At 39.3% G+C, this 72089-nt stretch overlaps 1 protein-coding gene across 1 annotated transcript; it reads right to left on the reverse strand.

Annotated features, from left to right (window-relative positions):
- Nucleotides 1–22841: 22841 nt before the first annotated feature.
- Nucleotides 22842–52184, reverse strand: HDAC2 (histone deacetylase 2). The gene is made up of 14 exons (XM_081313104.1): nt 52013–52184; nt 42679–42791; nt 41221–41338; nt 40241–40315; nt 38617–38755; nt 35437–35578; nt 32402–32494; nt 32212–32320; nt 29904–30044; nt 27505–27613; nt 26789–26919; nt 25907–26062; nt 25072–25129; nt 22842–23228 (listed from the first exon to the last, which is right to left on the reverse strand). The coding sequence occupies exons 1-14, from the start codon at nt 52062–52064 to the stop codon at nt 23198–23200; spliced, it is 1467 nt and encodes a 488-aa protein (XP_081169230.1). The 5' UTR covers nt 52065–52184; the 3' UTR covers nt 22842–23197.
- Nucleotides 52185–72089: the final 19905 nt, after the last annotated feature.

The raw sequence follows: 72089 nt of genomic DNA on the forward strand, positions 1-72089 counted from the left end.
TGCTTTTTATCCCTGATTATTTCTCCAATCTCAGGACTTGGAATAGTTTTAAAAGGATTTTTTTCCCAAACTCTTTCTTAACTTGAGAGAAAAAAGAAAACAAAAGAAACTCCTGTTTTAAGGACTGCTTTGTAGATTGTTTCCCTTATTATGTTCCTCTAATATACAAGCATTTATAAATAAACTCTTTGGAAGATAGTAGGCTACTAATTTGCTAGGTTTATATCAGGCATGAAAGACCAGGTCCACATCTGGAGGTTTAATTTAATTGATTTATTGCTAAAAGCCTATCTACAGGATTCTTCTCAAGTAACAGTCGACACTTGGCTATGTTAGATAAGGGTCACCAGCAATCAAGGGGAGTTGGACTTTGTGACTACATAGAGACCAAAGGCTGATCCCTCTTTTCACCCCTCCCCTTGGCTCTACCAGTCATCCTCCTACACTTTATACTTGACTCCCTAAGACAGACATGTCAAACTTGCGACATCACGTGACGTTGTGCAATGTATCGGGACAGTTTTGCCATTGCCAGCAATGGGGTGGGCATGGCTTCTGGATGATGTGTCCAGGCTGCGGACTGGGAGTTTGACACCCCTGCCCTAAGAGAAGAGCTATCATTGGTTGCAACAATAGTTTCTACACTATGTTTGTACACATATTGAGATACATAGGTATGAATGTTTGCATTAAGTCTACATGCCTAGTTATTTTTCTGCATTTGCATTTATTGTTTTAACAGGAAAAATCTGTTAGGTGAGTTATTTTAAAGTGAGATGCAACTTGGCTGAAAAATTACTACAGAACCATGAAGCACTAACCAAGTCTTTTTACTAGAGGTTGTTGACATGTGTCACCTTACTTAACAAATATGTTTTTGATGTCTTGGTGATTGGTATATGAATCAAACTTTTATATGAAAAAATATATCACGAACCTTCAGGATTTTTTTTTAAAAAAGAATTACTTCAAAGAGGCTAACAAAAATGAAATAAAACTGTTACAATATTTGAAAAACAGAGATAATATTTAAAAGCAAGGGCAACCCAATAAAATAGTAGTCTATAGTTTTAATTTAATAGCTTATTAAATAAAAGCAGAGGAAGTAGTGGAAAGGTGTCGGGTGGTTACCTTTCATTTAAAAACTGCACATTTAAATCTAAATCTAAATTAGGCAGTAAGGACTCTTTCCCACATGGCTAGTAGCCTAGTTCAGAAGAATGAATATTCCAGACATGTTTACCTATTCAAATGGGTTAAGTTGATAGGTTAAAATATTTCAAGATTGTAATGAAGCTTCCCCAGCCATCTGGTCCCTAGATTCCTAAGCTTCAGCTCATGGAATTCTTCAACCACCATGGCTACTATTAAAATTTTTGAGTGTTGAAGGCATACCTGGGGAGCACCTTGGGTGAGGGAGACTGTTCTACACCTGCAGAAAATGTTGGAAGAATATAGGTTCCTCTGGAGAATTCAGTTACCTTTTTTTTCCTGCTTCGTATGCAATCTGGGAAGAGTTTTAATGCCATTTGGGCAATCTTCCCCAATAACCACAGTAAGTTATGTAATCTATCCTGAGAGTAGATGATTTTATTATGACTGTTGGCATAACTTTCACAATGCCAGGACAAACACACAATCTGGAATGATACAGAATCCAGTACTACAGTTTGTTGCGTAAGATCCCTGGACAAAATTAAATCACTTTTCCTTATTCAATGTTATGCAATTATAGGCAAAGTAGGGGTTTAATAACAATCTCTCTCTCTCTCTCTCTCTCTCTCTCTCTCTCTCTCTCTCTCTCTCTCTCTCTCTCTCTCTCTCTCTCTCTCTCTCTCTGTGTGTGTGTGTGTGTGTGTGACTCTTTGTTCATTGTCTCTCTTCAGTTCTGACTCTTTCACTGAGGGGAAACAGAAACTCCAGCAACATATATGCCCCCTGGATGCTAGCAGAAAGGTGGATGCTATGCAAACCAGGAAAAGACTCTAAAAGTCTTTTAGAGTCTTTCTTTAGAGCAGACATGTCAAACACAAGGCCTGGGGGCCGGATTTGACCTGCGAAGTGGTTTCATGCGGCCCACGAAGCCATCCTGGAAACAGTGAGGGAACGGCCCCCATTGCCTTGGCCCTGGCCCAGAGACCCTCCTCCTGCCAGAGACCCTCAGATCTGTCCCACTCCTGCCCAGGCCCCCATAGGCACCCTTGATGCGAACGATGTAGAGCTGGCCATGCCCACCCAGTAGGCCATACGCACTCTAGTAGGCCACGCCCACCCTGGCCATACCCACCCGGCCCCTTGAGGGCAACCGCAATGCTGATGCGGCCCTCAGTGAAACTGAGTTTGACACCCCTGCTTTAGAGCAAGGAATTCATGATGGGAGGGAAGTCTTCTGTCAAAGAAGCTATGAGACAAGGAATGTAGTGAGACAGACAAATTATGTATGGTGAAGATTTTAAACAGGTTTCTCCATTAAGAGAAAAGTGCTCACTGCTATTTTTTTAAATTATCTTATCTAAAGGAATGCATAGAATTAACTCCAAGAAGCTTCAAAATATAGAGAATCCAAAGAACACTGAGAAGATGAGAAATAGTCACCAGTATTCTACAAAAGCTTGCATAAATACTAATAGAAGAATTCATTCCATTGTAGAATAGGAAACCTTCTTATGGCTTCTAACTTAAATTGGCATACACTGTAAAATAAGTGAAAGAATGTTTTAGGAAATAATGTCATTTATCTCATGTGGTGTGTTTTCCCCATTCCTTGAATGAAAAGAATCTTCTACATGCAGCATTGTATTTTTGCATGCATCTTTACATTCTTTAAGCACCTTATATTTACTGTTTTATTACATCTGAAGGGAGAGTCAGTGTGGTATATTGGTTAAATATCAGGCTAAGAACCAGGAGGCTGTGAGTTCTAGTCCAGCCTTATGCATGAAAGCCAGCTGGGGGATGTTGGGCTGGCTACTTTCTCTCAGTCCTAGGAATAAACCACTTCTTAAAAACTTTGCCAGGAAAATTGCAAAGATTTGTCCAGGGAGTGTCCGAGAATGATTAAATATAAGAAAAAAAAAGTAATTTCCTTTCTTTCCCTTTTTTTTAATCTTTTAAGTTGCAATAAAGGCTCGATGAAAAGTTACAAAGTTTCAACAAACAAACTCCACTTTTCTTCTATGAAGTGTAATCATCTGTTTTTCCCCCAAAAAGCTTCTATGAGTGGAACAAAGTAGCAACCTTTGCTTTAAAAATATAGTATTGAAGCAATAATGGTACTGTAAAGAAGAAAAAAAGAAAAAGAAACGCTGAGGTTTTCCAGTACTGTACTATGCTGTGTGTTATCTTCTCGTATTTTGTGAGGGCTAATATCTAAATTGGCTTTGAGTGACAAATCTCTTTTCTGCCATGAACAGAATTAAATGGAAATTACTTGAGGCTTATTAGTTTGCTTTCAGTGAAATGGCTGCTTTTATCTACATATTTTCAGTTCATTTCAAAAAGAAAGACTTGGGCAGTTATCTTGCTTGTGAAGGTTTTCCACTCTTGTTGAAGAATCGTATTTCAAATTTCTACATTTTTGCTGCCAAATTGTGGGTAGTGCAATATACAGGGCTCTGGGACTACAAACGGAAAGGCTGGGGACCACATGTAATCTTTGGCCCAGAAGTTATTCTTTATTCTGTTAACGAGTGACATAAATGAGAGGCATGTTTAATACTGGATAAACTGTATCAGCTGCTTAAACTGTGTAGTTTTGTTTGCCCAAGAAATGGCCCACATATATCTCAGTGGTTGGATCACATCAATGGCCTATTGAAGAATCAGTATTCCTTAACTTAGGAGGAGAAAATTTAAGGGTAGAGATGGGTAGTGCTACCTCTTTCCTTTTCGGCAAGTTTCAGGCAAGTGGGAAGCTGAAGTTTGTTTTGTCTTACCCTAACACCAGTTTATAATTTGGGTGTCTCTGGGTAGATGTATGACTTTTTCCACTTAGGAAACTACAGCACACTGTTTGGAGATGCATAAAACCTGAAGGTTACAGTTGATGTGGCTTGTATATTGTAAATCTCTCTCTCTCTCTCTCACACACACACACACAGAGAGAGAGAGAGAGAGAGAGAGAGAGAGAGAGAGAGATTGTTGACTCCTGTTGACTGCTTGAAACTATCTCTGCAGTTTTCTTGACACAATTTCAAAAGCGGTTGGACTATACTTCCTTCTTCCTAGGGCTGAGAGAGAGAAAGCAATTGGCCCAAAATCACTCCACTGGCTTCATGTGTAAGATGGCACTACAACCCATTGTATCTCCCAAAGCCCTGGGAATGAATATATATATATATATATATATATATATATATATATATATATATATATATATATATATATATATATATATATATATATATATATATATATATATATATATATATATATATATATATATATATATATATATATATATATATATATATATATATATATATATATATATATATATATATATATTCTGAGGTTTTCGCGGGTGTTTGTATGTGGATCTTTGGTCATTCGGGTTTTCCCCCCACATAGAATTGAAGGTGTAAAAGCAATGTTTCGACGAAATCCCATCCGTCATCCTCAGGCTGGTGGCTTCAGCTTCCTTCTTCTGGGAGAAGCATGTGGTAGTGACTGTTTGTTCCTCTTTTTAAACTGCCAGAGGGGGTGTGTTCTGTGGGTGGAGGTGTGCTCTGATTGGGTGGGGGATTAGGTGTGTTCTGATTGGGTGGGAGTGTGTTTTGAATGGGGTGTGTGTTCTGATTGGGTGGGGGTGTGTTTTGAGTGGATGGGCTGGTCTCATCTGCCAGCCTTAGACCTGAGCTGGTGAGTTGTGCTGCTTTTGTTCGGCTTCGTGTTTGTGGTGGTGCCATGTTTTTATAGTGGGTGTCAGTTTGCTTATTGTGTGGTTTGGAGGGGTTTAAAGTGGCTGATGTTGCAGCTGTAGTTAGGTTTCTGTTTTGTGGTTGTGCGTCATTATCATTTATTTATTTATTTATTTATTTATTTATTTATTTATTTATTTGTTTTTATATACCGCCCTTCTCCCGAGGGACTCGGGGCGGTGTACAGAGTAAGGTAGGTATACAGTTAAACAATAGTAAAAAATAGTAAAAAACAAATGAAACCCCAAGAGCTATCAGGCCAGGCCGGACTGCTGGAACAGGTAAGTTTTTAAGTCGCGCCGGAAGGTGCGGAGGTCGGGGGCCATCCGGATTTCGGTAGGTAAGCAGTTCCAGAGGGTTGGTGCACCCACTGAGAATGCCCTCCCCCTGGGGGCCACCAGCCGGCATTCTTTGAGTGGTGGCACCCTGAGGAGGCCCTCTCTGTGGGAGCGCACAGGACGGAGGGGTGTTGACGTTGGCAGAAGGTGCTCCCGTAGGTAATCCGGACCCATGCCATGTAGGGCTTTGTATGTCATTGTTAGCACCTTGAATTTCACTCGGAAGGCAACCGGAAGCCAGTGCAGCTCACGGAGGAGAGGTGTGATATGGGAGTATCGGGAGGCCCCCAAAAGTGTTCGTGCAGCTGCGCTCTGCACCAGTTGAAGCTTCCGAGTGGCTCTCAAGGGCAGCCCCATGTAGAGAGTGTTGCAGTAGTCAAGGCGAGAGGTCACAAGTGCATGGGTGACTGTACGTAAGGCATCCAAGTCCAGATAAGGTCGTAGTTGGCGCACCAGTCGAACCCGAGTGAAGGCCCCCTTGGTCACAGCTCCTATGTGATCTTCCAAGGATAGCTGTGAGTCTAGGAGGACACCCAGGTTGCGGGCCCTATCAACAGGGGGTAATAACTCATCCCCGATGTTAAGGGATGGAATGTTCTGAGTATCCTGGCATGCCAGTATGTACAGCCATTCAGTCTTCTCCGGGTTGAGTTGAAGCCTGTTCCTCCCCATCCATTCCCGGACCGCTTCCAGGCAACGGGACATCACGTCGAGGGCATCACTGATGCTGTTTGGAGTTGAGATGAAAAGCTGGGTGTCATCAGCATACTGATGGTACCCTACTCCAAAACCACGAATGATCTCACCTAGCGGTTTCATGTAGATGTTGAACAGGAGAGGCGAGAGAACCGACCCCTGAGGGACTCCACAAACGAGAGGCCTCGGAGTCGACCTCTGTCCTCCTGCCAACACCGACTGCGAGCGTCCCAGGAGAAAGGAGGAGAACCACCGCAGAACTGTGCCTCCCACTCCCAATCCCCTGAGGCGCCGCAGCAAGATACCATGGTCGATGGTATCGAAAGCCGCCGAAAGGTCTAATAAAACTAGGACAGAGGAATGGCCCCTGTCCCGGGCCCTCCAGAGATCATTCATCAGAGCGACCAATGCCGTCTCCGTGCTGTAGCCCGGCCTGAAGCCCGATTGGCACGGGTCTAGATAATCCACTTCATCCAGGACCTGAGGAAGCTGATGCGCCACCACACTCTCAACAACCTTCGCAAGGAAGCGAAGGTTGGAGACTGGACGAAAGTTATTCAATGAAGCTGGGTCCAAGGTGGGCTTCTTGAGGAGAGGTCTCACCACCGCCTCCTTCAAGGAGGTGGGGAAGTGACCCTCACTCAGAGAAGCAGAGATGACCGCCTGAAACCAGCCTCGTGTCCCCTCTCGAGCTGCATAAGCCAGCCAGGAAGGGCACGGGTCCAGTAAGCATGTGGAGGAGCTCAACCTCCTCATAATCCTGTCCACTTCCTTTGGAGTCACAGGATCAAATTCCTCCCAGATGACGTCGACAAGACTGCCCATGTCCTGTTCCTCAGACTCTGCCCAGTTGGAGTCCAGGCCAGTTCGAATCCGAGCGATTTTATCCAACAGATATTGACCAAATTCCTCGGCTCGACCCTGTAAGGGTTCCTCCCTCACCTCTTGGTTCAGAAGGGAGCGAGTCACACTGAACAGGGCAGTCGGGCGATTATCTGTGGACGTGATGAGGGTGGAAAAGTAATTGGATCTCGCCACCCTTATCGCTGCGAGATAAGACCTGGTGAGGATTCTTAGTCGCAACCGGTCGGATTCGGATCGACTGGATCTCCAACGGCTCTCTAGGCCCCGTCTCCTACGCTTCATCTCCCGGAGCTCCGCGGTGAACCATGGGGCTCGCTGGGATCTGCGCCGGGTCAGGGGCCGCAGGGGTACAACTCGGTCAAGTGCCTCCATGGCTGCCCTTTCCCAGGCTACCACTAAGGTGTCCGCCGAGCTGTGAGCAGGGAGTGCAGGTGGGTTCCCAAGCGCTGCCTGGAACCTATCAGGGTCCATTAGGTGCCTGGGGCGGTACCATCTGGTTGGTTCCGTGCACCCACGGCGGGGGGTGGCAAAGTGGAAGTCTAGCCGTAGGAGGTGATGATCGGTCCATGACAGGGGCATAACGGTTGTGGAGTCCCCACCAATATCATCACGCCACCGTCCAGATAAGAACACCAAGTCAGGGGTGTGACCTCCCTCATGAGTCGGTCCTGAAATTATTTGCGACAGGTCCATGGCCGTCATGGAAACCATGAACTCCCGAGCTAGTTCGGACGATCCTCCTAGGGATGGTAGGTTGAAGTCGCCCAAAACCATGAGTTTGGGGAATTCAACCACCAACCCCGAGAGGACATCGAGTAGCTTAGGCAGGGCTGCCGCTGCACGATTAGGTGGAAGGTACGCCAGCAGCAGGCCCAACTGCGCCCCCGGACCGTATCTCAGAAAGAGAGACTCACACCCCACTATCTGAGGGACGGTGGTCTCCCGCGGGCTAAGGGTCTCCCTGATGATTACTGCCACTCCTCCGCCCCTACCATGTGCCCGAGGCTGGTGCAACACCTGGAAACCAGGCGGGCAGAGGTCAACAAGAGGGACACCACCCTCTGGGCCCAGCCAGGTTTCCGTGATGCAAGCCAGGTCTGCGTGCTCACTCTCCACTAGGTCTCGAACAAGGGGAGCCTTGTTAGCAACGGACCTGGCATTTAGGTAGACCAGCCTGAGCTCAGGAGGCTGCACATCTTCGCTCCCGGGTCCTCGGGGGAAGTACAGAGGGTCGGAGCGTCTCACCGCTTATAGAGAGCGGAAATGACCCTCCCGGTGTCGATACGGCCCTCTGCTTGTGCACCTTCTGCCGTTCCCCACCATCCTGGGAATTGGTTGTCCGTCAGCTCGCCACTGGGCTTTGTCGGCGACTGGACCCCGTTCCTCACCTTCGTGAACGGTCGTAGGCCTGGCCTGCGCTATGGTAGTTGGAAGGCCCCCCTTCGCCGAACAACCATAGTCTTTTCCCACCCCCCTCCCTAACCCGACAAAGAACTTAACTAAGAACTTAACCAGGGGCCTCTTGTTGGACTTATGCTGGAGGCCCCTGACCCTGCCCGGCCATCTCTCAGAGGCCCAATGGTCGGGCCCGTCATCGAGATTGGATGTAGCGTAGGCGGGTCGCAACCCAGGAGAGGGGGGAACCCCTGAGGGCGTGCAGGTCTGTGCTGGAGTATTGGAGGAGCATAGAGTCACAGGTGTTTTTTTTTGGGGGGAAGGCAGTCCCCTGAATGGAGAATTAGCAGGAGGGTCGAGTCGGGTAGGTGGGTATCTGGACCGTCACCCAGCCACTGCCACTTGGCTGGGTGAACCCCAGAAGCAGGCCACTCCCCATCCTCTCACGATGGGTTGTGACTGTTTCCGGGGGTGGTCCAGAACCCACTCTGGGTGAAGCATACCCCATAGAGCTCTCACCTCTATGGGGCTGCAGGTGTAAGGTCAAGCCACTCTGCCACCGTGGCTTGCACCCAGGCCCATCATGTCCTGTGGGGAGAGGGTGGGCAGGGAAGGTTGACAGTTGGTAGAGGCAAGGTGGTGTCGGCTTCGGTGGTCCAGTCGCCGCTGTCTCCACTGATCAGCTGGACCGTGGCGTCTTTTTTGGTTGAAGATCGGCACGGAGACACCGTCGTCGCCCTGGAAAACGGTTGGGGGGGGCCAGGGCATAGAGGAGTCATTGGCACCCACTCGGAACGGCTGCAAACGGCTCAGGGTGCGGGCCGGAGACGCCACGCCGCGTCTATTATTGCCGCCGTCGAAGGTTCCTGGTAAAAGTGGTCGACCGGGGCCTGGAGAAGCTTTCGCTGCTGCCGCGGCCCTCGCCGCCGTCGCCTCCATTGCACAGCTGTTCCGCTGATCCGCTGCGTCTCCTTTGATGTAGATCTTTCTAACCCAATTATGTCTTTGGGGTTTCTTAGGATGGTGGATATTTTTCTGTTTGTGTAGAATGCTGTTTTGATGTTGTGTTTTTGGAGGATCTTGCTGATTCTGTCTGTGGTCCCTTTTAAGTATGGGAGGAGGGCTTTGCCATTTTCTTGTTCTCTGTCTTGGGTTTTTGTGGGTGTCTCTCTTCGGATTAAGTTGGTAATCATGTTTCTTTGGAATCCATTGGCTGTTAGTACATTAGTGAGAGTGTGTAGTTTGGTTTTTAGGTGTTGTTCGTCAGCTAGGTGTTTTGTTCTGGAGATGAGTGTCTTGGCTACGGAGTTGATCTGTGCTGGGTGGTGGTGTGAGAGTGTGTTCAGATAGCAGTTTGTGTGTTTTTTTTATGGTAGATAGTGTGTCCTAGGGAGCCGTTGGATTTCTTGTAGACTAAGACATCAAGGAAGGGAAGTTGGTTGTTGGCTTCTGTTTCCATGGTGAATTGTATTTTGGGGTGTAGGCTATTGAGGTGTGTGAGGAAGTCATCCAGTTTTTCTTTGCCATGTGGCCAGATTACGAAGGTGTCATCTACGTATCTGAGCCAGAGTTTGGGTTTGTGGTTGGATTTTTCTAGAGCGAGGGTTTCAAAGTGTTCCATGTAGAGGTTTGCGATGACAGGTGAAAGGGGTGATCCCATGGGTGCTCCTTCCATTTGTTTGTATCTTTGTCCATTGTAGACGAAGTATGTGTTTGATAGGCAGTGGTTGGTCAGATCTAGGATGTGTTTTGGGGGGTTGTATTTATTTAGGATAGCTGTCAAGGCTTCTTTGATTGGCACTTGGGTGAAGAGGGATACGACATCGAAGCTCACAAGTAGGTCACAGGGCTGTAAGTTTAGTTTACTTATGATCTCTATGAATTGGAATGAGTTTTGTACGTGTGAGGTGATGGAATTTGTATAAGGCTGTAGTTGTTTGGCAAGAAATTTGGCTAGATTTTGTAGAGGTGAGCCTATGGAGCTGACTATGGGTCTGAGTGGGGTTCCTTCTTTGTGTATCTTAGGACATCTGGATGATTTTTCTCTGGGAATGATAGTTTGCTGGATCTCTTCACTGATGGGGGTGGCTTTTATTTTGGATTTTTTGGTTTTTTCCAGGTAGGTGGTGGGATCAGTCTTGAGGAGTTTGTATGTGGAGTCTCGGAGTAGGTTGGATAATTTGGTATGGTAGTCAGATGAGTTCATTACCACCGTGGCATTGCCATTGTCTGCTGGCAGAATGATTATGCTGGTGTCTTGTTTTAGGTTAAGTAGTGCTGTCTGTTCCTCTTTGGGTAAGTTGCTTTATACACACACACACACACACACACACACACACACATATATATATATATATATATATATATATATATATATATATATATATATATATATATATATATACATACACACACACACACACACACACACATATATATATACATATACATGCACACACACATATATATATACATACACACAAATATATATATACATATATATATACATACACACACACATATATATATATACATATATATATACACACACATATATATACATATACATATACATATACATACATGCATATATATATATATATATATATATATATATATATATATATATATATATATATATATATCAGAAGGTCGGCATTTTGGCGGGTCGAATCCTGAGTGCCGCATAACAGAGTGAGCGCCTGTTACTCGTCCCAGCTTCTGCCAACCTGGCAGTTCGAAAGCACGTAAAAATGCAAGTAGAAAAATAGGGACCACTCCGGTGGGAAGGTAACACCATTCCGTGCACCTTTGGCGTCTAGTCATGCCAGCCACATGACCACGGAAGACATCCTCGGACAAACGCTGGCTCTTCAGCTTTGAAACGGAGATGAGGAGCGGCCCCTAGAGTTGGAAACGACTAGCACGCATGTGCGGGGGAACCTTTACCTTTACCTTTTTATACTGTATATATATACTTGCTCCAATATTTCTGGAATATCTATATCTATATATAATACATATACATATTCGAGAAATATTGGAGCAAGCACCCATGTTTTTGTCTCTTCATCATGCACAAATGATAAAAATAAATAAATAAATAGGTAGCCCAAATGCCACGTTAAAGACTTCAGAGGAGAAGAAGCCAGTTTCTGAGATCAACGGCTGAAATGTGCCAAGATATATTAAACTTTAACAACCTTTACGGCTACAGAAGCCTAATTTTGATACCTAATTTTATTACACCCTGGTACAATGGACTTTGCATGCAGTAGACCAAGTTTCTGTTGTGATTGGTGTAATTTGTGAATAATGTGTCAGTGTAATAATTGTGTTAATATAATAAGTGACATAGACAATATAAATACTTGTATTGTTATACCCTTCAATTGAAAGGATATTCCTGGATGGACAATTCTTCCCTACAGTTAGACCATAAAAATGAAGCTTTAAAGGAAAATATTTGTAGTCCAGGATTGAAATGTGGGATCTTTGGTGCTGAGGGAGCTGGGGTTGTTTTCTTGCAGATGTTTCATTACCCAAACTAGGTAACTGTAGCACTGATGATGTTAACTAGTTTGAGTAACAAAACGTCTGCAAGAAAACAACCCCAGCTCCCTCAGCACCAAAGATCCCTCAATGAAGCTTTACTGTATTTTCAATATCATGTGATCACAATAGCTTCCTTCCTTGACCTCACTTGCAAAAGAGGGAAGACTTTTCTTTCCTTGATGAAATCTCATCAAAAAAGTCTGGGAGATTAGGAATTGTGCATATGTTTCGTCACGATGCTGTAAACAAAGTAATACAGTTTCTTTCTAATCTTTTTGCATTTCAACACATTCTTTAGAGTAGGGTTTAAAGAGATACGTAAGTAAGAGATTTGGAATAAAAAGAACAATTTACAGATTTGTTTGGAAGGCTATCATAACTGTAATCAGTCCGAACTGATTACAGAAATGTTCTTATCAACAAAAAGGAAAAAGTATTTTATTCAAAACCAAAATCTTTGGAAGGATTCCAAAACATTTTACTTGTTTTTACCTCTTTTTTTTTTGCCTTTTGCAAGCATATTCTTTAACATCATGAAGATCAAAGGCAATTCCTACATGATTATTGCATTTAAATTAAGCATTTTAAAATGCACCAGGAGATAGTTGCTTTTATTAAACAGCCAAAATAAATTAGGTGCATAATTCAGGCAAAATTTTTATGTCCACACACAACCTGTGCAAATTCTCTAGATTTTTAATCATAAAAATATGCAATTATGTTATTAACTGTATATTTGGTTGTGCATAGGCATACACATGCATGTGCATCTTTATACACACATACAGCACACATTTATATGTATAACTTATGTCTTCAAATAAACCATCAGACTGGCTTGTAATGCAAATGAATACATTATAAAACAATCCCATAAAAATAGACTAAAATAGCTTATAAAACATTACTATAAGTAAACCAGAGCAACATTTAAAAATCCAAACATAGGGTTGTTTTCTTATTTTATCTGATGCAAGAAATGCATTTTAATAGTTACCCTTAAGACTGAATCTTAAATATAGCAAACCTAAAGTATTAATTTTGTTTGTCCACAGAAACAAAATTAACCCATTTTGCAAGAGGGAATAAACTGATCTGGGCCAGATTCAGACATGCTTAGCATAATACCTATTCTGATTTGTTGACTAGCACACTATCACATCAAACCATAATGCTGAATAGCACAGACATAGTCTGATTCAACAGAATTCCTCTTAACAGAGCCACTTCTGTGACTCTGGTAAAAAGCTTTATATAGGTACATCTTATTTAGCAACTGCCTCATTTAGCCACTATTTGCAACCAATCCTCACATTTTTCAGATCTGTAAAGCAAAAGAAAGCTGAAGTAATACTGTAAAATCATGATGTTTCGCTTAGCAATTGCTTTGCTTAATGACTGAGTTGCTACTCCTAATTGTGGTCACTAAATGAGGACTACTTGTACAGCTTTTCTGGAGAGATATTTCTGAAAAAGAACTTGCATATGAGAACAGATGATCCATGGGTTTTGACTACTCATACAGTGACTATTTCAACTTACGACGATGTTACATGAGTGGTAGCTATGACCAGTCAATGAAGTTCCAGCTATCACAATGAGCCATGGTCACATGATCATAATTTCTGACATTTCCTGCCAGTTTCCCACAAAGTAAATTGGGAAACCAGCAGAAAATGGGAAGTTGTGGTCACGTGAGGTCCTTGATTAACAATGGCAACAGGGATTGCTGGAACTGGCATGGTCACATCTCAATGTCCCTTACAACCGTGTAGCTAAGTGTTGGCAATTCCAGTCCCTTTTGCTGTTAGAACCACCTGTACTTATATCAGAAACAGTCTAAGACAATATTGTACACATTGTGCATTAAGTAAATGGTGCTGCAGTTCAATCTTATTTTTGTTTGCCCACTGGCTTTTCCTAGGAAATGTAGAACAGTCTTATGATGCTGATAAAGGTTCAGCTCTCAATAACATCCTGGACTGGTATCAAAGGCTCAAAAAAATGTATAAAACACCAGCCTGAGAAAATCAGGGGCTGACATAGTACTGAGGGATTGACCCTCAATAAGAGGATCACTGTAATAGTTCTAGTGTGGCATAAGGATTAAGTTGTTGGTCTATGAACAAGACAACCAAGGAGGTTCTACTACTCCTCGGCCATAGAACTGCACTGGCTGATTTTAGGCCAATCCTTCAAGCCCATTTATCTCACAGGATTGGTGTTGAAAAACATAAGATGAAAGAGCAGTATCTTCCTTAAGATCCTGAATGTAAATAAACAAACAAACCTGGAACATCTGGGATTCCAACCCTATTATACTCCCTTCAACATACAGAATAGAATGGAATGGAATGGAATGGAACGGAACGGAACGGAATGGAATGGAACAGAATAGAATTAGAAAGGGACCATGGAGGTCTTCTAGTCCAGTCTCCTATTCATGCAGGAGAACCTATACATTTCAGACAAGTGACCATCTAGTCGCTTCTTAAAAACCTCCAGTGGTGGAGCACCCGTCTTTTCTGAAGGCAAGTTGTTCCACTGGTTAATTGTCCTCACTGTTAGGAAGTTTCTCCTTAATTCCAGGTTGATTCTCTCCTTGATTAGTTTCCAACCATTGTTTCTTGTTTTGCCCTCTGGTGCTTTGGAGAATAATTTGACACCCCCCCCTTCTTTGTGGCAGCCCCTCAAATACTGGAATACTGCTATCATGTGTCCCCTATTTTTTCTTTAGACTAACCAAACCCAAGTCCTGCAGCTGTTCTTCATATGCTTTAGTCTCCAGGCCTTCGATCATCTTAGTTGTTCTTTGATTTTTTTTCCAGTCTCCACATCTTTTTTGTAGTGTGGTTGTAGTATGCCAGGTGTGGTCATACTAGGATTTTATAAAATGGTACTAATACTTCATGTGATCTTGATTCTATGCCTCTGTTTATACAACCCAAGATTGTATTAGCTTTTTTTGCTGCTGCTGCACACTGCTGGCTCATAGTCAAGTGATCATCCACTAGGACTCCAAGGTCCCTCTCACAGTTACTGTTTTTGAGCCAGGTCTCACCTAATCTGTACTTGACTTTGCTTTTCTCCACATTAAAACTCATTTTGTTGGATAGGGCCCAAGGTTCAAGTTTGTCAAGATCTTTTTGGATCCTGAGCTTGTCTTCTGGGGTGTTGGCTATTCCTGCCAGTTTAGTTTCATCTATAAATTTGATGAGTTCCCCTTCTATTCCCTCATCTAAGTCATTTATGAAGATATTGAAGAGTACTAGGCCTAAGATGGAGCCTTGTGGCACTGCTTACTTCTCTCCATGTGGATGTAGCACCATTGAGGACTGCTCGTTTAGTACAGTTTGTCAGCCAGCTACAAATCCATCTGGTGGTGATGTTGTCTATTCTGCCTCTTTCTAGCTTACCAAGAAGTAGGTTGTGGTCTATTTTGTCAAATGCCTTACTGAAAGCTAAGTATACTACGTCCACAACATTTCGCTGGTCTACTAATTTAGTCACTTTATCAAATAATGAAATAAGATTGCTTTGGCATGATCTGTTTTTAACAAACCTGTGCTGGCTACTAGTTATAACTTTGTTTGCTTCTAGTTGTTCACAGATCTGTTTTTTGAGAATGGCATGGATGGCTGGAGAATCCTGGGAGTTGAAATTTAAACATTTTAAAATTGCCAGTTTTGAAAAATGCTGCTTTGAAAGTGTGTATGTTGCCACTATTTTTGTGATTTATTTTTTAATAGAGATTTTATTGTAAAATTTAAAGAAACTCATAGAAGACAATATTCAAAAGCAAAATCAATTACATATTTTTCTACTTTTGTAAAGTAATATAACATCCGTGCCAAAGGGAAACTTATTGTGACATTTTTCAATTATTAGACAAATAGTCTTTTAAAAATGGATAAATTGTACATTTTTAGATTCTAGTCTTTGATGTCTGGAGTAGAAGTATCACTCAACATAATCCTACTGGCTAGTCTCCATGTCTGTTTTAGTTAATATTTTTTAAAATCAATCACGTTCTGAAATTTTGAATACAGTTCAAAATAATGTTTTACGTTGAAAACATTTGCCCATACATCTATTTATATATGTTATAATATTCTTCCAAAAAGAAATAAAAAAAAACAGGACCATATCATATAAGTTAATTTACCGGTTTCACTACCAACAGAGAAAATCCCTCCTTTTTGATATATTCTTTGAGAAGTCCAGTAAACTCAGAATGAAACTTTTTTGATGGATTCATTTTAACTTCAAGAATAAAGAAACAGGCCTAACATTTTTAAATACTTAGGTCCATTGTTGTTCAATTATTCTGTATTCCAACTCTTTATTCGTGAAGTCCTAAATATCAATATTTTTCCAATTCTCATATAGTTTTGAAGTTGATTTAATTTAAAAAAAAATCTCTATAAGAATAGCATCTCAGACTTCTTTGAGGCAGCTAAGAAAAAATCAGAATGTGATAAATTAAGACTAAGATGGATGATTTTAGAAGACTGTCTACAATCCCTGAACCAACAAAGAAGTTAATATCTTAGTATCTACAATAATTAACAAGGTGGGCCTTTGATAATTTTTGTGCCCGTGCACAATCTTTTCCTAGTTATAAAATCAATGTTATATCACCCTTGTAAAAAGATATAGGGCATTTAGCAGATTTAAATGATTCATTGTAAACCTTTAATAGTATTGACACCCAATAAATCTTAAGAAATTAATATTACAATTGTTGTGACTTACAATTAATGAACTTCAAGCTTAAAGACATAAGAGTTTGGCTCAATGGTTGCCCTTACAGAGAAGAATACCCACACCCTTTATCCTGAGCTTCATTTTCCTTTCTTGAAGAATTAAGTAAGCATAAATATCCAGCAGCCTGGAACAGAAAGAAGACCATTCCCAAGACTGCACAAAATCACCTCCAATTTTGGATTTACGAAAGAGGCTGGCAGGCATTTAAAATGCTAAGTGCCTGTTGGAAATAAAAACAACAACAACACAGAATTTATCCGACAAAACTGCCTAAACCTAATCAGGAGACTTACTCTTTGCCAGCTGCATGAAGACTAGGAAATTTCATCCATTGGGGTGGGTGGAGGTCCCAAGGGATGGGAATATTTTCCAGTGGAAAAATAATGATGTTATGAGGGATCTTGTAGACAGATTCTATGCTATTTAACATAAATAGTTAATCAGGAACTCAGCCTGGAATATGGATTCAAGTGATGTTTGCTCTGGGTACGTCTGGGAATATTGTTTGTTTAGAAGGGTGGTCCAGCAAGTGAAGATGTTATGCAGGGTTATCCAAAACAAAGAGAGACTGAATGAAGCACAGGGGAATTCCCTTCCAGCTCCAGAAGATTCAATTTTGGAAATAACCGGTGAACGATATCTGAAGCAATTAGAATCTAACACCCACAAGCAAATGTTTGTTATGCTTTTTTATCTCATATTATTTATTCCTTTATCATTTTTTTTTCATTCTATTAAAACTATTTTAAAAGATTTAGTCTTGGAAACCTAGATGATTCTGCTTTCTCCTCTCCAAAAGCTTCATGTGTTGTGTAGCGGGTTCTTTGCAGGCATTGAGCGAGACGGAAGGTTCAAAACAGCAACAGGCTTTATTGAAGGTCAGACATAACAGAAGCAACAAGGGAGCTGCTGCGCAGCTATTTATACGGTTGGCCGATAGGCGGTGACCAATAGGATTCCTGCCCAAAGACCTACTTTGCTGGCTGGAGACAACCAGTCTGGGCCGGCTAGCAACCGTTACAAGCATACATGTGAACTAGCTCTTAGCAGTTGAATTCAAGCAATTAGCAAGCAATGCAACATAAGCAAACACTTACATGTGTAAGAAAAGCCAATACGTTACAGTATGTTTCAGGCTCAGATTGACATATTGTTTGAGTAGCAACAAAATAATAATAAAAAAGTTTCATTCCTCCACAGATACTAATAAATGAAATCTCAGAATGCAGTTGAGATTACAATAGTCAGTCTCACTGACTGTTCTTCAAATTGGCCTGAGACCTTCAGGTTGCTAGCTTTTGTGCTCCTGTTGCTGCTTTATTTCTCTTTCCCCATCAACCAACTCTGGAAAGATCCAAAGGCATGCCTTATTCAGAATTAATTGTTCATTGGCTCTCTGAACAGCCATTGTTTTCTATACATTAAAGGACAACTCTTGCTTGTTTGCTGTTATCTAGTATACTTGCTCAATTAAATTTAAGTCACGCAGTTACACTCAACGATATATGCACAATTCTATAGCTGGCACGATCTGCCTAAAGCAGAGTCTTTCTTTCATTCATTATAAACCTCAGACAACCCTGTTTTGGCTTGTATATTGTGTAGACAAAGATTGATTGATTGATGTTTGGTGCGTTAAACTCAGAGAAAACAGGTTAACTATGTTACTGTAACTATAAGAGACAATTGTGGATACAGATGACTCACAAAGATTGTACCTTATACAGTATATAGAGGAAAAGGGTTCCTTATATATCACAAATAATCATATACTGTAAATGTTACTCAACACTGAAATTTCCCAATTCACTTTCCCTTAATTCTTTTTTCTCTTCCTAGTTTCTAGGCTTTTTATAAAGCACCTACTGGTGCCCATTAAGCTTTTTTTTTAAAAAGCCAAGTGGCTGTATACAAGAGGAGAAATTTAACTATATCTTTCCCATTGCAACTGCTCTGGAATTGTACCATGACTTTTAAAAGCTCATGCATGGAGGATTTTTGGTATCTTATAATATGAATAATGATGCCTTTTCTACATGTAGCCATCAACCAGAAAATAGTCCTTTACAATTAGGTTTTTGAAACATTGCCATTGAAACTACTGAAGAATTTTTAAAACAATTATAATATTATTTCCTTTAGAATAAATATCATTAGAATCCTTGGTGGAGCAGTGGGCTAATGCGTCCTTAAGTAACACCAGCTGCCTGCAATTAGTGCAGGTTCGCATCCCACCAGGCTCAAGGTTGACTCAGCCTTCCATCCTTCCGAGGTAGGTAAAATGAGGACCCAGATTGTTGGGGGCAATTAAGCTGACTTTGTAATAATGCCGCTTGGGGGTGTGTGTGAAAGCCCTAATAAGCAGGCATATACATAGAATGAAGGCTACTGCTAAGCTTGTAAGCCGCCCTGAGTCTTCGGAGAAGGGCGGGATATAAATGGAATTAAAAATAAAATAAAAATTATATACAGTGGTGGGATTCAAATATATGAACAACCGGTTCTCTGTGTGGATGCCGCTTCCGGAAGTTCATTCTGGGCCTGGGCAACAAAAAAATTAGCTACCGGTTCTGCCAAAGTGGAGCAAACTAGCTGAATCCCACCACTGATTATATATGTTTACCTTGTATAAATAAAGGATCAAAAGATGAGTCCACAAATTATATCTGCACCATACATTAAAGCTCCCCTACTGCTGCTCGTATAGCTGCTGTAAAGATAAATGTTATATTATTTTGAATTAAACACCTTGCTTGATCTCTGGAATTTAGAGGAGAGTGAATCTGAACATGGTACTAAATTCTAAAGGTAATTAGTGTTAGACAAGATTATCCCCAGGTGGCCTCTCTGGGACCTCAGATCTTGGGAGTCACTGGTTTTTCTGAGAAGTTGTAGAAAGTGATAATGAAAAGATACCTAGAGCAATGGTAGCAAAAAACAAAGCCAAAATGCATCAAAACAAAATTGTATAATCATATCTGACAGCGTTCCTTGGTGATAATGATAGTGAAACATTTATTTCTCTACACTTACTGAAACTCTCAGAAACCGAAACACTCTCAGAATCAAGGAAGGGCATTTTCCTCCTCACTTACTGCTTCCATTCATGGCTAAGCTGTGTTAAAAGGTAAAGGTAAAGGTTTCCCCGCACATGCGTGCTAGTCGTTTCTGACTCTAGGGGCCGGTGCTCATTTCTGTTTCAAAGCCGAAGAGCCAGCACTTGTCCGAGGACGTCTCCATGGTCATGTGGCCGGCATGACTAGATGCCAAAGGTGCATGGAACGCTGTTACCTTCCCACCGTAGTGGTCCCTATTTTTCTACTTGCATTTTTACGTGCTTTCGAACTGCTAGGTTGGCAGAAGCTGGGACGAGTAACTGATGGCTATTGATATGTACTTCAAAGCTATCTCTATACTTACAGAATAAGAGACCAAGAGTTGGAAGGGAGCTTGGAGGTCATCTAGTCCAACCCCCCTGCTCAGGCAGGAAACTCTATACCATTTCAGACAAATGGCTGTCCAGTCTCTTCTTAAAAATTCCAGTGTTGGAGCACCCACAACCTCTGAAGGCAAGTTGTTCCACTGATTGTTCTGTCAGGAAATTGTTCTGTCAGATGCTTGAAAAATAGGTTGACTCTTCTTTGTGGCAACCCTTTAGATACTGGAACACTGCTATTATGTGACCCCTTGTCCTTCTTTTCACTAGACATACCCAATTCCAGCAACTGTTCCTTATGTTTTAGCCTCCAGTCCCCTAATCATCTTTATTGCTCTTCTCTGTGCTCTTTCTAGAGTCTCAACATCTTTTTTACATTATGGTGGCCAAAACTGGATGTATTCCAAGTGTGTTCTTAACAAGGCATTATAAAGCGGTACTACTTCATGTGATCTTGATTCAATCCCTCTTGATAATGCAGCCTAGGACTGCATTGGCTTTTTTGGCAGCTCTAGGACACTGCTGGCTCATATTTAATTGTCCACTAGGACTCCAAGATCTTGCTCAGTTGGTACTATTGAAGCAGGTACCCCCCCCCCCCCACATGCTATACCTGTGCATGTTTTTTTCTTGCCTGAATGTAGAACCTTATAGAACTTCTCTATATCCATACTTTCCTGGGTAAAGATATGGAAGAACTGTCCAAAAAATACAATGACACTTTTGCAAGTTTCTTTGCAGATAAAATTGCTTGTTTGCTTGGAGTTTGATGCTACTTGGTCAAAGCTGACAAGATAAATGAATATTTGCCTGCAGCGTAGCTCATTTGTGTGCTAGTCCTAGCAATTTAATCAGGAAGAAAATATTGGCATTGAACATCAATGAAAGCTATTCAATGACACTCATTTCTGTCTGCCCGTTGCCAACTCGGATGTCCTGTTCTTGGCATTCACAGGATATATTCTGTGTTAATGCATTATTTACAACCCAGAATATCAATACTGTAGCCAAAAACTCCTGAAGATGGTGAACAGCCAAATGTTAATATTGGCCACTGTATATTTTTGCACCATCTGTGCTGGAGTATGTGCCAATGAGGTTGGACAGACTGATGCAAAGAATTTCCCATAAACAGAAATTTAAATATTACCAAATATTAGAGGGATACTTAACAACATCAACAACTACATTAGTCTTTGGATCTGTTTAAATATAAAACTCTTATCATGCAAGTTATAGAAAATGCTTCAGTATTCATTTTAAAAATAAATATATAAAAACACTTGACATCTGTCTGTGAAATTCTGTACAAATTGTGTATTAATATGCTTAACCACAAGTGCCTGTCTTCAGGAAGAAGCTGTCACGAAAAGACTGAAGTTAGCCAAAGAAAGATCGATAATCCCATTTTTTAAAAATTCTAATTGCTGATGCAATTGGCATCTGCACTGATTTACACGTTGTTGGAAGAGTCTGGTTAGATTTTGAAGGCTGGTTGCTAGAAAATGATTGGCTGCAAAAATTAATAGTAAATTGTGAATCCATATAAATCAACATTTGCTATATCTAAATCGCTGGTCAAAAGGAAAGGAATATATTTCTGACCCACTTCCCATCCAAACTTGTTGGAAACTGGATTTTGAGAATTTCCAAGCTATTAGGATTGGCTTTAGATACGAATGACAGCAATAAACAGAAGTTTAACCTATTGAAAGTGCTCTAAGAAGCTATCAAGGCAATGTAAACTTTATTTTTGAGGCAAATTATATTATTCCTGTGCCTCACAGAGACTCATAACAGTGCCTCTACAATCAAAAGGGTCTCCAAAAATTGCTTTGGATGACACATTGAGTTCAAATAAATTCTTCTCTACATCATCTTTATGTAGTCATTTCTTTTCTTTCGGCAACACAATGAAGCCTTGATTTAATGATTTAATCAATTTAGTGGATTTCAGATGCAACAAACTGAAGTTCCACCTGGGTTTCCCCCAAACAAGGATTTCTGTTGCATCTGAAATAGTCTGGATGAGGCAATTACATTTATCTTAATTTTAAATTAATTCATTGGCACGTGGGACATCAAAATGTGTATTGCAAAGATGATGTAGTTGGGGTCAGGAAGCAAATGCTCTATAATGTGTGAATGATATATTTCTGAATATAACAGACATTCAGAAATAGCAATCTATTCTCCCAGTGATGTGTTAAAATGAGGATTTGTTATACTTTCTCCTTACTGAAATCAGTTTTAAATGAACAAACAAATAACCTACAGTTAAACCAATTGCTAAAGTAACTGTTTTTAGCTCATGTTTTGCTGGATTTGGAAGAGGAACCAGAACAATGGATTTCATTGTGATTTTATCAACTATTGTTTTTGTGCAGAAATAAGATGTCAGTTATTTCAACTATGCCTCAAACAATCCTATCAATAAAGATGCTACTTCTGGTTTGTAAAAGGACCATGGCGCAGGCCATATTTAGATGTTGTTATATCTGGAATGCTCACCTGATTTGCCACTCCCCCCCCCACAAGATCGTCAGCAGAAAGATATTGGTCTACAGCTGTATTGTGTATTCTTCCACATAAGCAAAGACTCATTGATTTAGGGAAATAGAAAACAAACAAACAAAAAACCCTTTCCCATGTTGCTACCAGAAAATAGATAAAAAGAGTTCCATGAATTACTGTGTATTCATACATCTTTGGACCTAAGTGCACAATTGCAATTATTTTAAAGCCGGGGCATAACCAAAAATATTTTTCACCAAACTCAACTCAATTTCAAGATTAATCAGTTTTTTTTCACAACAGTAGTGTGATATATACATTTGTATATACTAGGTAATAATAGACAAATCAGCCAAGTACAGTTTGTTTGTTTTTTAATAAAGATATAATTACAAAAAGGGGATAAAATCAATCCGGGAAAAGGGAAATTTTAATAGATAAGTTTAGACGTTTAACTACATCTTAACTCACATCCATTTTAAATAGTATTACATAAATCCTGGTGGAAGGAACAAATTTTGTATCATAATTGGGGAATTCACAATACAAGTTGCCAAAAATCAAAACACAGTTGTTTGAAAATAAATATGCTCCATGCCAAATTCTACTAAATGAAAATAAAATGTCTCTTCCAGTACGAAAAACTTCTCTTAATATTTTTTTTCCCATTATAGTATTGGGTCCTTTGACTGACAGACTGCAAGGCTTTGTGTTCAAGGATTGCTTAGCTGTTCTGATTTTGTGCTGGGGGGGCAGAAAGAAAAGAATTATTAGTGTAGGTCACGTGTTAATATTGTGTTCACATTATGCAAAAAGTGCAGTCCAGAATCTGAATGCAGGCTATAAACCTCCTTTTTGTGCTTTCAAGAGCTCCACAAATAGCTTAGGCTGAAAGCTGGGCTCATTTTTTGATTTTGGAGAACTTTTATAGGGCAATGTGGGTGCTTTAAGCTTGGCATCTATTTCACCTTTAGCATTGGTCACGCTGGTGAATGATCTCTGGTGGGCTCGGGACAGGGGTTGTTCCTCTGTCCTAGTCCTATTAGATCTCTCAACGGCTTTCGATACCATCGACCATGGTATCCTACTGCGGCGTCTCAGGGGGTTGGGAGTGGGAGGCACCGTTTTGTGGTGGTTCTCCTCCTATCTCCTGGGCCGCTCGCAGTCGGTGTTGACGGGAGGGCAGAGGTCTGCCCCGAGGCCTCTCGTTTGTGGAGTTCTTCAGGGGTCGGTTCTCTCGCCCCTCCTGTTCAACATCTATATGAAGCCGCTGGGCGAGATCATTCGTGGTTTTGGGGTGGGGTATCATCAGTACGCTGATGATACCCAACTTTTTTTCTCCACCCCGAACCAACCCAGCAATGCCCTCGCCGTGATGGCCCGTTGCCTGGAAGCGGTCCGGGTCTGGATGGGGAGAAACAGGCTTCGTCTCAATCCTGCCAAGACTGAGTGGCTGTGCATCCCGGCATCTCGGGTCAACCAGACTATTCCATCTCTAAAGATGGGGGGTGTTACCCCCCGTTGATAGGGCTCGCAACTTGGGCGTCCTCCTGGATTCATGGCTCAATTTTGAAGATCATATAGGAGCCGTGACCAGGGGGGCTTTTGCCCAGGTTCGCCTGGTGCGCCAGTTGCGACCCTACCTGGACCGAGATGCCCTACGCAGTCACTCATGCGCTCGTGACCTCCCGTTTAGACTACTGCAACGCTCTCTACATGGGGCTGCCCTTGAGGACCACCCGGAGGCTTCAGCTGGTGCAGAATGCGGCTGCGCGAGTCGTGATGGGGGTCCCCCGATACTCCCATGTAACACCTCTACTCCGCGAGCTGCATTGGCTTCCGGTTGCCCTTCGGGTGAGATTCAAGGTGCTAGTGATGACCTATAAAGCCCTAAATGGTGAGGGTCCGGGATATCTGAGGGAACACCTGCTGCCAGCATCAAGCTCCCTTTGTCCAGCGCGCTCCCACAGGGAGGGTCTTCTTAGGATGCCGCCGGTTAAAGATTGCCGGCGGGTAACACCCAGGGATAGGGCCTTCTCAGTGGGCGCGCCTGCCCTTTGGAACCAGCTGCCCGCGGAGCTTAGGACTGCCCCCGACCTCTGTTCATTCCGCCGGGACCTGAAGACCTGACTCTTCGAGCTCTCTGGCCCAGGCTGAGAATTTTTAATTTTTAATTTTAACTGGGGTTTTTATTTTCTCTCAGGGTTTCATTTAATCTTTTTTAATTGTTTTAACTTTTGTTTGGATTTTCTTTTAAATACCCTGTAAACCGCCCTGAGTCCTTCGGGAAAGGGCGGTATATAAATCTAAATAAATAAATATATGCCCCCTGGATGCTAGCAGAAAGATAGAGGGAGAGAGGTGGATGCTATGCAAACCAGGAAAAGACTCTAAAAGTCTTTTAGAGTCTTTCTTTAGAGCAGACATGTCAAACACAAGGCCTCACCCATTCAAGCATACACTATAAACAAATGTAATTGTTACCAATACAGAATTATTGTCATTTATAAGGAGTAGCAAGTAGATAATTAACATTTCAATAACATTTTAAAAGCAGACATAGAATTTTCAGATGGAATATACTTACCCTTTGGTATCTACTTTCTCAGTACTGTTATCTTTAGATTTGTCTTCTTCTTTAATTTCTAGAAATAAAAAGCAGCAATCTGTATAAACAGTATAAACAGTTATGTGATGAAGAAATAATCTTCATTCAGTTTAACAGAACTCCCAGGTAAATAAATATGATTACAGCTCACATAAAAAATGAAACTGCACCTCTGAAATTAGCTATCAATTTCACAATCAAATTATATGCATTGGGGATAATCTAGAAAATATGGCAGTTCACCTTAATATGTACTATTTACAGCATTGCAAAATTTTTGTAACCTAAGCAAAACTTATGTATTTTTGCATCCCTACTCTTGACCCAGGAAGACAGCACTGCAGTTACTTTGGTTGAAGTCATAAAGTATGTGAGCTTAGCTGGATATTATCATAAAAAGTTTTCTTCGTTCAATCAGATGAACAATGGAGGATTTCAAAGGGAAGAGACAATTAAGTTCTGTAATCCCATGGTTATTTTTTGTTGTTTTTTTGAGCTCCACACATGACTAGGGGCCTGAAGGATAGTTATTTTGTATTCATTTTAATTTTGCACAGCTTTGCACATGGGACAACTTTCCAGGAAGCAGGTAAAACAGGATCCAAGACCATATTCTTATTCTTGCAAATATGAGCATAACTCTATCTGAATGTGTGGTGGTTTAAGAGAATGGATAATGTGGCTCTATGCCTAGTCCAATTGTCTAGCATTTATTTATTCAGTTGAACAATTGAAAGGGGCTATAATTATATGCCAAAGTGAATCTGGTATAGTTAGCTTAATGGAAAGTGTGTTTAATTTAGCACTGACTTACCTGCTTTTTTGTCTTCTGCCTCTTTTTTGTCTTCTTCTAAGCGTGCCTTCTTTGCTCCTTTCTTATGATCTGTAACATTTCTGCGTCCACCTTCTCCTTCATCTTCAGAATCAGAAAATTCTTCATCACAGGCTATCCTCTTATCAGAAGCACGAACTAGAATTAATATGGAAATGTTAAAAAGAGATTATTCCAAGATCTTTCATATCTCTTCAAAATGTTACCTGATGACATAAAGGCTGTTCAGCAATGACAAAAGTATTTAACAACAACAAAAAGGCATGGTGACCTGATACCTACTGATGTAGATAAATTCAGTTGCCTTATACTCAGTGGTGCTGTTATAGTTTTTATGTTCAGGCTATCTCAGAAGGTTTGAACAAACTGAATGAATTTTTAATACATTACTATTATAAATTGATAAGGTACTTGTAATCTGTTCTCCCATGAAGCCTCATTTGCATAATCACCCTCCATCCCTATTTAAATTTTATATCAGTTAAGCCACTCCATGCATTTGATGAAATCAGCTGCAACTCATAAAGCTTATGTCGTTTAATAAGATTTATTGATCTTAAAAGGTGCTACCAAACACTGATTTGGGGTAACTATGGAACAAATGACTGTAAAAAGAAACAAAATTATGGGAACGCATTTAAACCAAGCTGTGACATCTAATTAAAAAAGCAGTTATTTATTTATATCCATTCACAAGCAATTACAAAAAAGCAAGGTGACTTTTTCTTCAAAAAAAAGCAACTGCACTAGGGTAACAAGGATTGTGGTTTAATTATTTTCTCCTCAAAAACTGGAAGCAAAATCCAAAAAGTCACAGCCAACATTTAAGGCAAATTGCTTAGATTACATATAAAATTTACTTACTAGAAATACGTTTGTCTGGGTCTTCACCATCTTCATCACCACTGTCTTCATGAACAGCATCTTCTGGAATAGCTTGCATCTGTACACCAGGAGCATGGGGCAGCATGCGCAAGTTCTCAAATAAACGCTGCCTGCAAAGGAAACAGTTTACTATGAAACAACTTTGTCTCTGTCTTAAGTATCAAGAATATTAACTTCCTGGTTACAAGAAACTACTTATAGGAAAGTAAGTTATATGGCAATAGGACTATGGCCAACAGAAATTCACAGAAAAAACATGACCAATGTAACAAATGGGTCTTCTGTAATCACAAATATACCTGCATTAGTGTTCACACAATTTTAATACAATTGAACAATTATCCTGTTTTCAATGTAAACTTACTAAAAATTGTTACTGTAACTTCACAGTGATAACATATTCCAGTTTTCAAAACAATATGCAAGCTACCAACGTTAATGATAAAAATGGTTTCTGAGACTTATCACAGTTTACTTTTTAAGCAAAAATGCTATTAATATAGGTAGTTTAGAATAGGAAGTTAAATTTCTTCTGAATTACTAAATGGATAAACTGTCAGTTTTCATTTTCTACACTATTTAAGACCCCAGATGTAATTAGCAAACCCATTCTTTACCTTCTGATTATTTAATAAAATATTTACAAATTTTCACAGCATTATTATCTTTATTAAAAATAGGACATTAATACTTACTTAATCTTTTCCATATATTCTGGAGTGTTCTGATTTGTCATGTTTGATGGGCTTATATGCAGTTTGAAATCTGGTCCAAAGTACTCAAAGTAATCATTATATGGCAATTCTGTGAAAACAAAATTAAGATATAACTTTATTTTTACTGCTGAATTCCATTAGCAGTCTTACAGATCCATACTAGTATATTTGAAAATATTACTATAAAATTTTTTCAGTTATCAAAATAACAAATACAATGATTTATTCTAGGAGAAATATAAGTAAAAGATTATGGTTCAAAATTATGGTTTGATTCCAATATTGTTACGTTATGTACATGCAGAATACTTATATTCTATAAAATAAAAATAAAAATAGGGTCTGTATTGTCACAGGAAGTGATTTTCTTTGGTCGTGTTTTTGTTTCAATGTTTGACACCTAGAATTTTGGAATGTATTGATTTAAACACGAAATATATGTATTCAAAGCTGTGCAAATACAAGGTACGATATAAAAGTTCTTCAAAAGAGGTGCTTCCAAACATACATCTCTTTTGAACTACTAAAGCTTGAAAGAATGAATCTGTATTGTACACGCCTGAAAAGACTTGTTTAAATAATTTAATTAAAATATTTACTTCAAAAATTTGAAATAAGTGTTTTATACATAGTACCACACATAATAATTTTTATGTAGCGGTTAAAAGTGCTGGAGTGAAAAGCTGGGAGGATAGCAGTGTTAATTCTGACTGAGGCATGGAACTCAGCCAGGTGACCAAGTCAGTCATTCCCCGAGAAAGAAGGCACTGGCCAACCACATCTGAAAATGTTATCAAGAAAACTGGATCGACATTTCTATATACTGGCTGAAAGGACTAAACAATTTATTTAAATCACTGTCTAAAGTTAAACAATTTACGAATATACTTACATACAGGGTTTTATGTGTTTTATTTATTTTTAATATTATTAAAATTATTTTTAATAAGTATGTTTTATCAACTGCTGCATTCAAGAAAAATCAGTTGAACTTTTACTTTTTAATAATTATTCAACCACAAGTAGAAATTTCAGTAGGCAAGTAATAGTTACCAAAAAAATGTCTCTCTTAGTCAACAAAGGGATACATTGTAATAGGATAAGTCTTATGATAATATGCTCACACAAACATATCAAAATACTAAGGATGCTTTTTAAACACTGCAAAATCCACTGGATTCAAAGGGGGAAATAAGCACATTGACATTTTGTTTGGGAATATATTATAAATACATATTACTTTAAGATAGAACATCCCCCACTTTCATCAAAAAAACATCCTTAACCTATAATTGTAACAATTACAAGTTACAGTTACACTGTATATTTTAGTGTACAGTATAAACATTACACTGAAAATTGAAGCATGTTTCCAGAGAGTGAGATCACTGAGAGCAAACAGACAACAAATAAAGATTAACAGGAGTTGGAAGAGATGGAAGAATAAGGAAGGTGCAGGCGAAGCACTGCTTTTTCCATAATATGGGAGAGAGAGAGGTCAGCCCAACAAGACAGACCAGGCTGAAAAGTTAACACCACAAAGGTCAGGACTACTTTTATTGTAACAACTATAGTAACAGAATCTTTCAAGTATGAATTCCTGCACTTTTAACTATGTGCAAATTAGGAAGGGGCTGGTTTGAGATGGTTTTTTGGCCCAGGCGCAAGCCCTTCTTATCTGCTCCTTGCCTTGATTAGCAGCTCTTCCTCTTGTCCTTCACTGCCCTCTACAAAACATCACCAACATTATCCAAACCCACCATCCTTTTGATTCATATGGGAATTAATGGTATGGATAAAAGAGATCTTGAAAAAAATCTTTGGAGATTACAAAGCCTTCAGTTAGAAGATAAAAGGAACTGGGAGTGTAAATATTGCTTTTGCCAGTATCTCCAATTGAGGGTCATAGCCCAAGAAGAGAACAAGATCCTGGAAGGTAATAACTAGCTACAGAAATGATGCTTGGATTCTACAATAGTGTATGTTACTTTCAGGAAGGACTCAAGGGAAGAGATGAACATAGAAAGTTATGGGGACAGTAACTCTGAAGGATCCTTTGCCAGTCCTTTCTGGACAGCACGAAGTAAAATGAAAATGTTGAGTGTAGCAAGAATCAAATATGTAACCACGTTTTGGAGCCAAGAAACCAAAACACAAGAGGGAGAAGCAGGTTTAGAATAGGGTCTGAAAATTTTTGCAGGAAATTAGAACCGTAGGGCTTTTGGGTGGTGCCACTCAAAATCACAATGTTTGTATACAGAAATGTACAAAATTCTTGCTAAAATCAGGATTTTGTTAAGACAGAGAAAAGTCTAAGTGACTTACAGTAATTATAATTTAGATTAATAGGCAATCTGCACTTTTAGTATAATATTTACCATTAGGAATTTCGCAGTCTAAGGCAACAGCAGTCTCATAAGTCCAACATCGAGCAACATTGCGTATGGTGTACCCACCTCCTCCAAGCATCAAAAGAGGCAAGTTGAAAGTCTTTACAACTTCCACACATTTGGCATGACCTGCCAGAAGTTATGGACATTTAAAAAGAAAATATGCAGTTATAAAAGGCACACATATTTAATATGAAGATTACCAATTAAGGGTTTTCTTTATTGGAAACTCATAACTAAACATAGCATATCTGAAATGACAGAAAAATAAAGTGGGGTGAAGCATATATCACTTCAGTTTTAAAATACAGATAATCCAAAATTAACTTGAGCAATACTATTATGATTAACCAAAATGTTTTAAGATATTTTGCATTAATGCATTGAGCTACTTGTATGTAAATTTTTACAGATTTAAAAGAAAAGGCACAGAACTGCCCACAATTAAGTCTAATGAATGATTCTGTAAGAACTATGTTCCATTAATGGAAAAACTTGTTAAACATCAGCAACTTTAGATTAACATGTTACATTTAAGGAAAGGCTGCTAGAAAATCCAGGAATATTCGGGTCATTGTATGAGATATTTCCTTTCCTTAAAAAAAAACAAAAAACAGAATGCTCACAGATGACAAAAAAAGCAATGGAAGCAGGCCCAATGTCCACCTTTCTGTTGGTTTCCCAACACTTTCCTTTTTGGAAGCTGGTAGGGAGTGTCAGAACAGGCAGTACAGCAACACAGCAGTAACAAAGTGGCCACAACTTTGCCAAATTTCAATCTCTTGAGAGCCATGGATTTTAGACTCATTCTCTATGTTAGCCCATTCGAGATATGTTGATCCAAAATCTGTTGCCCTATCGTGCACTGTTTTACTCAAAGTTTATAAACAACCAAATAGACACAAAAGTCTTAGTAGTATATTAGACTAGGGCTTTTCAACTTTTTCACCCATTGTACCACTTTTAGGATATGGCAACATCCGAGTACCACCAGTCGCCTAGCAAGGTGTCAAAAACTTGATGACAAAAAAAAAAAGAGAGGAAAAAAGTGATGAAGTACAGGTAGTCCTCGACTTACAACAGTTCACTCAGTGACTGTCCGAAGTTACAATGGCACTGAAAAAAGTGCCCAAGCCACAGCCAAGTAAGACACCTGCCTGCCCACCTGGCGGCACTTTTCCTCCTGTCCAAGGTTCATTGTTAAGTATTTCTGTTGAGGATTGGCAGCAGGGGTGGGGTGGGGGGTTGGTTTTTATTCCCCCTGTCTGCTGAGTGGTTGCAGCAGGTATTGGTCACTTCACATGACCCTGGGACACTGTGACCATCATAAATATGAATCAGTTGCCAAGCATCGGAATGTAAATCACAAGACCCTGGAGATGCTGCAACATTCCAGCTGATCGGTGCTTCTTCTGGGCTCAGCGGAAGCGCCAGGATCAGCGCCGAGCTCTAGTTGGAGCCTGACACTGATCCTGGCGCTTCCACTGAGCTCTGACAGCCCTGCAGCTCCAGCCATGTCTTGCTCAGGCTTATGCGGTGCTGCCACCGGTTCAGCTCATTCCCAGTGGGGAAGTCAGAAAAACTGCAAGTCTAAGGCCAGTAGGCAGGTAACTGTCACAGAATATTGTGCAGCAGTCACAACTTCCCTAAATTTCATTCCCCTTGTAGTCATGTGTCCTAGATTTCAAATGCATTCTATAAATTAGCCCATTTGAAATAACGTGGTTCAAAAACTGATGCCCTATGCTGCCCCATTTTGCCTAGTTAAAGATTATGGAAACAAGGGTTTTAGATTCTTCTGCATGTTTATGTATATCTGTTTCTTCATGTGCCATTTGAGAAGCAAGACCTACATCAGTGTATTATATTTGAAAATGCTAAAATGGAACAGCTTTTTAAAATTATTCCTTTAACTGCATGCATGAACAAATGTCAATAATAGGCATTTGAAGTTTTAGTGGGTGATACAAATTTTCTTAGAGGACCCATTAATTTCATATACACATCACAATTTAACCCTAAGTTATTTAATTACTATTTTTACTTCAGCATGAATGAATAAATACTTTGAAATTATCCCACCGAAATTCAACAGTTATATATATACTGCTACATAACCATTACAAAATACAGCTAAAATGAAAGGGTTTGGGCTTGTTTAGAATTGGAAACCCATTGTAAGTCATAATGCTGAATTCTTCAGCCAATTAAAGCTCATAAAACATTTCCACCAAAAATTTCGAATGTTTTCAAGAATATGCAGCCGTGATGCTTCTGTAATGCTTTGTTCCCTTACCTTTAACCGTAAGATTAAAACATCCCAGTCGATCGCCAGAGAGTGAATCTGCCCCACATTGCAATACTACTGCACTAGGTTGGTACATTTCCATCACTTTAGATATAATCTATAAAAAAGCAGGAATGATGGTAAACCTTTTATTCAATGCTACAACACCGATTTTAAAAGATGTTTTGAATGTACTCACTGGTTTAAATATTTGTCCATAAGACTCATCATCTATTCCATCTCTCATTGGAAAGTTAACTGCATAGTATTTGCCTTTTCCAGCTCCGATGTCCTATAAGAAAAGCACGAATAGTCAAGGAGAGAAAACAGAAAGATATGCTGCGTTTCATTCCAGATCAACACTGACCGTTACAAGTGATTTAAAAATATTGCTTCTATATTGTAGCATGTGAGAAATATTAAATAAAAAATACAATTTATACCAAAACTTTACATGAGGTTTTTCATACAGTATAAAACATTTGATATGTGCAAAAATGTTCAAAAGAAATATGTTCAGAGAAACAGGCTATAGACATGTGACAATACAGAAGAATCAGACCCAGAAGCAAATTTAGGATGTAATTTATCTGAGCAAAGCATGATTTGGAGTCACTGTACACGGTAAAATACAGTGTCTTTTACCAGGAATGAGGATGGCATAAAATATAGATATACAGGCAGTTTAGATTTTATGAAACAACCAATTACCTGGGAATAGGATGTAAAGCCATGGGTCTGCTCTGTCAGATCCGTAAAGTCACATGCTATTTTATCTACAAGAAATGTGCCACATTTCACTAAGACACAAAAATAATGTTCTTTTATGTTCATTCCTTTGTATTTTTATATAAATTCTAAATCCTTCATTCAGTAATTTTAACAGCTACACTCCTATAAACAATGAGTTACTATTCATATTCTCCAGAATCAAGTTACTCTTTATTTCCAGTAGAAAGCCTAATAATGCAAAAACAACAGAGCAAACTCAGAATGGTCAACTTCTCAAAAAGCTTTTGTTTTAAGCATTACTGTCCCACGTCCAAACTTTCCTATTTTTTTATGTAGGTTATTGAAAAAGTGGAGCAGACTCCCCTAGAGGAAACAGATCATTTGGACGTGTTCCTTTGGATTTAGGCCAGGACCTATGAAATTGGCTGCTTTGGTGGCTGATGTTTGCTGTGACCTTTCAGATCTTGTTAGAATTCTCAATGGTTTTTCATACTATCAACTAACCCTTTTTGTGGTAGGCATTCAATAGTACTATATTCTTAATTATGTGATTTCTTCTCAAAATCACTGGTGTTTAGCATGAAGCAATAGTACCATCTTGTGGTCAGACAAATTGAAAAAAGTTTCTTACAGTTATTAAACTATTGAATTTAATTCCTATTAAAAAGGTAAAAGGAAAGGAATTCTACCTTTAAAAAGAAAAAAATGATATTAGTGTAAACATCAAATCCATTATTAGTCTTAACATTTAATAACATCAAAAATCACCTGGTTTCTCTAATCTCAGAACACAGCCTTATGATACTAAAGATTCAGCCAATCTGAAATTGGCAAAATAAGAATATGCCAAATTTTTTCAAAGCTTTTAAAAATATTATTCATTAACTACCAAGAAACTCTGAGGCAATATAAATTATCTGTTTTCCTAACTGTTATAGTTTACAGCAGGGGTGTCAAACTGCTGGCCTGCGGGCCGGCTGTGTCATGCGGAAGCTGCGCTCACCCCATTGCCAGCAATGGCAAAATCATCCCGATACGTTCTGCGACATCATGTGACGTCGTGAGTTTGACATGTCAGGTTTAGAGGAACAAGATTATGCATCTAAATATATTATTATAGCTAGTTATTCTACTCAGAAAACTTTATCAGAACCAGATTTATCATGTCTATTACATTTATATTTTGACTTTCTTCTAAGATTTTTAAGGTTGTATACACGGGGTTTGCCCCAATGCCCTTTCAAGTCAACTAATCAGCTTTCTGATCAAATGGGGATTGGAACTGAAGTCTCCTTAGTCTAAGTCAGGGGTCCCCAACCCCCGGTCCGTGGACCGGTACTGAGCCGTGGCATGCCAGCAACTGGTCCGCACAAACAAGCAAAACCCTATCCATGGAATGCAGGTAGCACACAAAATCACGCACTCTCCAGTCCACAGAAAAACCTTTCTCCACAGAACCAGTCCCTGGTGCCCAAAAGGCTGGAGACCTCTGGTCTAAGTCTAACTATTTAAAACACTGTTGGCCCAACATTATTAGTATAGTATAGCATTATATAAGAACAAAACCACTGTAGTTTGTTCAACAAAACAGTGCTTAAAATATAATTTAATGCAATGTCTTAAGTTTTTGTGATGTATTTCTACATTATTCTTTTAAAGTTTTTTTTAAAAAAACAATGCACTTCTAAAGGAGGCATTCAGTTTTTCAGTGCATGATTCTAAATAAAAATAATACCCAAGCATTGGCCTAGACTCAAATCTGTCTAATGGCTTCTAGTGATACAGTAACATTCACTACGGATACATTCGTAAATAATTATGAATTAAATTGTGATTTGACTGAGTTATCAGAATAGACCTTTGTTTATTTCTATATACTGCCTTGCCTATAAACTCAAATTTCTATAGTTCCTTTATAATGACTGTTGCACAATGTAGCATTATCTCCAATGTTACCCATTATACAACACAGTGAGTATATTGATTCATGTTTTATAGGAACAAAATATAGGCATATTATTTTAATGACAAATATTATGTTTGCTATTATACTAATCCTTGTGAATGAAGCAATGACTGTTTCTATAGTTCAATTATAATTACTGGCATCAGTGTCTATTAGTTTTGATTAGCCATTTTGAGGCTTTCTGGATATTTATCTTGCAAGTGAACATGGAGTCTAGATATTAGGTTGGAAGAACTTTCTAATCACTGCAAAAATTACTTTTATTTAAAATGTTAGTACCCTCCAATGCTACATCTAATGATGCAATTACTTTCAAAACATTACAGTATAGTACCTCTCTCAGAAATGTATAAAAATAAGCATCTGGACTTACACTAATGCAGACCGATATCATATTAATGTAAATCCTAATCAATTTTAAATGAACTTGATGGAAAACAGGGACAAAAAGTAAAATTAATTTAACTTGAGAATGAGAATGAGACTTAAGAATAGCATTTCTAAAATCTTATCTTAAAGCTTATAACTGAACTCACCCTTAAATCTCCTGTTCCAGGGAAATATTCACCATATTTATGGAATGATACCGTCATAACTCGATCTGTGGTATAAAAAGCTTCTTCAACACCATCACCATGATGGATATCAATATCAATATAAAGCACTCTTTGATGATATCTGGGCATAAAAGAAAAAAAAATAGTAAAGCAATAGAACAAAATCTTACTACTCTTCTTCAAAGGAAAATGTGGTTAGAAAAACAAAAAAATATATCCTTTCACAAGATTCTATAGTGTGTGTTTGTGGGTGTGGGTGTAATTCAAAATGTAGCATTACATTCTAACATCAATTCATTATTTGATTTTTTTCTTATTCTTAAAGTGGACACTACTTTCTTGAATTCCGCATAGAGAAAAATGCTACATATGATAGAAAGGTATATCCATGTTATTTCTGGATGTAGCTATAATAAATCTTACCAGAATTGTTGACCCTCCTTGTATCATTTTCCCAAGCCATACAACTTTAAAATATTCTGCAAATGTTTATTTTTAAAATTAATGAATCTAAATTACGTAGTCCCATATTTTTTTGCAGACACACCACTCTTTTTCCTCCTAATCACACCACCAACATATTTGGTAGCAAAACACTGATTTTTAAAGGCATGAATTTTGCAGAAGGTTAAGACTGATAGTGAAAATAAGGTAACGTACATTAAGCCCATGTATACCCCATTTCTTGACCTTTTGCTTTTTTACTTCCGTTTGTAATTTTTCCCCTCTTCTTTATCTTCAATCTACTTGCTGCAATTAGGTCTTCCATGAATCTCAATTTTCCTAGTTATATTTTTTGTTTTAATGTATGTATGTATGTATATTTAGCCCTATTGCTATGATGCTTCCCATACATACATACACTGCTCAAAAAAATAAAGGGAACAGAAAATAAGACATCCTACTATTAAATACAGTACATTGTGTTAAGTGTTCCCTTTATTATATTTATATATATATATATATATATATATATATATATATATATATATATATATATATATATATATATATATATATATATATAAGGTAAAGGTAAAGTTTCCCCCGCACATGCATGCTAGTCGTTTCCGACTCTAGGGGCCGGTGCTCATCTCCGTTTCAAAGCCGAAGAGCCAGCGCTTGTCCGAGGACATCTCCGTGGTCATGTGGCCGGCATGACTAGACGCCAAAGGCGCACGGAACGCTGTTACCTTCCCACTGTAGTGGTCCCTATTTTTCTACTTGCATTTTTACGTGCTTTCGAACTGCTAGGTTGGCAGAAGCTGGGACGAGTAACAGGCGCTCACTCTGTTACGCAGCACTCGGGATTCGACCCGCCAAACTGCCGACCTTCCGATCGACAAGCTCAGCGTCCTAACCCACTGAGCCACCGCGTCCCTATATATATATATATATATATATATATATATATATATATATATATATATATATATATATATATATATATATATACACATACACATATATATATATACATATATATATATACATATATATACATATATACATATATATATACATATATATACATATATACATATATAAATACATATATACATATATATATATATATATATATATATATATATATATATATATATGTGTAGGTCTAGAGTCTCGGGTTTCTTCCCGCGTTCCTTTCATCTTCAGAAAGTTGTGGCGACGTTTCGACGAAATCCCATCCGTCATCATCAGGCCGGAGTATTCCTCCTGCTGCTTTCAGGAGCAATGCGTGGTCTGTCTGTTCCTTTCCTTCTAACTGCCGGTGGGGCTGTGTTCCGACTGAAGATGAAAGGAACGCGGGAAGAAACCCGAGACTCTAGACCTACACATACAGACACCCGCGAGAATCTACGAAAATATATATATATATATATATATATATATATATATATAAAATTTATTTTATTTATTAAACTTATATACCGCCCTTCTCCCGTAGGACCCAGGGCGGTTCACAAGGCAATTAAAACAACATTACAATTCAAAAATTAATAACAATTAAAATAGATTAAATTTTCCTTAATTAAAATCTAAAACCCCTATAACTCTGATTAAAAACCCAATTAGAATAAGTTAAAAAATTTTTTAAAAAATCCTCAGTCCTGGCCAGAAAGCTCAAAGAGCCAGGTCTTCAGGTCCCGGCGGAACGAACGAAAATCAGGGGCAGTCCTAAGCTCTACGGGTAACTGGTTCCAGAGGGCAGGCGCGCCCACAGAGAAGGCCCTCCCCCTGGGTGTTGCCCGCTGGCAATCCTTTGCCGGCGGCACCCTGAGAAGGCCCTCCCTGTGGGAGCGCACAGGACGAAGGGAACTTGATGCCGGCAGCAGGTGTTCCCTCAGATATCCCGGACCCAAGCCATTTAGGGCTTTATAGTGTTCTTTGACTTTAAAATTTAGCCCTGTTGCTATGATGTTTCCCAAAAAGTACTGTTTAAATATACACCTACACATCTGTGATTATGATCATATGAGAGTTTGGTAAGAATTTAAGTACAGGCTGATAGTTTAATAGATAACATGTACCTTCCACTTCTTATGATAATATTCATAATTTTAGATTTAAGAAGCTGGACTTTCTCTACTTATATTTTCTAACCGCAAACAAGAACAATAGCTATTTTGAATTAAGTAACAGTTTAATCTTACAATAACATAATTTTGCATTTTTATATGAGTCAAATACTTAGCCAATTTTTGTGATATGAATTCATCAAGAAATTATTGAAAATGATAACATCAAGTGCACAGATACACTGACTTTGCAGACAATCAAGAAATATCTGAAACAAATTTAGCTATTAAAATATTAAAATTATAATAGAACTATTATAAGAAATTAGATTAACCCCATAATAGACATTCATGACAACAAAGGCATTAATAAGAATCATCTACTGTGAAATACTACAGCTATCACATGTTTGGAGATAAATGCTTCTTATAACTCTTCTTTCTGTTTCACTAATTATAAGATTACAGTCAGGATAGTTTTGGAGCAAAGCATAGTATTTTTAAATTAATTTAGAGAACTCAAACTACCAAAAACCCCTTTCCTAACTCTGCTATTTCTTTGCTCAACATGCTTACTTTTAATGCAATGCTCATATTTTCAACTTATTTATTGGGTATGTATATAACTGTACCAGGAACTTACTTCAATAACTCAAGAATGGCAAGCACAATATCATTGACATAACAGAAACCAGATGCTTCTGATTTCTTAGCATGATGAAGTCCTCCTGCCCAATTAACAGCCATATCTGTTTGCTGTCTATTCAATTTTACTGCTCCAGCTAAAAAAATATATATGAGAAAATGTGGTTAAAAATATTTTGCAGAAATTAAAAAGACAATACATAGTACCTAGCAAGAAAAATAAGAGTTTCACTTAACACATTTCTGTTCTGGTTTGAATTTCAACAGGTTTTTTTAAGCATTTCTGCTGCTGTGTTGCAAACCACATACAGATTGTGGTTCAACAACCACAACTGAGGCCAGTAACTCCATTGTTAAGCAATGAGGTCAGAAATGAGACATCACTTGACTGCCCCACTTAGAAATGATAGTTCAGTGAATCCTATGCAGGCTATTAGGCAAGGATCCAACTTGAGCCAAACCATTCCCAATTTGACTTCATTCAGCCCTGAGCCTTGTTTCTTCCAACCCTCTTCAACTCCCCACCACCTGTCAATCTCTCCCACCCCACTATCTCTGCCCTTTTATTTATTTATTTATTTATTTATTTATTAATATTTCTATACCGCCCTTCTCCCGAAGGACTCAGGGCGGTGTACAGGGCAAGAATAAAACATAAAGTTACAAAAATTAAAAAGTTATTATATTTTGGCTGTCCTGCAGTGTTACTGTTCAGAAACATGATACTAGAACAGCCTCAGCTTGCTGCTATTGCCTCTGAGCCTCTATTTCTACTAAAGAGTGCTACCTCAAGCCCCATTGCCATTGCATGAAGTCTCATTGATACAATGAGGACAGTTGCCCCAGCACACAGCCAGCCACCCTATGAAATCTCTTTGCCGCAGAGGAAGAACATGCCAGTCACACTAATAGGGAGAAAGGTTAGCTGAGAGTGCTAGTCATAAATGTGGACATAACTGAATTTTTATCAAGTGACTAAGACTGCACTGCAATGGTTGTATGTTTGAGGAGTGGATTTAAGTCCAGTTTTTCAGCACCATTGTAAGTTCAAAGAGTTACTGAAAAAAAATGGATATAAGCAAGGACTCCTGTAATACACTTAGTATGTCACTTTGTGCTTTTTATTTATTCTATTGTCCTATTTTCCATTTCTATTAATTTTCTCTCACCCAGCAAAAAAAGCACCATTCCATTACCTATACTTTTGTCAAAAGTTTAGTGTGAAAATACCTTACTGCGAATAGAAGTGAACACATGGACTAAAAGTGATACTCAAGTTTAATTTAATGGATCTCAAAGTTTTGCAACATTGTGCCACTATAAAATGTTGGCCAAACTGCCAAACTTCAGCAATGTAATTCCCCACAGAAGGCAAAAGAAATAAGGTACTTTAGTAGCTTAGCACTACAAAAAATCGCAAACTAAACAAGCAACCAAGTAAAACTAAAGGGGGTGATTTTTTTTCTGTCTATAAAGATATCAATAAAATACATAATGAAGATTTAAAAATCTACCAAATGTAGAACATGAAAGTATATCTAAAGTAACAGTTACTACTGCTTAATTGACAAAAATGTGAAAAATCATTAAGTAAGAAAAAGAACTAAGGAGAATAAACTTACCTACAGAGCCTCCTGTTGACAGTTGACAGAACTCAAACAGTCCATCAAACACAGGGCAATCTTCCCCAACATTAACTAATAAAGGAAACTCTCATTAATCATCTAAAGTTCTGTTTCAAGGTACATGTACATATTTTTAGGTTTGTTATGCTAACAATTTTTGACATTAAGAAACAAAAACAATACTAATATTCCATATTACTGGTATCCGTTTACTTTAGAAGTTAATTTTGTTTCACAATTTTACTCCACTACCATATATGCTGCACCTGTTGGTTATCTTGCTCTAACAAACTTAATAAAATATTCACAGTCGGAAATTAAAGAACTGCAGCTTTCCTCCCCTAATGCATATAATAATCCTAAACTGCAGAGGTGAAATCTTAATTTTAAGTGAGTTTAGTTTCACGCATTTGAAACTTTGTCATTAAAAAAGATTCAAAAACAATGCTGCCAAATCCCATACTGTTACCCTTTATTTATTATATCCTTTCCTGTTCATACTGGTGTTAGGAGTTAGGGAAATAACTATATGATTAAAAGAAATAGTTGTTTTCTGCCTCTGCTATGTTAACTGTGATTAGAAGCAATATGGTTATTCCAACAGAAGTTTACTACTACTTCAAAGCTCATTTTAACCAGAGAAAAAGCTGTGAATCCCAACAGAAAGGAACAAATGAATAACGTTCAGTCCTTAAACTACAGTATGGGAATTGAGGAGCATTTTGTTTGAATAAAGTTTTGATTATCCTCCATATAACAGGCAATTAAAGAAATAAACTATTGAAAATGCTAATGATCACACCAAAATTCAATAAGTAATAAAATAATATTTTGTAAATTTCTTCCTTAAATAAAGTAAGATTCAATAAGGTAATATTGAAGAAAAAATAACTGCTTTAGAAGTGATCCTTAGATCTTGCATGCAAGCCATAACGTTTCTTATGGTATTTTTTGTATAAAATCAATGGGAGACTTACATCTCTGCATTTGTTTGCTGTATTCAGACATATTGTCAGGTCTTATTGAACGAAGAAATTTGATGTATTCATCGCTGTGGTATTTAGTCATTTCTTCTGCCGTAGCTTTGTGGGGGCGCTAATAAGCAACAAGATTGACATGGCTGTACTACAGGAAAACAACTAGCAGTATTTTAAGTAAAGACATATTTCATCAGAGACACTAAAATGTAGATTAATAATTTCAATTTTGAGCTTGCCACATAGGTACAATAGTTGCTGTATATCATATACAGGTAGTCCTTGCCTTACAACCACAACTGAGCCCAAAATTTCTGCTGTTAAGAGGGACAATTGTTAAGTGAGTTTTGCCCCATATTATGATCTTTCTTGCCTCAGTTGTTAAGTGAATCACTGCAGTTGAACAGTTAGTAATCTGGTTGTTAAATGAAACTGCCTTCCCCATTGCCTTTGCTTGTCAGAGGGTTGCAAAAGGTGATCACATGACCGTAGGATATTGCGAGTGTCATAACTATGAATCAGTTGCCGAGCATCTAATTTCTGATCACATGATCATGGGGTTGCTGGAATGGCTGTAACTGTGAAAAACGGTCAAAAGTCACTTTTTTCAGTGCTGTTGTAACTTGGACGTTCATTAAACAAACTGCTATAAGTCGAGGACTACCTGTATTTTATAATACAGTAGGAAATAAGTATAGATTAAATACAAAATATTTTTGATCATAAAAGAAAACATACATTGCATCAAGTATACATCAAATAATTAAAATCAAGTTTTAGAGAACAAGGCCAGGAAGTCCATGGGAAAAAATCATTTTACTTTCTCCAGCAGAAAGAAAATCATTCCATGAAGTGTATAACCAACAATGATCTCTGCCTTGCATGGGATGCCTTTACCTTTTCAAGGTGATACCGGGAGTTCTTTTTCCAACCCCATTTTGACTCATTCAGTGTGGTACTCCTTCATCTCTCCTGCCCCCATCAAGAAAAGTATAAAATGTCCAAGTACAGCTGCTCTTGAGGGCCTTTTAAATGAATCTCTACACGAACGAAGGCATGTCCATCCCAGGATAATGTTGTAGGATCCAATCTGAGTCGGTCACCTGGACCAGACGTTTAGTCTTCCAAGCTTTTGGACTCATGCTGGAGCCCATCCCTCAGTGAACGTTTCTCTCTCTCTCTCCAGAATGTGTGCTGCTACATAGCACAACTTCTACAAGCACAGTTCCAACAATCTTGGGTTGCCTCTTTTCTTTCCCTGTCAGAGAGGGTGCAGGGTAGCTGAGATGGGACTTTACCTATAATGCTCACCTGAAGCATTGTGGCAGGACAGATCCACAATAAAGTATAAAGTTGCCCTGAGATTAAAATTTACAGATGTACATCCTATTACTTGTAGGGCTACATTCTTTTCACTGATCACTGACTTTTAAGGGATAGTAATAAATGCATACTTACATAGATTTCCATTTTTCTGTACAAGCCATAATTTAACAATAAATTGTGTGTCATACGGATTCTGTGAGGCTTCATTGGGTGTCCCTGGCCATAATAATAGTTTCCAATATCACCTAGAACAAAAAAAACCAGTCCTATTTATTACTTTTTTCTAGCTTGTAAGTTTGATGATACATTCACCAGTCATCTCTTGAATATCATTTTGTTAGAGAACATTCTTTAAAATAAACTAAACCAAAAACCCACTGGGGTTTGGAACCCTTCAGAATTTATGCAGGATTGCAAACATTGTAACTTTTTTTTGCATATTCTGGATACTGGGAGAAACGGTGATAGCTACCAATAATGATGGCTTAACAGTGTTTGAAACAGAATTATGGCAAAAGGCATGTTACTACTTGCTGCTGTCACCATCTTAATGCAGACTAAAGCTACAAAACGTACAGAACATGTCCTTGACATTCTCAAAGAATCATACTTTCTTCCACATTCTGAAAATGCCCATGGAGTACTCTCTCACTAGTGCAAAGCTGATAAATGGGCTGTGTGATCTGAATGTGCAAAATATTATTTGAATCTCAGGCAAAATACTAATCCAAGTGATATTACTCTCATCTCATATTGAAAACAGATATATTTAACAAAAGCTGTAAACTGCATTTAGTTTCTTCAGTTAAGCAGTAAGCACATTAAATGAAAACATAAATTGATGAAATTTATTATCCTTTTAATTCTCAACTCCTAATCAATGTAGGTAGCCCTAGATTTATAACTGGTTGTTTACCTAATGTTTACAGTCACAATGGCTTCGGAACAGGTGCTTTATGGCCTGCAAAGCACTTTCAGGTGTCATAAAACATTGAGCTGCTCCCCAGTCAAATGACACAATTTGGGGCATTGGCAACCTGTTCACATGTACAACTGGTTGCCAAGTGTCCTGTGATCATGGGAATATCTACAATCTTCTCTGCTGGTTTCTCCAGAAAAGCAAACTTTTCACCTGGGAAGCCAGCATGGAAGGTTGCAAGCAAAAGGGATACTAGATTTGAAGTTTGTTTCTCTAACACACTGAGGGATTTCCCCTCTCTTCTGGAGGGGAAGCAACCAGCCCATAAATATTTTTATAAATCTGTCAAAGAAAGGATAGAGAGATGAATATTTATGCTGCATGTGGGGGAGAAACATATCTTGTCTAGCCTCCAAGCAATCCTCCATATATGAACACAATTGGGACTGGAATTTCAGTCACTATGCAGTGGTATTGGTAAGTAAGTCATCATGGGACAGGAGCCATTTACATTTTTACCATGGTCATTAAGCAAATCAGGCTTCTCCTTTGATATTGCTTGTCAGAAGATGGCTGGGAAGATCACAAATGGTTGCATGCATCAAGACTGCAATGGCCTGACTAAGGGAGTACAACAGTCATAACTTTGAGGACAGATCGCAAGTCATTTTTTTTCAGTGCCATCATAAAACTCCACACTGTCATTAAACGAATGGTCATAAATCAAGAACTAGCTATATTGTATTTGCAAATTTTTGCTCAGTGATCTGGATGGAATTCTTAGTTTTAAATGCTTATCAGGCATTTATTTGATTTGAAGCTAATATATTTACCCATTCATTCTAAGTTCTTTAAACAAAATAGTGATTTTAAAAATAAAGACAACAATAAAACTGAAAAGATTAATATTATGAAGGGAACAAGGCAGGGATCTCCATTATTGTTTGTATTGACACTAGAGATACAAAATGAGAGGGAAGAATATAAGCTACAAGTTTTTGCAGATGAACTAGTGTTTACCTTGGAGGAGCCACTAGAGACAGGGCCTGTATTAATAGAACAAATAGAAAAATATGGTGAGGTAGCAGGTTTGAAGATTAATAAAGATAAAACAAAAATGTTAGTGAAAAATATGACTGAAAAACAAAACAAAAGAATTGATGGGAAAGTTAGATATACAGATTGTAAAGAAGGTAAATTATCTGGGGATTCACCTGACAGCAAGATGTATAACAATTAAAGAAGATAACTATTGCAAATTGAAAAGACAAATCGAAGTAGATTTAGATAAATGGAAAAAGGTACAATTATCATTAATGGGTAGGATTGCAATAATCAAAATGAATATACTACCACGATTGTTGTTTTTGTGTTCAAAATACCAATAAGATTGGAAAAGAAATATTTTGAGGGGCTAAATAAAATAATTTTGAAATATATTTGGCAGAGGAAAAAAGCAAGGATTAATTTAAAAATGTTACAGGACGCAAGACTCAAAGGTGGATTTGGTTTACTTAATTGGGAATTATTATTATCAGGCTGCAGCATTATCATGGATGAGAGAATGGATCTTACTGAGCAATTCTAGATTATTGACATTGGAGGAACATGTCTTACAGTTGGGATGGCATGCTTTCACATGGTATGGGAAAAATAGAATACATAGCTATTTCCAGAGACATCATATTAGGAATTCTTTATTGATGGTTTGGGAGAAAATAAAGAGAAAGCATTACTTGAAGATTCCAGATTGGCTCTCAACTATGGAAGCGTTAATATATCCCAACATGTTTAACATGCAAAACATTATAAGATGTAATGATCTACTAACAGACACGGGGGAGCTGAAAACCAAACAACAATTAGAGGAATAAGGAATAAAGATGGATTGGTACATGAGAACGCAAATACAATCTAGATATGAAAAAGATGCTAAAATAGATGGTTTTAATTTGGGGAGAACAGAGTTAGATGAAATACTTACGGGAACTGAAGAAAAATGGATTAAAAAATGTATAGCTACTTACTATATAGGGAATTAGAAGAGGAGCAAGTTAAGGAGTCAATGATAAAATGGACAAGAAACTTTGGATATACAATTGAATTAGATAGATGGCAGCAATTATGGGAAAGAAACTATAAACTGACAATGGCGACAGCGTATAAAGAAAATATGTACAAGATGTTCTACAGATGGCATATGTCTCCAGAAAGACTAGCTAAAATGTTTAAGGACAGATCTATGAAATTTTGGAAATGTCATCAAATACCAGGCTCTTTCTATCATATGTGGTGGATGTGTGTAGAAGCTAAAACCTATTGGAATATAATTAGAACATGGATAGAAAAGATGATAAAACAACATATAGAACTAAGACCAGAAATATTCCTGTTGGGTATTTTACCAGAGAAATATAGTAAAGAGAACACATATTTGATTATTCATATAACCACTGCAGCTAGGATTGTGTTTGCACAAAACTGGAATGCACTGATAGCTCCTCCAGAAGAAGAGGTGATCGGGAAAATAATGGAATGTGCGGAAATGAACAGATTAACAATGATAATTAAAGATAAGACAGAGTCAAAGTATTATGAAATCTGGGGAAAATGTTGAGTGGGTGAAAAAGAGAATATGCCTAAAAGATGGCTAATACTAATTTAGATGGAATAGTGGGTAAGGAGGGAGACCCAGGCGACACTGTATTGCATAACCGGAGGCAGTATAAAAATTTATAGAAGTATATACCAAGAAGGCCAGATTTATAGAAATATTGACGTAATAGAAAATTAATGTTATAATACCTAATATAGATATTGAAAATCTAAGGAGAGGAGCTGCTTGGACATCACCCCTGAATTGTATTAGAAGAGAAATGGGAGGGAAGAAAGGAGAGGAGAGAGGGAAGAGAGTAGAGGAGGGGGAAGGAAGTAGAAAGGTTAGAGGAAAATAGGAGAAGTGGGGAGAAATGGGAGGGGAGTAGTGAAGGAAAGAGGAAAGGAGAGGAAGAAGAGGGAAGTAGGAAAGAAAGGAGAAAGGGAAAAAGAAAGTAGAGAAGAGGAAAGAGAGAGAAGGAGGGTGGATACAGCGAAAGGGGAAATGGGCGAGCAGCACCCAAACTTACGAGTACAGGGAGTGCAGAATTATTAGGCAAGTTGTATTTTTGAGGATTAATTTTATTATTGAACAACAACCATGTTCTCAATGAACCCAAAAAACTCATTAATATCAAAGCTGAATATTTTTGGAAGTAGTTTTTAGTTTGTTTTTAGTTATAGCTATTTTAGGGGGATATCTGTGTGTGCAGGTGACTATTACTGTGCATAATTATTAGGCAACTTAACAAAAAACAAATATATACCCATTTCAATTATTTATTTTTACCAGTGAAACCAATATAACATCTCAACATTCACAAATATACATTTCTGACATTCAAAAACATAACAAAAACAAATCAGTGACCAATATAGCCACCTTTCTTTGCACGGACACTCAAAAGCCTGCCATCCATGGATTCTGTCAGTGTTTTGATCTGTTCACCATCAACATTGCGTGCAGCAGCAACCACAGCCTCCCAGACACTGTTCAGAGAGGTGTACTGTTTTCCCTCCTTGTAAATCTCACATTTGATGATGGACCACAGGTTCTCAATGGGGTTCAGATCAGGTGAACAAGGAGGCCATGTCATTAGATTGTTTTCTTTTATACCCTTTCTTGCCAGCCACGCTGTGGAGTACTTGGACGCGTGTGATGGAGCATTGTCCTGCATGAAAATTATGTTTTTCTTGAAGGATGCAGACTTCTTCCTGTACCACTGCTTGAAGAAGGTGTCTTCCAGAAACTGGCAGTAGGACTGGGAGTTGAGCTTGACTCCATCCTCAACCCGAAAAGGCCCCACAAGCTCATCTTTGATGATACCAGCCCAAACCAGTACTCCACCTCCACCTTGCTGGCGTCTGAGTCGGACTGGAGCTCTCTGCCCTTTACCAATCCAGCCACGGGCCCATCCATCTGGCCCATCAAGACTCACTCTGATTTCATCAGTCCATAAAACCTTAGAAAAATCAGTCTTGAGATATTTCTTGGCCCAGTCTTGACGTTTCAGCTTGTGTGTCTTGTTCAGTGGTGGTCGTCTTTCAGCCTTTCTTACCTTGGCCATGTCTCTGAGTATTGCACACCTTGTGCTTTTGGGCACTCCAGTGATGTTGCAGCTCTGAAATATGGCCAAACTGGTGGCAAGTGGCATCTTGGCAGCTGCACGCTTGACTTTTCTCAGTTCATGGGCAGTTATTTTGCGCCTTGGTTTCTCCACACGCTTCTTGCGACCCTGTTGACTATTTTGAATGAAACGCTTGATTGTTCGATGATCACGCTTCAGAAGCTTTGCAATTTTAAGAGTGCTGCATCCCTCTGCAAGATATCTCACTATTTTTGACTTTTCTGAGCCTGTCAAGTCCTTCTTTTGACCCATTTTGCCAAAGGAAAGGAAGTTGCCTAATAATTATGCACACCTGATACAGGGTGTTGATGTCATTAGACCACACCCCTTCTCATTACAGAGATGCACATCACCTAATATGCTTAATTGGTAGTAGGCTTTCGAGCCTATACAGCTTGGAGTAAGACAACATGCATAAAGAGGATGATGTGGTCAAAATACTCATTTGCCTAATAATTCTGCACTCCCTGTATGTATTTATGTATTGCGGTATATGTGTTGACTTGTTTGTGGAAGAAATGGGGGGAAAAATTAATTAACCCCCCCAATAAAACTGTTTGATTATTTTTAAGAAAGTATTGAAGGCAATTTTAACAATCCAAAACCAGATCAACTTTCTTTTTACAACTTAGCATGCCATTCCAGGTCACAAGTGTAACAATGTATTACAATTTTACTGTTAGAATGGGATAAATTTACAATGAATCAGACTCAAAAAGTCTATTATTCTGATTCTCAATTCCATAATACTGATACTGTGCCATCAAATGAGCATGGATTCTTAGCGACACTTTCTCCAGGACTGTGTCTTTCAATCCCAGCCTTTAGGTTTTCCAGTGATGCGACCGCTACTGTTTCCAATCAGCTCCTACTACCTTGCTGCTGATTAACCTTTTCTTTCCTTCCGCCTTTCCCAGCATTATGGACTTTCCATGAGAGATGAAGACAGTGAGTTCAAAATATGATAATTTGTGGTCATTTGTATCTCAAGTAAGAACTCTAGATGGATTTGTTCTATGACAATTTGTTTGTTTTCTTGACAATACTGGGAGTTGGACAAGGCGGCCTCCAAGGTTCCTTTCAACTCTGTTATTTTGTTACGCCAAAATTCAAAAGTGTCAACAATACTCTTTCTATTCTGCTTCTTCAAACTCCCAAGTTTTGCTTCTGTATGGTGTCACAGAGAAAACAATTATCTGTACAATTCTGATCTTTGTAAGTACAGACATGTCATAACCTCTGATTATCTTTTCCAAGGTTTTTATTTTTCCTATAGCAAGTTCAAGTACCTACAGGTCGTCCTCGACTTATGGCCACAATTGAGCCCAACATTTATGTTGCTAAATGAAACATTTGTTAAGTGAATTTTGCTCCATTTACGACTTTCCTTGCCAAAATACTTAAGTGAATCACTGCAGTTGTTAAGTTAGGAACACAATTGTTAAATGAATCTGGCTTCCCCACTGACTTTGTTTCTCAGAAGGTCGCAAAAGGTGATCACGTGACCCCAGGACACTGCAACCATCATAAATGTGAGTCAGTTGCCATGCATCTGAATTTTGATCACATGACCATGGGGATCCTACAAAGTTTGTAACTGAAAAATGGTCATAAGTCACCTTTTTCAGGGCTGTTGTAACTTTGAATGGTCACTAAATGAACTGTTGTAAGTCGAGGACTACCTGCATTTCTTTACTGTTGGAATCTTTACTATTGATCTTTAAAAAATGTTTTTAAATTGCTTTTAAAACAATAACAGAAAAAGCATATAGTAATTGGTTGAATCTCTTTTTGACATTAGTATGTAGACTGATCCCTTCTAATCTCCAGAGTTGGTAGCATTGTTTAGTTAGAATATTTACTGGTCTTGTTGTGTAGGTTGCCATATTTTTGTAGATATCAATGAGGTTCAAGACTTCAAAGCAATCCCATATCTTCTTGAACATGGTGAGTATATGTTCAAGATTATACTACACTGCTCATTAGATCGAGTTTCTTAGCTAAAATACTAACAAACCATCTGTGGTTCCAAAACTGCACAATGCTGCCTCAACAAATTTATAGGGGCACCATAGGTCGGATATTTTACTACTTAATTAATGAAACTTCCTTGAGGCACCCACAGTTTGGGAATCACTGTGTTCCTTGGTGCATCACAAAAATATTACTAAAATGTTAAGGGTACTGTGAATTGAGAAAGTACGGAAGCCTCTGCATTAATCTAAGCTCCTCCCCCCCAGTAAGATCTAAACAGGAAAGACATTTTATTTTTCTACATTAATAATTGCATTATTGACACATTATCCTCAAAATTTAAAAAAATGGTCCCTGTCAATTTGCAGTTCTGGGAAAAGTATTCACTCATAAAACATACAAGGCATTTCTGCCCCAAGTTTTAATTTCTTTCCATTGTGATTTGAGCACAAGATGACTAAAATAGTTTACACAATGTCAGCTTACAATAACTTATTCAAACAGATCAGCCACAACCTGTAGGATTTCATTTTGGAAATATTATCTCTACTTTTGAGGGGGGGTCTATCCAGTTTAATGAAAAGAACGACTAGGGGTGACATGATAGTAGTGTTCCAGTATCTCAGGGGTTGCCACAAAGAAGAGGGAATCAAGCTATTCTCCAAAGTGCCTGAGGGCAGCACAAGAAACAATGGATGGAAACTAATCAAGGAGAGAAGCAACCTAGAACTAAGAAGAAATTTCCTGACAGTTAGAACTATTAATCAGTGGAACAACCTGCCTCTGGAAGTTGTGAATGCTCCAACACTGGAGGTTTTTAAGAAGTGACTGGACAGCCATTTGTCTGAAAAGGTACAGGGTTTCCTACCTGAGCAGGGGGTTGGACTAGATGACCTCCAAGGTCCCTTCCAACTCTGTTATTCTATTTTAAAGAACAGCATAGGGCTGATTCATGCCTTTAACCATGGCATGAACATGGTTCACTGAATATTTTCAAATGATATGTTCTCATGACATTGCATATATCTCATCTCTAACCCAATCATTTTTAGCTGTCAGTTTTAAAGTAGAGGATGTTTCTTTTTCTGATGCAATTTTCACTGTGGACATAACTTATCATACTTCACTAACAATGTGACTGCTGATGCAGTCAAGACTTATGATCTGCTCAATTCCTATTAGCCCTTTTAGGCTGCTGCAAGCATGCTTCCTACCAATTGGCTACATAACTGTTTTGGCTGATTAGCTCAAAAGTCCCATTATATATTCTAATTCACCAAAAGCACGTTTTTGATTTTTTTTTTGTAGCACATAAAAGTATCTGAAGTACACCATTAATTTTTGTGTTTCACAATGTTTTATCTTGGACTGGTCTTGCTCTGATGCTTTCTCATGTACTTTTTTGATGGGGCACACAATCTTACATTTCCGCTTTTAACGGGAATTAAAATCTTTACCTTCCTTTTCAAAAAAAAAACCGTGAAAACTTTTAGAATTTCTATCCATCCTTCATCGCCCAACATTAAAAATGGTTAACGACCAGGAAAATATCCCGTAATTAAAACGATTCTCCCTGACAGTGATGTCTATTTTGCATTCTATTGGGAGGGGAGTGCACGAATCAGAAAAAAACAAAAAAAAAAACCCTGACAGTTTGAGTATGGAGCTCTGAGTTTATTTCTACGGATCCTTACAGCCTTGCTTCTCCGTCCCATACGCTACGGAGAGCAATTCCCATTGCAATGAACGCGTGAGTTAGAGTTACACGTGAGTCTCAACGACAAAACGGGAAGGGGAAAAGGGAAACCCACCAGCTTTCCGCACGGACTTTTACAAAATAGCTATAAGTTGAGGTGCAGATTTGAAGAAAGAAGGAAAGACAGAAAAAAAAAGGAGGGGGCAGAAGTCACAAACGAGACGAGCAGCTGTCTATGGAGATTCTTCAGTCAATTCAGGTCGCGGTTGTCCCAAAGGTGCTTTTTCAAGAGGCAACCAAGTCCAGTCGCCTCTGAGGGAAAAAGAAAAAAAAAAGCACCTTTGTGAGACCAGCCGCCGCGCGCCCCATCCAAACGCACGCGCTACAGACACAATAGGTAGAAGCAACAGTACCAGACAAATTAGGGGGAGGGGCTGCCTGCGGCGCGTGCGCCGGAAAAAAAAAAAAAGAAGAAGGCGCGCGAGGACAGAGGGTATGGGAGGGGCGACGTGAGGAGCGCAACCAACGAACACCCTTCAACGACAAAATTGGTGTGGGGGAGGGGGTTGAAGTGGACAGACAGAAGGACAGCAGCTCTTTGGGCACATTACACCCCTTCCTTTGCAGCCTCGCCCCGCTCAGCCCTTCTCTCACCGTCATAGTAGTAACAGACTTTCTTCTTGCCGCCTCCCTGACTATACGCCATGAAGCCGTCTGAAGGAGGCTCCGGAGGGGGGGTTTAGATTCGATTCAACAGGACCAAAGCCGAACTACCTGGGAAGGCAGCGACAGCACCACAACACGGATGCCGGAGCCGGGGACAGCGTAAGAGAGCTGGGGCCCCGCCTCCTCCAGACGTGACCGCTGTCAGCCGAAGGTACCATTGAAGAGTGGGGGGGGGGAAAGTTTCGGCCTCGTTTCACATAGTAGTTTATATATAAATATTAAAAAGTTATTGTTTGACTACGGAGTGCACAGTATAAAGGGTCACGTTAATTTAATGGCATTACAGAGAGTGAGATGGGAAGACTGGCACCCAATAGAAAAAAAAATGTAGGCTACTCGTCCCCCTTTTCAACCTAGATATATTGGTAGGATCTGCGTAAAGAAGCAGGCCGCTCTCCTCGCTCTGCTCATTTTAAAACAGAACGCTTGCAAGGCGCATGTGCGAAAGCTCTTTGGGGCGGTAACAATACTTTGGGCCCTATGCTGTAGTAAATAAAAAGTTAATCTTTCCCCTGCACATCAGATAGGAAAGAGGAAGATTCTGTTATGAGCTAAAAGGGAGCTCTGATGAAAAAAAAATGAAGAGTTTCGACTTATGCTTTTCTTTTGAAATCCATTTGTTGACTTCATATTTGCATTCTCTAAAAGCTTTAGTCTATAAGTATTTTTGAAACTGCTCATTGAGAGCTAGTCCTGTGAGAATAAGGCCCAGTAAGATCTGGTCTGTGTAAATCCAAAAGAACAGAAAAACTTTGAATAAAATAAGCTTTCCTGCTTTGCCCTATAAATAAGAATTTCCCCTCATCTGAAAAACAAGTGGTGGCTGAAAGTTACAGGTAGGGAAGGCTGCTTGTTCTGTTATTTGGCATCTGATAGTTGGCTTATGAAAGAAAAAGTGGAGCCAAGGGAAGGGGCTCATTTCTCTGTTTGTGAAGGACTGTGCACCCTACTACAACCCTAACTGCAGAAATAGTGGCTTTGCTCCCTCTTTTAAAGTTTAGCCTCCATATCCTTTCTGAGACAAACTGAAGTTACTAGGAAGAAATATGCCAAATTCTTGTTTTTATAAATAATTTTTTCTTGCAAAATGGTTTGGCTTTTACAGGCTCCTGGTAAGCATCCTCGTAATGTAGTGGGTCCGACACAAGGAAGAGACGCCAGCTGGAGTACGTGTTCAGCTCTTTATTGGGGGGGGGGGTAGCGTACTGCCAGAACAAGGGCTACCTGGCCGCCTTAAATACCCAGCCAGGTAGGCGACCAGCCAATGGGGTTGGCCCTAGGTTTCCCGCCGAAACTAGGTTTCCCGCCAAACCCGTCCAGGCCAACGCCCCCTGGTGGCTGTTGCTATGCAGATGACTTGGATACATAACACTCATTCTGCCCTCTGGAACCAGTTACCCGTAGAGCTTAGGACTGCCCCTGATTTTCGTTCGTTCCGCCAGGACCTGAAGACCTGGCTCTTTAAGCTTTCCGGCTAGGACTGAGGATTTTTTAATTTTTTAACTTATTGTAATTGGGTTTTTAATCAGCGTTATAGGGGTTTTAGATTTTAATTAAGGATAAATTAATCTATTTTAATTGTTATTAATTTTTGTATTGTGATGTTGTTTTAATTGCCTTGTGAACCACCCTGGGTCCTGCGGGAGAAGGGCGGCATATAAGTTAAATAAATAAATAAATAAATAAATAAATAAATAAATAAAAATAGAATACATATCACATTTTCTGGAGAATAATAAATAAATAAATAAATAAACCTTTATTGTCAAAGTACAACATGTGTACATTGAGATTAGCTGAGCCTCCCCCCGTGCTCTCTCCCCCCAACACACAGTGACAACAAACCCTCCATCCCACCACACTATGTGAACCAACTACACCACACACCGGCCTCCCAAGTCAATTCTGCATAAGATTATGTCCCATTTAAAAGCCTAACAGCCCACGGATAAAAGCTATTTTTCAGCCTGTTGGTACGGCTGGCTATATTCCTATATCTCCTACCGGATGGTAGGAGAGTAAAGAGATACCGTCCAGGGTGTGAGTCATCCCTGAGAATCTTCCTCACTCTTCCAAGGCAATGAGCCCTGGCGATGTCATCCAGTGGTGTCAGGGAACAGCCCACAATGTCTTGTGCTGTGCTCACTACCCTCTGTAATACTTTCCTATCCGCGGCTGTCAGACCAGCATACCAAACCACAATACCATACGAGAGGACGCTCTCTATAGTAGACCGGTAAAAGAGGGTCATTAGCTGTTGTTCTACCCTGTTCTTCCGCAAGACCCTAAGAAAGTGAAGCCTCTGTTGGGCCTTTCTAGCCACCTGAGTTGTGTTAACTTTCCAGGTCAGATCTTCACAGAGGTAGACTCCCAGAAATTTAAAGGAGGAAACTCTCTCTTCACAGTTCTCTTCGATGTAAAGTGGGGAAGGTTCCTCCTTTTTTCTCCGAAAGTCTAACACCATCTCTTTCGTCTTGCCGATGTTTAGGTGCAAGTTGTTGTTACTACACCATATGGATAGTTTTTGTACCTCCGCCCTATATGCTATCTCATCCCCACCTGTAATAAGACCCACCACAGTTGTATCATCTGCGAACTTGATTATCGCAGTGGATGGGTCAGATGATACACAATCATATATGTATAAAGAGTACAGGTAGGGGCTAAGCACACAGCCCTGTGGCGTGCCGGTGCAAAGCTTCAGGGGTGTGGACAAAGCAGACCCGACCCTCACTGTTTGTAACCGATCCCTAAGAAAGTGTTGAATCCAATCGCAGATGGTGGGGGAGAATTTCAAGTCAGTCAGCTTCTCGATGAGAATGCTCGGCAAAATGGTGTTGAAAGCCGAGCTGTAGTCAACAAAAAGCATCCTGGCGTAACTTCCAGGCTTCTCGAGATGACTTGCTACAGAGTGTAAAGCAGTAGCTATGGCATCGTCTGTCGACCTATTTCCCCTGTAGGCAAATTGATGTTTATCAAAGTCCAGTGGGAGGCATGTCCTGAGATGTTGGAGAACCAATCTTTCGAAGCATTTCATGACTACAGACGTTAATGCAATAGGTCTGTAGTCATTCAGGCACTCAACTGCAGTTTTCTTGGGGACTGGGACAATGGTAGCTGCTTTCAAGCACGATGGTACACATGCCGTTTGCAAGGAGATGTTAAAAATCCTTGTCAGGACCCCTGCTAATTGATCGGCACAATTCCTGACTACTATCCCCAGCACCTCATCTGGGCCTGCGGCTTTGCTGGGATTCACAGCCTTCAATACAGCTCTCACTTGGTGTTCACACAGGGTGAGTGGCTGAGAGTCAGAAGGTCGGCCAGCAAAGGCTACGGGGTCTGGTCTTTTAACCTCGTAGCGGGCGAAGAAGATATTCAGCTCCTCAGCCAACGAGGCATCGGTGTTTGCCATGCTTCTCGTGCTGCCCTTATAGTTGGTTAAGTGCTGCAGTCCCTGCCATACTTGCCTGGGATCGTTGTTCGCTAAATGGTTCTCCACCTTTTGTTTGTATTGTTGTTTTGCCATCCTAATGCCTCTTCTGAGATTTGCCCTGGCCTCTCTGTATCTGTCCCTGTCCCCCGCCTTAAAGGCAGAATCCCGGGCTCTCAGGAGTGTTCATATCTCTGCAGTCATCCAGGGTTTACAGTTCCCGTAAACTCTAATGCACTTATCCGTTGTTACACTATCAGTGCATGTTCTAATATAAGAGAGTACGGCATCTGTATATGAATTTAGATCTTGTTCTTCAAATATACTCCAGTCAGTGGTTTCAAAGCAGTCCTGCAACTGACTGAGAGCACCCACTGGCCTTGTTCTGACCCTTTTTGTGACTGCCTGAGTCCTTTTCCTGAGAGGAACATACTTTGGGCACAACAGGAGTGAAAGATGGTCAGATGTACCCAGGTGGGGAAGAGGGAAAGCTCTGTATGCCTGTTTCAGATTGGAATACACGTGGTCCAAAGTGTTCTTCCCTCTGGTGGAAACTTGCACATACTGTACAAACTTAGGGAGAACTGTCTTCAGACAAGCTTGATTGAAGTCCCCAGCCACGACAAGAGCACCCTCTGGGTGAGTTTGCTGCTGCCTGGTGATGACATCATACAGCTTAGAAAGTGCCATGTTGACATTGGCATCAGGTGGAACATAAACAGCTATAATAATTACCACAGTAATTTCTCTAGGCAGATAGAAAGGCCTACATATAACAGTCATCAGTTCCACATCTGGGGAGCAATAAGTGTATACCAATCTGCTGTTAACACACCATTCACAGTGTATGTACACACACAGTCCTCCTCCTTTACCCTTCCCGGAGCGTTTATCTCTGTCAGAGCAGTGAAAAACTCGGCTTATCAACTCCACAGCTTCATTCGGTATCTCTGAATGTAGCCAGGTCTCTGTGACAATGATCACACAGCATTCCTGGACAGGCCTGCTTTCTGCTAACTGCAGCTGTAATTTGTCAATTTTATGGACGAGGGATCTGGCATTGCTCAGAAAAAGGCTCGGCAATGTTGGTCTAAAAGGCTGCCTTCGAAGTCGAGTCAGAATCCCAGCCCTGCAGCCACGTTTTTGCTTTCGCTCCTTTCTCTTTCGCTTACGTCGTCTCCTCCCCAGCCCGAAGACAATCCATGGAGATCCTGGAGGCCTCGCTATGCAGTTCGGTATGTTTTGTGACTGAATGACACTGAAAACACTCCAAGAAACAGCATTTTAGTGGCAAGAATAGGATTCATTGTATCCTCAGTAGTATCTCTGATGATATTCTTTTAAGTATTCTCACATAGAAGAATAGCAGCAACTGATTCCTAAATATCAGTACAATGTAAGGGCACCATGGTGAAAAAAACACCAACTATGTATTATGGCACTTTATGTTGCTACACAACGTAAGAAACAAATTCTTTCACATTTGTCATGTACTGTAATCACGATACTAGGTTTAAGCAATCAGATGTAGTACAATATGAAGTTTATTTGGTTTTCAGTGTAAAAGCACTGAAAATCTACTTCCAAAAGTTGGCTATGAGGAAAAACATTAAAGATTTTACTGTCTTATTCCTTCGTGCTGGATATGTTGAAGTCACTTTAAATTGTGGGTGGATAGCACCCCCCCCCCCGAGAAAGAAATATTTTCGGGAATATTATAAAAAAGCAGAATATTGTACCTCCCAAAGGAATAGGGTAATGGAGAAAAAATCTAAGACAAAACCAGCCCCCAGAAACCAACCCCCTCTCTGCCCCAATCAGAAACCAGGTCTGTAGAAATGCATATGTGATAATCCTTTCAGAAAGGATGGAGCCAGGAAGCTAGAAGCTGATGAGATTAGGAAGACGACCCCTAAACTCTAAAAGACATGACCTTTAGGACATAGTAGGATTAACCCATCATCAGAATACGAAAAGGACACACTGAACCTCAGGTCAAAGTTCATGCCACAGGAACAGGAACTCCAAACACAAAAACCCCAAAAGGTATAAAAACCTACCTCTCCCAGCTACATATGGTTCTGCTCTTCAATAAACTACAAACAGCCTCCATTTTGTTTGTTCCAGGCTTGGACTGGACCCCAATGAAGACTTTTCTTTCAATAAAACCTAAAGTCACACAAGATAGGCAGAGGAAAAATATTGCTTTATACCACTGTCTAAGTTGCATAAGACTGTCTTACTCTTTCAAAGTCAGTTTTTTCAGAATGTCTAATTTCTGCAGAGGGATTTTGTATTCATTTTGAATATTGTATTAGGCATAGGAAAATAATTGTGTATATTTTGTTTTTTTAGCCCCCTTTACAGATATTAATAAATATCCCCAGGGGGAGGGCGTTCTCTGTGGGCGCGCCTACCCTATGGAATCAACTGCCAACGGAACTCCGGACTGCCCCCGACCTTCGTTCATTTCGCCGGGACCTAAAAACCTGGCTCTTTGAGCTATCTGGTCTGGACTGAGGGGTTTAATGTTTTTAAATTGTGATTTTAATTTTTGCGGCTAGACTTAATTTAATTTAAATTTAATTTTATATTGTATTGTTTTTAAATTTTGCCTTGTAAACCGCACTGAGTCCTTTGGGAGTAGGGCGGTATATAAACCAAATAAATAAATAAATAAATAAATAAATAAATAAATAAATAAATAAATAAATAAATAAATAAATAATGTATTTACCCTACCACAGCTTTTGAGGCTTAGTAGTATGTTAAATGTCCTTAAAATTATATGTCCTTTAAAATTATATGCTTATACTGTGTGAAACATGAGTGTATTTTGAATACATTGACATCTTTCTATTGCATCATCTCTAGAAATTATTTTGGGGAGTTAAGGCTGGGTCAGTAATATATGAATATTTTTCTTAATTACAGATATATTGGTATGATCGTTAACTTACAACCAGTTGCTTAGTGACTGTTTAAAGTTATGATGGACTTCCCCAGAGCTACTTACAATTTGGTTTGAAAGGTCTGATGCCCAACCCTCCATCCCCATAGAGACATAATCACATTTTGACGCTTGGCAACTGGCCCAAATTTATGTTTACTTGTAGTTTTGGGCAAAAAAATGCCCATTGGATACAATGAGTTTAATTAATGACCCCCGCATTTGCTTAGTGGTCACTGCAAAAAAGATCATAAAATTGGACATGGTCACATGATGACTGCCACGACTTACAACCATAATTCTGGGTTGTAAATTATGGTCATAAATTGAGGATTCCCTGAATTTTACAAATAATTTAAAAATAAAGTAGTATAAAAATTTTCTAATCCATTTGTATGGAATTGCCCATGAAGAAGGGAAGAAAACCAGTGTAAAACTCTGCAGCCAATCCAGGATACTGTGATTGTATTAAAAGCAGCTGAGAGATCAAGAGCATAACAGCAGTTGCGCCACCTCCATTACACTTCCACCAAAGCTGATAAACAAGCATAGCCAGTGCTGTCTTCACACTAAATCATGGCTTGAAATCAGACTGAAATGATTCTAGATCTTCTGCTTCTTCCAAAATTCTCTAATTGTTATTCAATGCTGTACCAACAATATGCCCTAAAAAGGGAAGGCTGGAGACAGGACAATAATTGTCCAGAATTTCTGGATCAAAATTGACTTCAGTAGGTACACTACTGAGTCCTTCAAAGGTGAAGCACCAAACCCTATCTCAAGGAAGCTGACATCAAAGCATGACCCATCTACACCTTTTAACCGCCTATTATCCAGGACATAGCATATAAGCGATGCTTGAGCAAGGTCTGCAGGATAGTCTGGGATGCTCCACATCCTCTTCATGACCTGTTTTCCTTGTTGCCTTCTGGGAGGAGGTATTGTGGTATCCGACGCAGAACATCCAGATCTAGTCGCAGTTTTGTTCCATATAGCATCAGTTTGTGAACTCTCAAGTTTCCTCTTTTTGCTATGTATTCAAAATGGACAGTGATTAATATTTCTCTCTCTGTGTGTGTAGCATATGTATGTGTGTGTAGCATGTGTGTGTGTGTGTGTAGCAGGTGTTTATGTGTGTTATGTATGTATATGGGTAGGTATATACTTTCTTTTGAGACCAGACAACAGAATTCTGTTTTTAATATGGGCCAGTGTGCTCTTACTAAAAAAATGACAATAAAGCAGTGGTGGGATTCAGCCAGTTCACACCACTTCAGCACAACCGGTAGCTAATTTTTTGTTGCCCAGGTCCAATTTCTCAAACATTTCAGTCTACATTACATATTGGTGTTAGCTTTTTTCTTTTTTAGTGCTTTCCGGTCAGTGTTGATTCCTGGCAACTGCCAGGACAAGTCCCTGCAATTTTCTTAGTAGCATTTTCTGAAATGGTTGGCCACTGCCTCCTTCCAAGGGCTGAAAGACAGTGATTGGTTCAAAGTCATCCAGCTGGTTTTGTGACTATGTTGGGACTAGAACCCATCATTCCCCAATTTCTAGTCTGATACTTTAACCCCTAATGTACACCAAACTGGCTCTCAATGTTAGCTTTATTCCATAATAAATGTATGGATTCTGCCTACCAGCACCTGAATATTGCAGAGATATTAGTATTCAAAGTTCTTTGATAATGAATCCTCCCCTTTTCCCCTAAGGACAAGTTTGAGAGCTTATTAAGAAGTGAATATGCTCGCAAACCTGTTTCCCTTTGATGCTTATCAGTTCTTTTCTTGATATTTCTCATATATTATCCCTAGATTTGAGTGTTCAAACTGCTCTAGAAGTAACTTAGCATTTTGCCTATGTATTGTAAAAGACTTAACTAGCTCAGGTGTTGGACAATATACTATATTCTTTTCAAATTAAAATTTCTTATTACAGATCAACAATCCTTTATTTACTTACTTTTTCATTTCTCATACATGTATATATATTATACACATATTACTCTGAACACCCAAATCTAGGGATAATATATGAGAAATATCAAGAAAAGAACTGATAAGCATCACAGGGAAACAGGTTTGCGAGCATATTCATGCGGAGGCCACACCCAGCCCAGCTCTGGCAATGGAAAAGAAGTTGTGATACATCGCAACACATCACATGACACGTCGAGTTTAAAGTGTAACTCCTAAAATGCAGCATGCATAAAAACACAATTGTTGAAAAACATCCATTTTACACATCTTTCTAGCATTGTTCAATACATAGTAATGCATAACATGAAATGATACTTGTCTAATAAAAAGGATTTCCTACTATGGAGACTTACTAGGCTTGGGAGTTGGGGTATTGGGCCTTGAAGCCATTGTTTTACAGTGGTTCACTTTCTTATTGACCTCCAGGAGATGGTGCTAGAGAACCGTTGTTCAGGTCCTATGGTTTCTATGACAGAATGCAGCAGGTAAGCACTGTCTACCATTGTATCATACACTCAACCTCTACATTGTGTTGTAATATTCTGATAGGTAAATTGGAAAATAAAGGATACAAAAAGTTTTCACACAAACACAATAAGTGGGAAGAGCAAGTGAACAGGGGCTGATATGCTGGCAGGGAAGTGAGACAGGTTGGATTTGGGGGTGGGGTGAAGTATAGTGGCATAGTCATAGTGGAATGGGCCGCTTTGCTGCTGCTGGTTACCTACCCAGAGCAGGGCTGAGAGGTGTCTGAAGGAGGACATTGTAATTAAAAGTACATAAGCAAAATCAAGGTTCTATAGCATCCCCATCCTTAAAATTAGACTATAAATGAGTTGTAGTTTGATGTAACTTCATGAAAATTGCAATAGCTCTTTTGTTCCCACACAAAGTGAGAGAGGGCATTTATCAGATGAGAATAGTCAGCAACATAAGAAGAATTATATCTCCAGTAGTTACCAAATACTGGGAAAAGGAAGACATACCCTCAACAAAAGTATAACTTAAAACTTCACAAAAAAGTGCCTACCTAGCTCTTTATGTATCTGAAATCACTTTTCCAGCATCAGAAATACTGGTTTTCAATCAGATAAATTGTGCTATAGTGGGGGGACTTATCAATTGCAGGCAGCAGGGCAAGCTGCCCAGGAGGTGTGTGTGTGTGTGTGTGTGCGCGCGCATGCACTTCCAATCAATCTTCTAACTCCTGGCAACTGCCTGCAGACTAGTCTGCAGTTTTCTAAGCAAGATTTCAGAAGTGGTTCGCCATTGCCTCCTTCCAAGGGCCGAGAGAGAGGGACTGGCCCAAGATTACCCATATGGCTTTGTGCCAAAGGCAAGACTAAAACTCAGGGTCTCCCAATTTATAGTCTGATGCTTTAATCACTCCAGTGTACTGACTAGGGTTCTTAGTGGCTGCTATCTGGTACTAACTGGCTCTAGAGTACTAACTACTACACCAAATTGCTGAGGGAATGACAGTAATGAACTAATTAAGGCCACATTGCTGAGCTTATTAACTTCTGATTAGCATCGGGGAAATACTATGCCACAGAGAAGATCTGCTCAAAAAGAGATAGCTTGTTAGATACTCAAAAGCTGGACAATTTTTAATTTTAATGCTATGCCTGCCAGACACAGAACATGAGTACAAAAAGAAGGGACATATCCTCCTTTTGCTAGACAGCTAGTAAACTTACCCAAAGAACACTAAAAAAGAAAGAAAGATCAGCTGTTGTACAAACTAATCCGGAGGTGCAGAGATCATCCTATATGGGATCATGTTCCAAACTTAGCTCAAAGAAGATAACATTCTGCCAATTTGGGTGAAGCGATTGCTGCCCAACTATAATAAATGATCCTTGCTTAAATCTTTGTGGGTAGATGTGGTAGAAATAGCAATTTTTTAAAACTGATTCTGTTCCATCAAGTTGTTTTTAACTCCTAAAACCACATAGATGGGTATATAACATATGCTTAAATTAATCACATTAGAAGCACGGAGTTCCCCCAAAATAAAAATGTGTTTGGTGATGATTATTGACTCATTTCTAAGAGGAACAAAACCAGCAGTTTGTACACTAGACAACCTATTGAGGGAAATATGTTATGTCCCAGGTACAAAGATTAGAGAAGTTTTAAAGAAGCTTACCCAGATAATCGAGTCAACTGATTATTATCACTTTCTTTTTTTCCATGTTGAAGTGAATGATACAACAAAAATGACCCCCCCTCCCCCCCAAAATATCCAGGGACTATACTATGAGCAGCTATTGTGGATAGGAAAACAAAATACTGTAATTAGGAACACAGGTGTATTTTTTTAATTTGTATTTCTGATGGAAGGTCAACATCCAATGAGGGAACAGAATATTGTAGAGTTAAACTGTTGACTCGTGGGATGATGCCACTGAAAGAACTTTAGATAGCTGCTTTAGATTATCTACATCAGAGGTGTTAAACTCAATTCCATTGAGGGCCACATCAGCATTGTGGTTGCCATCAGGGGGGCGGGTGGGTGTGGCCTGGGTGGGTGTGGCCTACTGGGTGGGCGTGGCTAAAGTGTGTATGGCCTACTGGGTGGGCATGGCCAGCTCTACATCGTTCGCATCAAGGGTGCCTATGGGGGCCCGGGCAGGAGTGGGACAGATCTGAGGGTCTCTGGCAGGAGGAGGGTCTCTGGGCCAGGGCCAAGGCAGTGGGGGCCGTTCCCTCACTGTTTCCAGGATGGCTTCACGGGCCGCATGAAACCACTTCGCGGGCCGGATCTGGCCCCCGGGCCTTGTGTTTGACATGTCTGATCTACCTGATGGGCTTCTGGCAAGAGATGAGCTGCACCTCACAAGGAATGGAAAGAATGTGTTTGAAGATGTTGAAGATATCTTGCTCGGCTAATCCAAAGGGCTTTAAACTAAAACTGGAGGGAAAAGGAGGTCAATTTTTACACTCAAACCCAAAGCATAAACTCCAAGACAACAAGGAAAGAAATGGTGAGAAGGAAAGGGCATTCAGATATAAAACAGGCAATGCAGCAAGCAAATACAGGCTCATATTCCTGTACACTAATGCTCAAAGTGTGGGGAACAAGTAGAGAAAACTTGAAGTCTTAGTACATGAGGGCAGGTATGATATTGTTGCTATTACTGAAACCTGGTGGGATGGAACCCGTGATTAAAATATACTACTAGAAGGATATAATTTATTCAAAAGAAGCAGACCCAACAAAAGGGGAGTAGTAGTTGTACTATATGTAAAGAATTTCTACAGCTGTACAGAAATACATGTTACCAAGCATGAAAGTTTTCCTGAAAGTATTTCAGTGAATATTAAGGGAAAAAGAAATGAAATTGCTATAGGTGTGTTGCATAGCCACTTAATCAAGTAGAAGAAATAAGTGAACTATTTGCAAATGAGTTAGCTGAGATGTGCAGGAAACATCCCACAGTAGTAATAGGAAACAAACTCTGCAGCGAGATCAAACAGGTTCCTGACATGTCTAGCTGACAACTTTATCAACAAAAAGGTGGAGGAGGGAATTGGAGGGTCAGCTATACTGTACTTAACTCTTAGTAATAGTGATGAAATGAGTGATGAAATGGTTAAGGAAGTGAAAATTGTGGGAACTTTGGATGATAGTGACTATGTCTTACTAGAATTCACCATAATAGAGACACAGGTAACTGAATAAAGCCAGGCTAGTGTTCTGGACTTTAAGATAGCTGACTTCAACAAACTAAGACAATAGCAATGATTCCATAGATGGAAATCTGGATGCTTGGGAAATTCTGAAAAAAAGAGGTAATAAAAGCCCAAACAAAAGCAATACCATAGAAAAAGAAAAACAAGAGACAACAGATGAGACCAGCAAGGTTGCACAAAGAGCTTTGTGACAAATTAAGGAACAAAAAACCCCACCGTATTAAAAATGGAAAGAGGTGCATATAACTAGAATACCAGCAAATAGCCTGAATCTGCAAGGATGGAGTCAGGAAGGCCAAGCCTTAGAATGAACAAAGGTATGCAACAAATGTCAAAAATAACAAAAAAAGCTTCTTACAATATATAAGGAGCAAGAAGAAAGTTAAGGAAATGGTCAGTCCAGTACTATGGGAGAAAAAGTCAAGAAGGTGATGGGCAGCAGAGAGAAACCAGAACTGCATAATTCCTTCCTTGCATCTGTCTTCATGCACAAGAAAAAAATATTCCAACCTATAAAAAGCAGCACCCTTGCAGATAGAAAAGAAATGCAGGTCAAGATAGGCAAGGATTTGGTAAGGGAACACCCAGGGCTTTGTTTCTCATAGAATGCTCAGAACGGCGTTCCGGCAACTTTTTTTTTTTTGCAAAAAAGCTCCCTCTATTGGCTCTCGAAAGCCTATTGCAGGAGTAGGCAATCTTGGCTCTTTTTTATGACTCGTGGACTTCAACTCCCAGAAATCCTGAGTCAGCCACGCTGAGGGGAAAGAGAGAGGTTTCCAAGCTGAGCCATGCCAGAGCTAATGGGACAGGTAGACATAACTGAGGAGAGGCATTCTGTCAACTGCCATGAAGAAAATTGTAAATTATAACTAGGATCTTTTGGGTATGATGTTTTTTATATTATCTTTTATTACTCTGATTAAAAGATTAACAAAACAGATTAAATCAGCATTGATGGTCAGCTGCAAAACCAGCACTACAAAAGACATGGTCACTGTTGCATTTTTTCTCTGTCTCACATGGACTGAAATGTTGGTTGAACAGGGTATTCAGATATCTGATGATGGGCAGCTTTGCTCATGGTAAGGCATATAATCACCATAATAAAAATCAGATAATATGTTGCTGTTATAGTTTGGGAGAGGTAACAAACAGATTAAATCAGTGGTGGGATTCAAATATGTGAACAACCAGTTCTCTGTGTGGATGACACTTCTGGAAGTCCATTCTGGGCCTAGGCAACAAAAAATTAGCTTCTGGTTCTGCCGAAGTGGTGCGAACTGGCTGAATCCCACCACTGGATTAAATGTATTAAATATACTACATATAAATAATTGGAAATTTGGCATCTGTCTTTATGTAGATCTGGTTCCTAGACCTGCTGTTTAATGGGTTTTCTAGCATAGTCAAAATTCAGTGCAAAAGAAATCTCAGATAAGAAGTCATAAAATTGCAACATTTATCTGAGAATTTTCAACTGATTTGAGTGCTTTTAAAACTCCAGGCTTGGATGAAATATATTTCAGCATATGGAAATAACTGACTAAAAAGCTGTTGGGACGTCTGTCAATTCTCTTTGACATAAATTGCATAAATTGAAGAAGAGCAAATGTCCCCCACTTCAAGAAAAAAAATAAAAAGGATCCCATAATTATTGACCAATACTTAGATGGAATTGGAATAGATAATAAAGCAGACTATTTGTAAAGATCATGGGGAGTGTGTACGAACTCTCAGGATTACATAGCACCCAAGAGCCTTCCTATGAATTAGATCACTTCTTTTTTCCTTTATTTGTAACATTTTAAACATAGGAAACTTTTAATGTGCATGAGGGAGCTACCTCCACCCCCTGCAGTAGTAATGCTTCTGCTACTATATCATTGTGCCTAACTTAAGCATTGCTTAAGCATTGCTAAATGTGTGGTTATTATTAAATCCTTCAAATAGTTAATCAAAAATATTTGGCAACCTCTCACAGTTACCAAAATTTTTGTCTTCTTTGGTTCTTGGATCTTATTCTTCTCTGGAATCTGTATTAAGTAAAGTGATTCCATTGAGAACAAGTTGCAGATATCTTCACTTAAAAACAGGAAGATCTATACAACAGATACAGACTGAAGATTTTCAGCCTCTAGAAAATTTTAAGGTGTTGAATTTCTCAAGGATGCTTTATTTAATTTAGTTTTCCTGCATATTGCAGAGTATTGTTCTAAATTATCCTTGTGGTCCTTTTCAATTTTAACCTGATAATTCTATATTTCTATGAAAAACAAATCCAAATATCTCCAAATTCTGATTTAGTCAAAATACTATTCTTGGAATGCATCCGGAAGTACCAAATACAGATTATACAATCTCAGACAGAATCACTGTAAACATATGCTTGAAGCAATAGGAGCAAAATTCTATTCATTGTAATGAGCTGCTCTTTCAAGGTAAACATCCAAAGAACCTGTTAGATGAAAACATATACTCACTTAGTATGAAATCTAGACTCTTTTATCTCCAGTACAGAAGCTGGCTTAGTACCTGACCAAACCCTTTGAGGCTAAATAGCAAGATAGAGAGACCTTTGCTGAGAGCTTTGCTCCTTTGAATCACTTGGAATAATTTTAGACAAAGTGGGCGAATTTATTTTGGAAATCAGCCACAAGGAAATTTGTGTTAAAAATTTTTATTTCTAAAATCAGTTCTACACACTACACATTTCTGTTGAAATTTCTGTGAAATTATTTACATTAGAGAGTGCTGCCTTTACACTTGCATACATATTGGAAAAGTTTGTGAACAAAATTTGATACATTTTTTTTACTGAATTTGTTAAGACAACCTTCAGTATACTTTTGGTATCAACTTAACGCTGAGACTGATTTGGTCATCTTGATATATTGAATGAACAGGAATTCAATCTTGCTAAGTCTTCTACCCCTTTGGCAACTTTCAGTTCCATTGACTATGGTTTTCTTTTCAACTGTATAGTGCAGGTGTCTTCAGACTTGGCCCTTTTATGACTTGTGGACTTCAACTCCCAGAATTCCTCAGCCAGGCACACTGCCTGAGGAATTCTGGGAGTTGAAGTCCACAAGTCATAAAAGGGCTAAGTTTGAAGACCCGTAGTATAGTGGGACTGGGGACATTTTATTGCATTGTTGTTCCATGTCCTTAATGGATTTATGGAACCATCTTCCGGTCGAGCTCCGGATGGCGCCTGACCTCCGCTCCTTCCGGCGCGATCTCAAAACCTACCTTTTTGAACAAGCTGGCCTGGCCTGATGGGATGGGGTTGGGTTTTATTAATCTGTTTTAATCTATTTTTAATTGTGTTTTAACTTATTTATGGGCATTTGTTTAATCGTTTTTAATTTTTGTTTCTTGTTTTTTAATATGTATTGCCCTGTTCACCGCCCTGAGTCCTTCGGGAGAAGGGCAGTATACAAATAAGATTAATAAATAAATAAATAATAAATAAATAAATAAATAAATAAATAAATATGCTGCTGGTAGACTACTGTTGCATACCTGAGCATCTGATCTAAGATCTAAGAGTGCATCTAGGTGATTCAGTTCTTTTGTGGTGAATAAGTTGTTAAATTTTGGTGAAAAGATAGGAAATGAAAAAAGCTACATCTCTCTCTCTCCTCCCTCCCTCTCCCTCCATCTGTCTGACACTCTTACACAAACATACCTCCTGAAGTTATCAGGGTGAGACTACTTAATTGGTTTGTTATTACTCTGCCCTACTATGCAAAGAATCCTTGGTAAACTAAATGCCCCAGCAAGCTCCAAGCCCTCAGACCCAATTAAATCCCATTGATTTTGTCCTTTTGTGATGTCTTTTCTTGTTTGCACCCAGGCAAATATAGCTGGAATGCTGCTTGGAATATGATTTGTTCTTCTAAGGTTCTATTGGTTTGATCCCAGAAGAAGAAGTTATTTTTCGGTAAGAAAGTGTAAAAACGTTTCTGTACATGTGCATGTGTTCAAAAGGCTCTTTTCGTGCATAGGAGTATGTTTTTTTCCAGCATAAAGTAAGAAGATCCCTTGAAAATAACAGCCTATTCCAAAAAAATTCTTCCTTAAAATTGGTGATGAAAAGTTGAACTGAGTTGAATTGCAGGAGTGGAAGTGCCGAAAAGTATAGCAAAATTTCTTTGTATTGAGGTTCCTAATCTCATCTTTGCTAATACGTTGTTTAGTATGTTAACATGTACTATTTATGAATGTTGTCAAGAAATAAAATATAAATAAATATATGAGATCGCTAGCTAGTTCAAAGCTGGATTTCACATATATTTCAGTATGTGTAGCTACTTTACTTGGGATTAAGACACAAAACCTCTACAACATATAATCCTCTGGCACTGAGATTAAATAATAACCCCATCAACAACTCCCTCCTGTCCCGGTCAATAACAACACAAATTAACATCTAGTACACCTGTAACATTTGATCTAGGTAGGTCTGACTTAGCAAGTTACTCCAATTTTCTCCACATTCTACTTATCTGCTCTACTACCTGGGACTATCCTGAAATGTTCACAGAGTTGTAATTGATGTAAAATGCTACAGCTTGGATGTTAATTGGTGCCGCTTTTGAAAATTTGCATTGTTGCCAATTGCTTTCCAGGCAAAAATTTTGTGTAAATTGCTATATGTAGCAGAATGTGTGGGAAGAGAGAGAAATTAAAATAACACAACAATTTACAAAAGGGTTTCTGGAGACTGGTGCTTATCTTGAATAGGAAATTGCATTTAGACAGAAAGCCTAAGTATCTGATATTGCTGAATTCTAACTTAAAGAATGAAAAGGTCACATGGTGCTGGCACAGTGACTGTTCCATTAACAGAGGAGAAGATGGGTGGAAAGTGTGGGGAGAAGAAGCAGGAACTCTGGTCATTTCCCCATAAATAAACTTAAGTAATGGGCCAAAATAACAGTTATGAAAACAGGCTTTATATTCCTTCAACACTATTGTGTTCCTATGAAAACACTATAAGACACTAATGGGAAAACATTTTTACTAGACTTATTATTCTTAGTGAACAGTAGCTGGAAAAGACACAGCTAGAGCTACATACAGAAATTCTAACTCTGAACTGCCATCTAGTGATCATCTAGATTTTTGCAGCTCAGATTTGGTAGCCCTATGCCAGGAGTGTCAAACTCAATTTCATTGAGGGCCGCATCAGCATTGCAGTTGCCCTTGGGGGGGCCAGATGGGTGTGGCCAGGGTGGGTGCGGTCTACTGGGTAGGCATGACGAGTGCGTGTGGCCTACTGGGTGGGCATGGCCAGCTGTACATCGTTTGTGTTAAGGGTGCCTATGGGGGCAAGTCAGGAGTGCGACAGATCTGAGGGTCTCTGGCAGGAGATGAGACTGGGGCAAGTGCCAAGGCATGGTCCACTGGAGGAGCCTCACAGGTCATGCGGGGGGGGGTCCTGGACAGTGGTGCAGAGGTCAAATGCTCAGCCCATCCATCAAGCACCTGCAGCACTAAGCCCAGCCCCACTTCCCCAAGGGGGCGCCCTGCTGCACTTACCTCCACCTCAAGGCTGCTGCTGCTGTGCTTATTCTCCTTAGCCAGGTTGCTCATGATAGGTATGAGGGCAAAGTCAAGAGGGAGGCCCACTCCCTCTCCATGTGAGGAGACCTGGCTTTGTATCCAAAGTTTCCTTAGCAATAGGATGGGAGACCTCCCCAGGATAGGCCAGGAGAGGGGGCAAGGGGATGGTGAAAAGGCAGCAGGGAAGGACTAGGCAGGACTTCCCTCAGACCCTCCCTCTCCTTCCTTCTTTTCTTCCTTCCTTGCTTGCTTCCTTCCTTAGAACAGAGTGGTGGAAAAATATTTGAGATGAGGGAGGAAGAAAAACAGGCAAGAAATGCAGCTGGGGAAGTGTCATCTTTCGTGAGGAATGAAGAAATGCACCATCGCCTGGAAGTGGCCAGCACATGGCCTTGGCCTACTTCACATATCCGGCTTGGTGGGCTCTGGGGGAGGGGATGCCATGAGCAGTGTGAGAGTCGATGTTACCTGCACAATGCTGCCCAGCCCCCAGCCTGCCTGGTTTTGGCAGGCAGCAGGGCATTCTCCTCACAGTGCCGAGAGGCTGAGCACGAATCTGAAGAGAAGCGCAATGCTGCACAGCCCCTAGCCTGCCTGAAGTAGGCAGAGCCATGTGCTGGCCATTTCCAGGTGATGGTGCATTTCTTCATTCCTCACAAAGGGTGATACCTTCCAAGCGTGCGCCCAGGAGGCAGTGCCGACATGACAGGGGCCGGTCCCTCACTGTTTCCAGATGGCCTTGTGGAGCTAAGACTGAATGTATTTCAGCATAGATAACCACCACAAAATTGTACATTGGCTCCTGGCCGGCCTGGGCCAGGGCCAAGGCAGCGGGGGCCATTCCCTCACTGTTTCCAGGATGGCTTTGCAGGCCACATGAAACCACTTCACGGGCCGGATCCGGCCCCCGGGCCTTGTGTTTGACATGTCTGCCCTATGCCTACTGCAACAAGGCAATGTATACTGTAGCTTCCAACCAATTTTGAAGCTCTAAATAATTTAGTCTTCACTGGGGATAATCTCTTCAGTTATACATCTATTGGGATTTGAAGTTCTTCAGGAGAGACTGTCAGAGGCCTGTTTATCAGGCACATGGGAGTGAAACTTATTTTGAATTACTGCAAGGTCTTTAGGAGTTGAATTTGGTTCTTATTCTCTCAGCCTTTGGAAACCTATAATGACACATCTGTTTCTTGACTAATGTTTGTATTTATTTATTGTAAAGTTAAGCTTTGATTTTCCTATGAATGTTATTGTAAGTAATAAGCTGTCTTTAAATATCCTATTTGAACAGAAAGGAAGTATATTACTCAAGCACTCTATATATTGTAATATACATTAACACAATAACAATAGCACTTAAACTTATATACCACTTCATAGTGCTTTACAGCACTCCCTAAGCAGTTTACAGAGTCAGCCTATTGTCTCCAACAATTTGGGTCCTCAGGTGGATAGAAGGCAAATTCAACCTTCAACCAATCAGGATCAAACTCCTGGCTGTGGGCAGAGTCAGCTTGCAATGCTGCATTTTAACCACTGTGCCATCACAGCTCTTTTTTTATTGTCTTTTACAAACAATAAAGTTTGTAAAGATTTCACAAACTTTCCATCTCTGAGGGAAGGACTTTCCTCATTTTTTTCTTCTTTTTTCCCCCACAAGTAAGTAGAAACGAAACTTAGAGTCCTGTACATTTAGTTTTCAATAAGACATTTTGGAAAAATATTGGTTGGTTGTAGGTTTGGGCCTGCATTTTAAATAAAGTATGTAACCCATTACACTGAAATGAATGAGGATAAATTTGCAGGAATAATTTTGCACATTGCAAACTAGTAAGAAGTAGCTGAAAATGACCTAATAGGTTGGCTTTATTTCTATTCCATAAGATTACTTACTTTATAATGTTTTAAATGAAGGGTCCCTTGTAGTTCTGCATGAATATAGAATCTGTGTATTTTTAGAGTGATTAAATGTAATTCAGTAAACATATATTAAGTTTCTAATTTAATTGTGGGACAGCTGCTTTTATGGTATTGTTGGCTGAACCTTTAATTTAGCCCTTGAGAGGGAGCTCTTGTTCATACCATGAAATCCTTCTTAAATTGACTTAGAGAAAGCCTATAACAAACACACCATGCTTTTTAAAATAAATTAAATTATGGGAGGTTTGTAATGTCTTTACCAATAAAAACCAACTTTTTTGAATTAAAATAAGCATATATATGGATATCATTTAATCAAATTAACCCATTTCATTTAGAGCAGGGGTGTCAAACTCAATTTCATTGAGGGATGCATCAGCATTGCGGTTGACCTGGGGAGGTGGCCAGGGAGGGTGTGGCCTACTGGGTGGGCATGGCTGGAATGGGTGTGGC

The sequence above is a fragment of the Vipera berus genome (genome assembly GCF_964194415.1).
Source record: "Vipera berus genome assembly, chromosome: 1".
NCBI lineage: Eukaryota > Metazoa > Chordata > Lepidosauria > Squamata > Viperidae > Vipera > Vipera berus.

Excerpts from the sequence above, each read along its gene's own strand:
- HDAC2 (XM_081313104.1), bottom strand. The coding sequence starts at position 52,064 with ATGGCGTATAGTCAGGGAGGCGGCAAGAAGAAAGTCTGTTACTACTAT. Across the intron at positions 26,920-27,504 it reads GAATATATGGAAAAGATTAA|GCAGCGTTTATTTGAGAACT; the intron begins GTAAGTATTAAT and ends TTTCCTTTGCAG. Across the intron at positions 23,229-25,071 it reads GAGAAAGTAGATACCAAAGG|CACAAAATCAGAACAGCTAA; the intron begins GTAAGTATATTC and ends CTGCCCCCCCAG.